At 44.0% G+C, this 72089-nt stretch overlaps 2 protein-coding genes and 1 pseudogene across 2 annotated transcripts; 1 reads left to right on the forward strand and 2 right to left on the reverse strand.

Moving 5' to 3' along the window:
- The first annotated feature begins 20934 nt into the window (after positions 1-20934).
- Positions 20935-23545, forward strand: LOC109763761 (putative receptor protein kinase ZmPK1). The gene has a single exon (XM_020322621.4). The coding sequence runs from the start codon at positions 20937-20939 to the stop codon at positions 23361-23363; it is 2427 nt and encodes an 808-aa protein (XP_020178210.1). The 5' UTR covers positions 20935-20936; the 3' UTR covers positions 23364-23545.
- A 16701-nt stretch (positions 23546-40246) lies between these two features.
- Positions 40247-42682, reverse strand: LOC109763757 (GDSL esterase/lipase At4g28780). The gene is made up of 3 exons (XM_020322618.4): positions 42289-42682; positions 42085-42215; positions 40247-41283 (listed from the first exon to the last, which is right to left on the reverse strand). The coding sequence occupies exons 1-3, from the start codon at positions 42542-42544 to the stop codon at positions 40573-40575; spliced, it is 1098 nt and encodes a 365-aa protein (XP_020178207.1). The 5' UTR covers positions 42545-42682; the 3' UTR covers positions 40247-40572.
- A 15671-nt stretch (positions 42683-58353) lies between these two features.
- The window catches only part of LOC109763758 (GDSL esterase/lipase At1g74460-like), a 15454-nt pseudogene continuing 1718 nt past the window's right edge, over positions 58354-72089 (reverse strand).

The raw sequence follows: 72089 nt of genomic DNA on the forward strand, positions 1-72089 counted from the left end.
ATGGCCCCGGTGAACTGCCTGCTCTCCGCCGCCGCCGCCGCTTGCTTGCTCGCCCCTTCCTCTTCCCCTTCGTCTGTCCTCCGGGAAGCAGAGCAGTGGCGCGACGCAGAGCAGCAGCGGGACTTGCGACGGAGCTCGGTGCCTCGCCTCGCTGGAATACGGTGGCCGGCGCTGGTTCATGAGCAGCAGAGAACGAAGGTTAGAGAAGAACCAGAGAAAAGGGGAGAAGGGGCGCGAGGAGACGGCGACCTGCTGGATTCGATCGGCGCGGACAAGCAGAAGGCAGGGCCTCGGGCGCGGGGCGGTGAGGGCGCCCTGCTGGAGCTTGCTTGGGGAGGAGCAGGGGCACGCGAGAAGCTGCTGTTGGTCATGGTCGTCGGCGGGGACGAGGCCTCGGGCACGAGACTGCTTCCGCGAACTCGACGTCGTCGACGTGCGGGGGCAGGCGGAGGCCGGCGCCGGCGAGCAGGTAGTGGAGCGCGTCGAGGCCGTGGGGAGGAGGTTGCCGGCGACCGGGCTATGGGGGAGGAGGTTGCCAGCGACGGCCATTGGAGCCGAGCGCTTCGAGCTGCCCCACCCACCTCGAGCGGACGCGAGGAAGAGGGAAGAGAAAGAGACCACGCGACGGGGAGCTCCACGGCGGCAGGCGCCATGGCTACTGAACGACGAGCTCCTCTCGATCTTGAGCACGGCCGCGCGAGGGAGTCGATTGCTTTTCAAAAATATTTACAGGGACCTGATTGCTGTTTTTAATAAGATTGTTAGGAAGAGACACTGACACGTGGGCCTCACATGTCAGTTAACGGTCAAACTGACGGTCAACCAGACGGTTCGTTTAGGAGCGGGCCCAACCTGTCATAATCGCGATCAGTTGTAAAACACAAGGCGATTTGGGTTTTTTGAGACAACCGACGAAAAAGTGGTAGGTATCAGTCACAAACAAAAAAGTGGTGGTTTTTTGGAACCATAGGACGAAAAGTGATAGTTTTATGCTATTTACTCGCTCCAGGGATATGATTCGAGCCACTCATGCTTCGGCCAGTATCTCATTATGCAGCTGATAAGTGAAATAAAATCATTATCATTTCAAGAGTTTGGTGGCAGTGATATAGTACATGAGTAATTGGTACGCTGCTTCCTACACAGGTTGTCCGCACCCAATTAATACTATCGAAAAGAAATGCTAAACTTGGCAGTATATGGATTTTTTTGCTGCAGATAGACAGACATTCCTCGCCATTTTTCAAAAGAAACTCACATCTGACAATAACTGTACATGAAAATAACAGATTATGGCTTCATGCGTTGCAGCACATGATTTTCGAAGTGAAGACATATCCATTTGGCTTCCAGAGCAATATTATCATCAGACTGGAGAGTGGAGACTTCTCAAATATATCTCCAGTCTATGGTAGCTAGCATGAACAATAATGGACTGAATTCAGAAACAACGTACAGCCACAAACTTTCCAATCAGATGTACTCCTCTGGTACATGACAAAGGAGGAATTTCACAGTGTAAATCCTCTCAAGCAAGCGATTTAGCGAGTGTTTATTTCCTGTCATCATTGGGTAACTTTTTTTATTTCACCACTTTGACTACTAATTGGCTTACTTATCCATCCGGTGGTCTGCGACATGCAAGTTCACGCATTAACATGGATAATTCGGCAAGATACAAAATGGACAATGAGACAGCGGGATGAACCTTTATGGTGGCCACGCCGGTCGACCTATAGACTCTAGTGGGTAACGGATATGTTTGCAGTCCCCGCCCGGTGTCGTCAATTCCTCAAAGTTTCTGGCGTGAGGAGATTTAATTAACATTCTGAACCTCTACTACTCTCTCCGTTCCAAAATTATTGTCTTAGATTTGTCTAAATACGGATGTGTCTAGTTATGTTTTAGGACATCCGTATCTAGACAAATGTAAGACAAGAATTTTAGGACGAAGGGAGTACTAAATAAGGATTCATTGTGAGAGTTAATTTTTCATGTACTCAGTTCCTACGAATATTTCTACTTTTATTTACTGATTATCAGTTTTAACATGCTCCCTCTTACCCCCTATTTTTACATAAGAGGTAAAAGTATCTAATAGATCTTAGTCGTTGATCTCATTAATTAGTGCTTTGATTAACTCTTACCTTCTTACCTCAGATGTAAAGGAGGAGGTAAGATGGAGCATGTTAAAATTTAGTAATTTATCTCAAGGCAAAAAAAAATCGCTTTTCTTTCAGGAATGGGGTAGGGGAAACCCTACAGCGATAGTAGTTTCTAAAGAATATAAGAACACAAACTTGCACTAGCGGGAACTTGACTTGAACCCATGTGGTTGAGTTGTAAATCCACTCCCCTAGCCTAGCTCACTTAGAAAAAGTAGTTCAAGGTAGCAAAATTGACGCAAATTAGAAGACAATACAAGTTTATTTTTATTCCCTAAATTCTTTACTATCTTAGTGAGGAAGTACTTCTTATTGAAATATTTTCAAACCTCGTCGTCACCAACTGCTGGTGCTGGCCATCGTTGGTCTCCTCGAGCCACCCCATGATGGCGGTGTTGTGCGAGGGTGGATGGAGAAGAGAAGAAGAAACCAAGCTCCACTCAACTCCAGGCTCAAGAATCGCCGGGGGATGGATCGTCGGCCAATGTGAAGAGAGGGAAGAGATACCCCCCCCCCCCCCCCCCCCCCCATTATAATTTTGAAAAGAATGCATGACAGGTTGGCAGTCCTTATAAATTTTTGTTCCATATTTGATAGATATTCATCACGTTTTGAAAAATTATGCATCGCTTATTGAAAAAAAAACAATGGCGTGCTTGTAAAATATTCATCTTGTATTTGTAAAATGTCCATCACATATTTGGAAAAATGATTATGTTTATGAAAAAAATAGAAAGAAACAAAACTGAGAAAAATTAAAATAACAAACCCAAACAAGGGAAAAGATGATGAAGAAGAATAACAGAAAGAAGAAGAAAAATGGAACGAAAAGAAAGAGAGGATAAAAAAACAGAGAAACTGAGAAAGGATAAAAAGTTCGTGACATTTAAAAAAAGCTATATAAAATGTAAAAAATATTCCATTAAAACTTATTTGTTAAATCTTAATGAAATATTCGCGTGTTTCAAAAAAATGTCTATGAAATTTTATTAAATATTTATACAATGTAAAACAAAGCACGCGAGGCCGGCGGACCAAAGCTTCGGCCGGCCAGCCGGCAGGAATCCTTTTCCTTTTTATATTCTGGCTGGTTTTTCATTTGGTCATTTAACTTTATTTTGATATTTTTCATGGATCCAAAAATATTCGCAAATTTAAAAAATATTGTGAATAGGAAAAAGTTCACTAATAAAAAAAGATTCTGCGAAATCACATAAATGTTTTCATATAAAACTTCACTAATACAAAAGTTCATCAATTCCAATAAAATTTCACTAATACTCCCTCCGCTCGGAACTACTTGTCGCAGAAATGGATAAAAATAGATGTACCCAGAACTAAAATACGTCTAGATACATCTATTTCTTCGACAAATATTTTTGGATAAAGGGAGTACAAAAAAGTTAGTCAATTAAAGAAAGAAGTTCATGAATTCAAGAAATGCTCGTGCATTTAAAAAATGTTTTTGAATTTGGGAAATGATCATGAAACCCACTAATTTTCGAGAATTTTAGAAATCTTTGCAGATTTAAATACTTCTATGAATTTGTAAAAAAAAAACACGAACCTTTGCTGTCATGTGCTAGGCGAACGGCTTCCTCTTCCCGTCTTTGCATCTCCTCTTCCTGCAACGTGCTGCTGCTGCCTGCTCGTGCGCTTTTGGAAGGAAACTCACTAGTACATCTGTACATGCACTACCAGCGTATAGTAGAGTCGTCGCCCGTCAGAGCATCTCCAGCCGTTGGCCCTTCAAGAGGGGCTAAAAATCGCCCCCGAGGGCGCACCGGCGCTAAACCGCGCGCTGGGGGCGTGATGCCCCCAGTCGCGGCGCCCACGTTTTTTAAAAAACTTAAATACGGCGCAAACACGGCTCAAATTTAACGTAAACATCGGCGAGTTCGTTCAAATTTAAACATATTTTACAAAAGCTACTAGGGGCTGCTCCTCGCCGTCTCCATCGCCGCTCCTCGCCGTCTCCCTCGCCGCTCCTCGCCGCCCGCCGCCCGCCCTTGCAGTTCTACATGCCGAGGAGGCTGTAGAACCGTGTGTAGCGCCGCCGTCGTCGCCGCCGCCTCCGCCGCCGCCGCCCCTGCTGTATCCCTCCCCTGGTGGCGCGGCGGGTTGGACGGTCCGGGGGCGTCCTCGTCGCGTCGCTGTCGAGGATCACGACGCCATGCTCGTCCTCGCGCCCACGTTTGCGGGCTTCTATCTCCTCCAGGGCCCGGCGCTGCCGGACCATCTCGTCGCGGTAGTAGTCGTCCCGCGCCCACTGTAGGGCCTCCTCGTCGGAGAAGCCGCGCCGGGCTATCTCCTCGTACTCTGGGGGGAGGCCGGGCTCCGGCTTGGGCTCGACGAGGACGAACCGGCCGGAGGGGGGGTGGAGTCGCCGATGTGGACGCCGGAGCTGCGGGTGCGCGCGCTGACAGGCGTGTCCTGGGGCTCCAGCTTGATGGGGCGGAGGCAGGGAGAGCCGGACGAGTGGCCGGACAAGGAGGACGACGCCCCGGGCCGCTCCATGCGCCTCGGCGTCCTGGAGCTCCCACGGCGGCGTGAGAAGGACGGGGGAGAGGGGTACTCGAGGCGCGGCGTGTTGCCGCCCTCGATGTACTTGAGGACGGCCTCCAACGTGCGGCCGGGCACGCCCCACCACCGGCGCCGGCCCTCGGAGTTGAGCCTGCCGAAGGGCACGACGCCGTTCGTCGCCTCGAGCTGTTCGGCGTGGCGGCGGCGGAAGTAGGGCTCCCAGAGCGGGCTGTCGGGGGTGTACCGCGGGCCTTCCCTCGCCGCCCGCGGTAGGGACGCGCGGATACGTGCGATCTCCGCACGCCGCGCCGCCCCGGTGGGTGGTGGTGGCACCGGCACGCCGCCGGCGCTGATCCTCCACGCCCTGGGCACCCGCATGTCCGGCGGGACCGGGTACTCGGCCTCGAAAAGGAGGCGAGCCTTGTCCTCGTGAAGATGGCGGCGCCCGAAGCCATTCGCCGCCGCGCCGTCGCCTGGGAAGCGCTCGACCATTCTTCTGAACTGGAGACGGCGAGAGGAGGCGAGGGAGGAAGGGGAGAAATGGGCGCGTCGGCGGTGGAGGATCTGTGCGTGTCTCCGGCGCGCTGGTGGTCGGCTTATATAGGCGGAGGCGCCGCGTAGTATGCGTGGCCGGCGCGTTACACGTGGCGGGCGAGGGGACGCGCGTCGCCCGGGCCTTCACTGCGCCGCCCGTGAGGCATCAATGGAGGCTGACCGGCGCGGCAGCGCGCGCAGCTTTGGCATTGATTCGCCGCGGGGAACGAGGCGATGAGGACGACGAAGCGGCGAGAAGAGAGTCGAGTCGCTGGCAAGGGGGGCCGCGGCTCTTCGCGCCAAAAACGATTCGCCCGACGCCCCCGAGCGCCACCCAGCGCGCCGGGTTCGGGTTGGGTCCGCCGGCGCCAATTTCGGCCCGAGCCGGCGAAAACTGGGCCCTTGGGGGCGCGACTGAGCCGTTTTTTGGCGCGGGCGGCCGAAAAATCGCCTGGGAGGTCTTGTTGGTGGCGCGGCTGGAGATGCTGTCAACGGGCCAATGATTTCAGTCAGCATCCAACTTCTACGCCAGGGAATCAATGGCTTTGGGTGTGGGGCGACTCAGGCTTGACCCGTCATAGTACTCACCCCAGCTAGGTACGTCCCCTCTAGGACGATCAAGATGGCAAGTCCTCTAGTTCTAGTACGACAAAGCAAGGTGCATCTTTGTATAGTGCCCAAAGCCACGAAATGTCGAGGAAAGTAGCAGCTCAAGGGTCGGCACGTCCTCAATTCATGGGCATATGCATCCACTTTTTGGAAAATGCATTTTAAACACATTTTAAAATATCAGTAAAATATCGTCACCGGTAGACGGTAGTAGCAAATGATGTCGCCGGTAGTAACAAAACAAAATGTATGTTCCAACAATCAAATTTCAGCAACAAATTTCAGTAGCTCGTTTCAGCAAACAGTTTGTCGGTTGTAGCATCCCTCGCCACTGGATGTAGCACCTCTAGCGACCGGTTGCAGTGCTCCCATAAGCGAAGGTGTGTCTCGGCACATCAAAGGCAACTGCTGCATCATTGTGTTTGTCGACCTCGTAGCGGTGTGTGTGCAGTAGTAGTTGGAAAAAGTGGAGGCTCGACCTTGAGGTGACTGACATGCAACACCGGCTTCCCTTGTAGCATAACTTGGCACCCCATGCAGCACCAGCAGCTCGCAGTGGTTTCACTGCGGGAGAAAAGGACGGGAAGAAGCAGTGGAGGAGAGTGGATGCGAAGAGGAAGAAGAAAACAAAAAGATAAGGTATGCGTGGTGGGGAAAAGCCACGCGACCCAATCCAACAGTAGCCGGAAAAAGAGAAACGGTCCATTGGATCTGCCTCAATCCAACGAAGAGGGCGAGGCCGATTTATATATCCTGGCTTGATTTTTATTTGGTCCTATTACTTTCTTTAAAAAAAAATCTTGGATCCAAAGATATTCGCAAATTTGAAAAATGTTAGTGATTACAAAAAAGTTAAATAATACAAAAAAGGTTTGCGAAATGAAATAAATGTTTCCGTATAAAACTTCACTAAGACAAAAGTTCGTCAATTCGAAAAAATTTCACTAATATAAAAAATCATCAATTCAAGAGAAAAGTTCACGAATTGAAAAATTCTTCGTGAATAAAAAAAATGTTTGTGAATTTGAAAAATGTTCATGAAACCCACAAATGTTTGTGAATTTTTAAAATCTTTGCAGATTTAAATAATTTTGCGAACAGCTTCCTCTTCCTGTCTTTTGCAACGACTTGATTGTGGTGCCAGGGATTATTTAGCATGCTGCTGCTGCCTGCTCGTGCGTTTTCGGAAGGAAACTGCCTAGTACATGCACTTCCAGTATAGTGTAGAGTCGTCGCCCGTCAACCGGCCAATGCATTCAGCATCCCCAGCTAGGTACGTCCCCTCTTGGACGATCAAGAAAGCTCCGGTCGCGCACGCTCTCAGGCAACACAGCCTTAAGAGGACGCTGCGTGAAGCTTCACTTTCTTATCGGTGTCATGGGACATGTCTAAGTCAAGATTTCTAAGGCACTGATAAAGATGGGGAAAGTCATGACGGCTGCGATTGGAGGTTTTGAAACTTTGGTAGAAGGGTATATTGGATGCGATGAAGATTGTGTGCCAGGTGTATGGTGACTTGTTTCAGTGGCCTCGGCAAGCGGGGGCGGCAACACTGGACGATTGCATTTTTGGTGGTGCTCCTCGAGTACTGAGTCTTGATCCTTAGGATGAAAATCCAAGGTCTGGCCTTTATTGGTTGTACCTGGCAATGGCCTTGTTGAAGGCATTGTGTTTCTTTTGGTGAACTCAGACTTTCTCCGGGTGAAAACCCAAGGTCTTCAATCGGGCAACGACAACGCTTGTGCATTGTTTCCTTTTTGGAGGCGTTGCTTTTGGAGAATCTTTTTTGTATTCCGGGTGTTATCTTCGGTGGTGGTTAGAGTGCTGCTGCTACTAGTGATTGTTCACCATGGCAGGATCTTTTTTCTTTTTTCAGTTTTTTTTATTCTCTTTTTGGCTGTGTGTATTCCTAATGTCTTTGGACATTTTGTTGATACAGAGGCCGGGTGTAATTAGTATCTTTGCGATATTAATATATTCCCTTTATAAAAAAAACACCGCCGAAAAGACGGTGGTCTGGAGCGTGAATCATCTCCGCCTCGTCTACTTCAAGGGATCCCGAGTCACACTAGATGCGGATGGCCGGATGGCCGTAGAAGACTACGATGGCCGACCCGTCTGGGAGAACAATGTCTTGTCTTCTTCGAATTCCCAACAAGCTCAGCTGCTGGACAACCTCGTCGTGAAGGGCCCAGGTGATATCATTCTGTGGCAAAGTTTCCATTCCCCTACCGACACATTGCTGCCCTATTAGAACATTACTAGTGCTACAAAATTGGTATCATATGTGCAACACCTCCGTTCGTTGGTCGGCGCTGAAATCAGAGTCGGCGATGCGGGCAAGCTGCGGTGGCTGCTCTCTTGGGGGGGGGGGGGGGGGGGGGGGGGGGGGGAGTGATCGGGGTTGTGTGCAGTCGGCCATTGATAAATTATATAGAGAACATACCCCATCTGTCATATGCTGCCCCGGCCCACCTGTCATAAGTTGCCTCCGCCCGATCTGTCATAAGTTGCCTCAGCCCCACCTGTCAGAAGTTGCCCCGGCACCACATGACATGATTTTACCGCATTAGCACTATGGGGGAGAGAGAGTGGCACGACCCCACATGTCAGGATATCACGCGCCCCCACATATCATAAGTTGTGTCGACTCCACATGTCATGATTTTAAAGCGTCAGCACTACGGGGAGAGAGTGGCCCAACCCCACATGTCAGGATATCATGCGTCCCCACTAGTCAGGAGGTGACGGTCAAAGTCTTTGACTGGATGGCAGTGCTCTGTTTAGGCTTTTGTGAGAAGGTGGTGGAGGAGGGAGGGGAAAATTGATCAACCTTAATTACCTGGGGAAAACCGAGGACAACAAAGCAAACAGGCACGAAAATACAAAGCCCTAGATTTTTACTTGGATCATACTTACTAACAGAAGTGTCAGCATGTAAACCTAGAATACAAGAATTACCTAAGATAATATCATTGTTGACAGAGCAACTAATAATTATAGAAGACTCTTACCATCTTTCACCCTTATCATACTTCCCCGTTCGATCGTTTGTTCAATATTTTGCACGCAGTTTGTCCGTAAATTTCCTCTTAGAACTAGTTACCTTGTTACAAGTAGAACTTTGTATACCGAGCAAATAATTAACAAAAATTGTAGGCAGAGACTAAAGTCAACAAGTGATTAAACCAATATTACCTTCTGATCTTGCAATATTATCACTGACAACAGAAACTTGTTTCAAAATACTTGGCTGACTTTCATTATATGAGACAATGAAGTAAGATACATATCAATGAACAATAATGATAAAAGGGAAGTATAATACATAATTCATTTATTTTGGTAATACATGTCTCTTTTGTTTGGTCTTTCAAGCAAACATGGACTCAGACCTCTTCGAGTGCAACACATGCAAGTTTTGTTTAACAACAAGAACACTTTGTCTATAAACTCAATATCTTCTCTATTTCATTTCGCTTCTTCATTTTCCATTCACGAATTCTTTTAGCATGCCTCAGTTTGAATTCTTGAGTTACAGAATGTCGGACCTTCAAATATAATATAAATCAGTCCAAATTGTTTTAACAACAAAGCATTCCTAAACTCTATATATGAAAATTTACCATCTCTGGATATGTATCTCTAATATGATCATTGAACTTTCCATTAGATATACATTGAGCATTTCATGAAGGTAAACAAAACATCACGCTCATTGGAGCAACTTCAGGTCTTTTGATATCCTCATTGTTCTCCAGTGATTTTTTAGATGAAATATGACCAACATATCCAACTGAGTGTGATTTATATGGAACCATTGTCCTTTCAGACATACAATAAAAAACTGTCTGGCTTCGTCTCAATGATGCTCCTCATATAACATACAAGTTCAGATCTTTCAATCTACAAAGTGAAGTAAAATACAGATTCTTGATTAGTTAGAACAACATTTAATGTGAACTGGTATTTGAGAAACAAACTACATACCGTGCATGCATCATACATATCCAGCGTGATATTTTACAAGCAATGGAACTGAAATAATGTTTTACATACATATCTAAATACATGTATCTTTATTTTCTATATAACAACCCATATTCGAGACTTCCATTATAAAGTATTTAGTAACTTCTGTGATCCAAATTATTCTAAGCATATAAGACAGTACACGTGCTGTAAGTTTCAGTTTCCTTAACTAACAATATAATCGCCTAAGTTCCACTGTCCGTAACTAACATACTTGCTAAGTTTCTAACTTTTATTATCGACTACTTACAATAAAGTCCTAGATTCGTCAACCACAGACGACTGTGATTATGTGGGCTTTTGTAAGACCGGGCGCGAAATTTTTAGTGTCAATCGATCAGTCGACGCCGTATCAGAGCGATTCGTAAAGGAACATCATAGACCGGTTCTTGTCCACAATAGTGTTGATAGAACGCAAGAGTTTTAAGAAGAGAAGCAGAGGGTGCTTCAACAACACACTGGCAGAGAGAAGAACACACTGAGTGCATCCATGACCGGGATAACCTTTTAGTAGACTTGTAACAAGAACTGTTCACCGAAATATCTGTACCCCCAGTAACGATCCCATAGAAACAAGTATAATACTTTACCTCTACCATGTTAATACAAATATATAGGAACTGTTATACAAAGCCGAATACAAGAAATACTGAGATACAAATCTCGGCGCAGATCAAGGGCCCACAAACTGCATGCCACGTACCCGCGCGTCACAAATCCCATCCCAGATATGCCTATATAGTCTAACAGTGTAGGCAAATGACTTCTTGCCTTTGCGTTGACTTGATGTATGTGTGTATGACAAATGGCTTCTTATATGGGTGTTGGCTCCTTGACGTGGTTCACGAACATAGTGGTAATCTTGAAGGAACCCTTACCATCATGTAGATGCAATCGCCTCTTGTCTTTTTTTTAGGGTGAAAAGTCGCCTCTTGTCTTTGTGAGGTTCCCGGTCATGACGGTGATCTCGACGGAACCTTCACCGTTTGGTCTTTGCATCGACTTGGTGGTATGTACTAAGTATCCATGCCCCCTCAAAGTGGACCTCTCTCCTCGCTCCATGAATTTACCAATTGTTTGTCTTTTATTTATTTATTTTCTTTTTTCAAATTTTCTTTCCTGAACATTTAAGGAAATCTTGATTTTTTAAAGTTAATGAATATTTCTAAAATTTACTAATGTATTTGAAGTTCATGAAAATTTCTAAATTCTATGAATATTTTCTATTTTGTAAAACTTTTTCAAATTCAAGAACTGTGTTTGAGATCCACTCATTTTTTTGGGGTTAATTATCCTTTTGCCCTCTGTGGTGTTTCTGTGCTCAGTTTTGCCCTCAGTTATGAATCGTGCTTAGTTTTGCCCCTAGTCTGTCTGCACCGGCTAGTTCCGTGAACACCGCCGTCTCCGTCAGGTCAACCTTTTTACTCGGCCCTTACAGGTGGGACCAGGCAGCAAAGACGCGCTACATGATCAGACCGTTGCTCTCGTGGCTTGTGGGACCCAACAAAGAGCCGTTGAGCAGAGAGTCGTTGCGTGTGTGCGATATAAGCGGCGGCGCGCGTCCCCGGAGCTCGCAGCGGTGATTAACAATCAGCTAGGCTGGGGAGCTGGGCGCCGGCAACAGAGAGAGCGGCAGTGACCACTGTTGGTAGCTAGGATCTAGGCGCGGGCGACAGAGAGAGCGGCGGGGACCACTGGCGACAGAGAGAGTGGGTGTCAGAGAGCGCGGCGGTGGGAAGATTGCTGTGGAGGGCGCGGCGGCGTTGAGATCCCCTTGGGCTCCGAGCTCGATGTCTTCTTCAAGCTCCCGCGCCACCTCGTGGATCCAGAGCCCGGCGCACGTGGAGATGCCGATCTTCGTCTGTCCGCGGTGCCGGGCGAGCGTTGATCAGAGGGTTTCTCGCACACCGAAGAACCATAATCGTCCGTTCTATATGTGTAGCGAGAATGGGGTAAGTATCGGGACAATTGCACCATTTTCGTGGTCGGGATCCTTGAGCAATACGGTTGATCTGTTTGGCATTCGTGCAGGTGAAATGTTTCTTCCTTTGGGTCGATGCTCTGGCCAAGACTCTGATGAATAAACTGCAAGAAGAGCACGAAGAATGGTTGCCCATCCTGCCACGAACGGCAGTAGCCGCAGCACGAGCTCCGGAAGAAGAGACGGAGGGCGGAGCACGCAATAACAGAGCTAGCTGTTGAGCTTAGGAGGTTGAACAAGAAGGTTAGGAAGCTCGAAGATCAAGCACAAATACCCATTTGCAAACTTGTGGGCATTTGTACGTATGGTAATCGCACCGGGTGTAATGTTGAAATTGTATGGAAAGGCATGAATTATGGAGGAATTTGTAAGCTTGAAATTGTATGAGAAATTCACCTTGTTTAAATGTTGGTCAAAGTTGTTTAAATGTTGAAAAAAGGGAGAAGAAATGACCAATATTTAAATATGTTGAAAAAAGGGAGAAGAAATGCGAAATTCAGAAACATTGATCAATGAAATGCAGCTCTCTGCTCTGCCTTTCTGTAAAAAAGAAGGTTTCTCTATGGGCCAAATTCAGAGCCGAGAGGCAAGTGTCGGCTAGACTAATGGGCCAACCGCATCCAATTAGGCCCCATCGGGGGTGGGCAAATGGGATCTCTTGCGCGTTTTTCTGTTTTCTGTTCTGATTTAGTTTAGGCAGTAAATCATTTTATTTAATTCTAAAACTTTTTGTGGAAGCTAATTGAATTATTCGAGGGGCAAACAATTAAGTTCATAATTTTTTGGAGCTGTTAAATATTTAATACCAATTTAACTACTCCAATTCAAATACATCGTGATTTAAATCAAAGACTAAAATTTCATGAAAAATGTGCCTCAGCTCTGGTTGAGGTTTACATCTGGTGCCAAAATTAATGAACATTTTTTAAGGGCATTACATCGAGAAAAAAATAATTTGTCTAAAAAAATGAAGGGTGGAAAATGCAAAAAAAAAAATTGGAGCGGCTGGGACTCAAACCCAGGACCGCGTGGGTTTGTGGCATTTTGGGCTGTGCTGGTAACCGCTAGGGCAGATGGAAAGACTTTTACATGCATAGGGAAGGAAAGTATACATAGTGAGACCATGACTTGGTTTAGGGTCTAAAAATGCATGTTTGTACTGAATGTTTGCACACCCGTGAGAGTGGTTTTTCCTTTGTTTTGTAGTGAACTTTTGGAGGGTTGTAAACGCATGTTTGCACTGCCACATGATTCTGGTTAGAGTGGCACTTGCTTAGGGTTTAAAGGGAATAAATGTGCATGTTAGTTCATGACTTGGTTTAGGGAAGAAATGATATCTTTGGGCACGGACATTTTTGAACACACATAATAACTTAGATAGATAAGATGCAACCCACCGTACCCTTACATAGATGGGTACCCTACATAGATAAGTCTAGGGACACGACACGACACGGCACACACGACATAGAAAAGCAACAAAATAAAAACGATAAAACTAAAACATGACGAGCTTGACGAGCAACTTCACTCCGGGCTCGCACCCCTTCTTGAACATCTTCATCTTGACCATTCTTCCACCTTGGTCGCGCCCCTTCACCACCGTCTTCAACTTCACTCCTCCTCCTCGTCGTAGGGAAGGGAGTGCATCTGGTTTTTGGTGGGGAAGATGCACTCCTAGTTGGTGAAGATGTTGTACACCGTGAAGAAGATGGACTCGCAGCCGCACCAATCACTTGGCCGAGGAGCTCGCACGCATCAAACGGATTGGCGAAGGTGACCGTGAGTAGTAGGAGGGTGCCAGAGCGGTCACGAACCTCGTTGAGGGTGAACATCCTAGGCGAGCCCCGTGGGAGGTGGGCATAGCCAGCTCTGAGGAAGGCGCGGGCGAGCTCGACGGACCCCCTCCACCTGAAAGTCGCCCACACACGGAGCTCGCTCTCCATGAGCACGCCCGGTGGGTAGCGCAGCTCTGGCACGACAGGCGGACGAAGGAAGGTCGGCCCATTGAACTTCATCTTCACTTGGTGCTTGGGGTTCTCGGAGAGGATGGAGGGCTCGATCGCTTGGGTGTTTGAAGTTAGAGAGAATGGATCTGGCTTGGGTGGTGAGTGGGAGAGGAAGAGAGACATATAATAGGCATGTGAGTGGGAGAGGAAGAGAGAAGAGATGTGAACGGTGTGTGCGTGTGTATGCGTTAAGTTTTGGCACCGAAACGACGGGGCGCGTGCGTGTGTATCCGGGCACCGAAATGAGCTGCTGTTTAACCACGCGCGTGCATCTGAATCACTGTGTACCTGAATCACTGCACAATCTGAATCAATGTCGTAATCTGAATCAATGCGTGCATGGCCATGACGCTCGCCTCCCACGCATGCATGCCCACGTCCGCCTCCCGCGCATGTATGCACACGTCGCCGCACTTCCGATGCATCCAGTCCTGGAAAGGCTGAGACGGGCATTAACAACGCTCACAGGCCTGGACAGCGAGATGGCCCAACGATCCATCCAGCACACCTGAGAAAAAATCGCGCAGCCAATCAGATTGCATCTCGCGGATCGCCCTCCTCCTCCCTTCAGATTCCTTCTAGAATGGTTAGATCGACGATCCTTGTTCGGCGCTAGGGTTAGATGGATGGTCCTTGTTCGGCGCTAGGGTTAGCGGGGTTTGGGAGGGGTTTGGAGCGGTCAAAGATAAGTTTGATCAGATTTCAAATTAGCATAATAAATTAAATAAAAATCACAAAAATGAAAAGCCTGCGCACACAGTCTTCTTACGTCATATACAAACGATTTAAGTTGATTAACAAGGTCTACATACATTTAAACGTAAAGTTCATGCGTCTCATGTGATATCTCAAGTATCTCAAACTCTCTTGTATGAAGTGAAGAGAAGTGTTTTGGGGAAATGAACAGGAAAATTTGAAAAAACTCACCACAACTTCATTTTGGAGTGACTAAGAAGGATCCATGCTTAGTTTTTCATTTTCATGTTTTAAACTTGTTTAAATGTTGGTCAAAGTTAGGTTTGACCAGAATTCAAATGGGCATAACAAATTCAAAAAAATCAGAAAAATGAAAAACCAGCGCACATAGTCTTCTTATGTTATATACTAGCGATTTAATTTGATAAACAAGGTCTACATACATTCAAATGAAAAATTCTAACGTATGAAGTGAAGAGAAGTGGTTTGGGGTTTGGAACATGAAATTTCCAAAAACCTCACCACAGCTTCATTTTGGAGTGACTAAGAAGGATCCAGGGTTAGTTTTTCATTTTGATGTTTTAGACTTGTTTAAATCTTGGTCGAAGTTAGGTTTGACCAGAATTCAAATGAGCAAAACAAATTCAAAAAAACAAAAAAAAACAACGCACATAGTCTGTATATATTGAATATATTTGTAGGAAAGTTATTGGCTGATTTAGACAAGGTCTAAAAAATCTTGCTTTGAAATGAGGCCGTTTACCCTACCTTTGAAGCTCTTTTTAGCACATTTTTCATGCATGTGAGTTTACCCTACCAAAGTTTCGAAAGAATTGCAACATCCAAATAGCATGTCAAATTTGAAGTTCTAACATAGGTCCAACATCATTCAAACATAGTTCTAACATAGGTCCAACATCATTCAACAGAAAAAATGTACAATAGTATTGGGGCTTCTGTTTGATCCTTGAGCTTCTTGCCATCACTTTGCTCCTCGTGCACCTTGTGCTCATTGTGCTCATTGCTTCTTCTCTTGGTTGTCGGTAGCTTGCGCGTCTTCTTCAAACCTACGACGGAGCTGTACAAAACAGAAAGGATAATGAGAGCATGTCAAGTGATAAATACAGTAGTATTTGCAAGATTTACATACCTAGCAGAACTCACAACGACAGAAGATTGGTCACCATTTGGAGCCTCACTTGGATCATCATTTGGAGCCTCACTTTGATCACCATTTGGAGCCTCACTTGGATCACCATTTGGGTCCTCACTTGGATCATCATTTGGAGCCTCACTTGAATCATCATTTGGAGGATATTTTGGATCATCGTCAAAATCATGCGGCTGTTGACCATCATCATTTGGAACCTCGTCAAAATCCTCATCTGATGCAACCGGCTGTTGACCATCATTTACATCATCTGTTGCGGCAACCGGCTGCAGACCAACATTTTCATCGAAGCCTTCATCGAAACACTCTCCAAACGTTGGATCTACTGTGTTATCACAACACTTACCGAAATGAACAGACCCACCACACCTTGTGCACTTACGCTTCCTCCCTCCAAGTCCAGCTCCTTCGCTGCGAGATCTGATTCGACTCTTCCTTGGTCTACCTGGTGCTCTCTTCAGAACTGGAGCGCAAAGCTTGAATCCAGGGTCCACTATGTCCCATTGTTGTTTTCCCTCCATAGCAGGCGAGGCATACGCATATGTGGCTTTGAACCTTGCAACAAAGTAGTAATCATGCACATACTGTTGTATGTTCCCTGCTGGACCTGAGAGAGAAGTGATGAAAAACAAGGCATGAATGCATGGCAACCTAGTTATCTGCCATTGCCTACAACTGCAAGTTCTAGCTTCTAAATCCACTAGATATCTCCATTCCCTCTTCTCTTTATCCAAATATGACATCTCTGCTGTGTTACCCGAGCAAAGAGTCATGTTCATTTCCAAGGCTGTTGTTTTCTGCTTCAGTTCGTGCATCACGGCAGGGATGATAATGTGGCCCATGAATTTTTCTTCGGCTATTCCTGCACGATAATGAAATTTCTACATGTATTCTATCCTTATCATGTCAAGCAAATCCACCACATAATGACCCTTTAGTTTCTGGATCGTTGAGTTGAAAGACCCTGCTAGATTATTGTGCACATAGTCAACTTGGCTCAGTTCACTGAATTGGCTTCTGGCCCATAACTTGAACGGATTTCGCTTCTGCACTTGACTTGAGAAGGGCAAAGCCTTCATGACCGGTACCGGTATCGGTATCTATTCAAGAAGTCAGTACTTATGCGGCACTGAACAAAGGGTGAGATCGATGAAATGCAATACATGTTTGAATATTTCCTATCTTCTTCCAGCCATCAAACTTGTTCAACTCGTTTTCTTGAGATCTGTGGAATAGTGATATCATACTTGAATCCACATTCCCAGTATTTGAGGAAGAAGTAGAATCATAGTCCTTTCGAATTTCTAAGTTGGGAATGTGATATCGACTAAATCAAGAAACTCGATTTCACTATGATATGACCACTGAACCCTTTGATGCAACATTTCTTGTTTCCAGAAGATCTCGGATGGTTTCTGAAGCTTCCATGATCTTGTAAAAGAAAGAAACCCTGTGATGTGTTTTCAAGTATTCTTTCACTTTGGGATTCGTGTATAACTGCCTCAAGTGTTAGTTGTGCTTCTTCACGCTGCAAGTCAAAGATGTTGGCCATAAATTGTCGGTATACACCTTTCCTTTGTATTTCTTCACAAAATTTGCAGCGAGGTGACGCATATGCATTCCCTATGCTCTACTCCAGGGAACACATTGTCCACGACCACATCTAAACCTTTGCAGGCATCTGTATGAATTACCAACCCATTGGGATGTGCAATAGCCCGGTGCAGATTATGCAAAAAGCAAGTCCAGCTCTCCTCAGACTGTCTCCAGCACACCGTACGCAACTGAAAATACGAAACTATGTGCATCAACTGCACAAGCTGCTACTAACTGTCCTTTAAACCTCCCTGTGAGAAAAGTAGCATCAATATCCAAATAAGGCCTGCAGCCTGCCAAAAAACCCCGACGACAAGCCTCAAAGCAGACAAACCCCCTCCTAAAGCATTCCTTGGTCTTTGTCACTCCCCTGAATGTGTACTCCACGGTATGGTGGTCAATATCTACAATACTACCTGGGCTGGTCCTCTCCGCTTCACCTTTGAATGAATACAACAATTGAAAACTTTCCTTCCAGTTACCATAAATAGAATCCATAGCATGTTGTTTACTATTGAACAACCTCATGTATGGTAACTCTATCTTGAACTTGTCTTTGATGTTTTTCCGCAATTCCTTTGGAGCCACTTGCTGGTTTTCTTTCGCCCACTTCTTTACTTCTTCCGCCTCCCATCTTCACTTGGCTCTACTGATTGTATCCTTCCTAAGTGTTGATTTCTGGCATGTGTGCTTAAAAGGGTTCACTTTGACCTAAACATTCGTGCTATTTCGCATTTTAGATGCGAGCATTCTCCATGGACAACCCTCAGTCGGACAGTGCACTCTGTAACGTACTTGGTCGCTCTTGTCAACTATGAAAATACGTTCTACCTTGATGCAGTATGTCACAAGTGCATTTCTACACTCACTCATGGATGCAAAAATGATACCTTCTTCCATATGAGGGTTCAAAGGGTCCCATTCAGCAGCTGCAAGGTCTTCGTCCTTACCCACCGCGTCATCATCCACACGGACTGCATTGTCACCCTCAGCTTAGTTTTCAGCCCGAGGTGCTCGTCGTAAATTCTGAATAACATCAGAATATAGCTTCTCTTCATCAACCCTAGAATTGTAGGCATCAGGTTCCACTTCAAGGGGGACCCTACTACCGGTGCCCACGCATGTCGAGCCACCACGTCGCCGTGCACTAACTGAACTGTTCTGGCTAGAGTTGCCATTACGACCACTTGGTTCTGCCCGAGAAGGTGCACCCGCCATCCTAGGTCCAAATGCCTGCTCAATCACATCAATTTGCAGCCTCACATGAAAATTATCTTTCTCCTTATGCCTAGCAAACATGGTAGCCGGCTCTTCATCATTACTAACTGTCACCCATTTCTTTTCCCCATCGTAGTATTTGTATTCCACTTCATCAAGCAAACCCCAAGGATATTGCCTGCAAATTACCTCCCCGAATTGTCTGAAACTCCAATTACAAGTCAATTGCAACAGATAATCGAAACCTCCTTGGAATTTCTTCTTATTCTTTGCATTCAACATGTACAGGTCCCTTCTAATGTGCACCAAGAAAGCAAAACCGCAACTCCATCCTAACCGACGAAAAACAGAGACACAATCAACACACCAATAGCTAAACTAACCAGGCAAACCAACTTGAATCGACTGTTGAAATGCACAACTAAGCTCAATCTAAACATGAGGCGTGACTTACCCCTCGGGAACCCAGTCGTGGACGCGGCGGATCTCCGGCCCGATGCCTGCCTCACCAAATACTCCGGGGTCGCTACCGCTCGCCATTTCACCCTGGGGTTCACCCTCGCACTTCCTCTGTGTGCACCAGCCCCCATCGTATCAGCGCTCCGGTCGGGCGCACGGAAGGAGGCCACGCCGCGGGTCGAGCATGTGGCGGGCGCCCCACCCGTGGCGTCGCAGGAAGATGGTGGGCGGAGCAGGTAGCGGTGGAGCAGGATGATCGCGGCCGCCGCAGCGCAGCCGGTGGCGGCGGCGCTGGTGGCGGCGGCGGCGCAGGACGGCCGGGCGGCGGACGGGACAGAGTGGCGTCGAGTGGCCCGGTTAGAACCCTAGGATTGATTTGGGGACGTTGTTGCGTGGTTCCACATGTAAGCACCGGACCCAGTTCACGCGGTCTCACGTGTAAGCTCCGGACCCACTACCACTAACGCCAATAGATGAAATGGACTCAAAACTTCCCGTTTGGCCTCGTCATAGTAGTTGCGCACAGTCTAGGGGCAAAACTGAGCACGATTCGCAACTGAGAGCAAAACTGAACACATGAACACCACTGAGGGCAAAAGGATAATTGACCCTTTTTTAATTCACAAATATTTTTTAATAATTATGATTTTGTTAATTTTCAGAAAAACCTAAAAATTGTGAACATCTTTTTCTTTAACAAACATTTTCAAATAAATAAATGTTTTTTTTCTGAGTTAACACTAGAATGAGCGGTAAAAAATAAGCGGGCGAGCGAAGCAGGGAGCCGAGTTGAGCGAGCAAGGGCTTCATGGGACTAGAGTATAGTAACAACTTTCTCATTTCAACATGGAATAGGAGCTTCCAAGGTCTCACACAACCAACACCGACCGACACTGACTCCGAAACATGTAAGAACACCACAGCTACGCACCAGACAACTCCACTCTTCGCTCAGAACAAATACCGTTTTCAATAGCAGCCCAGCCCGATATACTAATACCATTGAGCAATTTGAAAAAGCTCGAATTCGATTACAGAAAGTCAAACTTGCATGAAAAGACACCGCTAGAACATTATTAAGACTCAAGTCAATGTAGAAAAGCATAATGAAACAAGAGATACTAATAACATGCTAAATATAAATTATTCCCACAAGTGAAAAACAGTGCAGCGAAGCGCGCGTTTGCCTCTAGTGGTTTCTAAGCATGCGAAGAGGGCTCGGCGCTGCATGACCGGTGTCAGGGATTCTTCGGCATTCATGGCCCAGCGCCACACGGCACGCGCTATCAACGGGCAAATGATTCCAGTCAGCATTCAGCCGCTACGTCAAGGAATCGTTGGCTTTTGGTGCGGGGTGACTCACTCACCGACAGGATGGCACGCTGGTCGATTCACGTGTGAGACCTGGCATACTACCTTAGCTAAGGACGGTCAAGGTGGTGCTCTAGTTCTAGTACGACAGCAAGCAATGTGCATCTTTGAACAGTGCCAAGGAGGCAAGGACCTTTAGTATCCAAAGCCAGGAAATGAAGAGGAAACTAGGCGGAGAGTGGTGCAACAGGACGCACCTATGCCCGCCCTCACCGACACAATCAAGAACGTGCGTGCTCTCCTGGACAGCCATGTCCAAACACTAGGTTCACATATGGCTGCTTCCATGAGGCATGAGCACGGGGAAGCTTGCCTTGGGACTACCAGCACAAGGGACGGCAAGTCTCCCCGTTCAGACTGGAATGGACGCGTTCGTCCACACGCCAATCTAGTAATCCGTCTCATGAATCATGATACACAGTAGCGTTCCGGTCGTGGTCCATGTGCAGTCAGGCATGCTCGCCAAGACAGAAGCAGCTGGCGCAGCACAGATGCAAAGGCAACACTCCTATAAAAGCCTCCGTTTGTGATCATTCTAGAGATGAGAGATCAACTCCAGTGCCTCACCAAACATGGATACACGCTCTACAGCTCTCCTCCTACTAAATTTGCTCCATCTGTTTCCGCACATCTCAGCTCGCGAATTCCTCTCGCCGGGCTCCTCTCTCTCCGTAGAGGATAGCTCCGACGTGCTCCGCTCGCCGGATGGTGCTTTCACCTGCGGCTTCAACCACATTTCCCAAACTGCCTCCGTCTTCTCCATATGGTACTCCAACACGGCCGAAAAGACGGTCGTCTGGAGCGCGAATCATCAACACCCAGTGTACTTCCGGGGATCCCGGGTCACGCTAGATGCGGATGGCCGACTGGCCGTAGAAGACTACGATGGCCGGCCCGTCTGGGCGAACAATGTGACGTCTTCTTCAAAGGCCAAGCAAGCTCAGTTGTTGGACACTGGGAACCTCGCCGTCAAGGGCCAAGGTGATATCATTTTGTGGCAGAGCTTCCATTCTCCTACCGACACATTGCTGCCCTGTCAGAACATTACTAGTGCTACAAAGTTGGTATCTTCTAGTAGGCTACTTGTCCCTGGGCGCTACAGCTTCCGCTTTGATGATGAACATATACTCACATTGTTTGATGATGAGAAAGATATCTCTTTTAAATATTGGCCAAATCCTAGTAATGATATATGGACAAAGAACAGAAATGCGTTTAATACCACCACAATTGGGGTCCTTGATAGCTCGGGGTATTTTCTTGGTAGTGATGACTTATCTTTTAAGGCTGTTGATTGGGGTCACGGGGTTACAAGGAGATTAAAATTGGATTATGATGGCAACCTCAGATTATACAGTCTAAATAAGACAGATGGAAGATGGTTGGTCACATGGATGGCATATCCTCAGACCTGCTCGGTACGTGGTCTTTGTGGCATTAATGGAATATGTGTGTACACACCCAAGCCTGCTTGTGCATGTGCCCCTGGACATGAGGTCATCAACCCAAGTGACCGGAGCCAAGGTTGCATACCAACATTCAATCTTAGTTGTGATGGGCAGGAGATATTTTTGAAGCTACCCACCACTGACTTCCACGGTAATGATCTAAGTGAGCATGTTAGAGTTTCACGTTATGAGTGCAAGAAGATATGCTTGAAGGACTGCAATTGCAAAGGTTTTGCATACTGGCAAGGAACCGGGCGTTGCTATCCAAAGTGGTCCCTTGTTGGGGGTGTAACCGGGTCGGCTGTTAGTGGTGGTTCAATATATCTCAAGATTCCTAAGACACTACGGGTCAGAGAGTCATCAATTCCTCACTCGCAACCTTTTGGTCCTAGATATGTTCCTAATTGTAGTGCAAAGAGCGAAAACTTCACTCCAGATTTTGGGGATCAACCTAAGAGCAGTCAAAGTGGATCACAATCACAATACTTGTACTTATCATATGGATTCTTGTTGGCTATATTTTGTGTGGAGGTAATATTTGTGGCACTAGGGTGCTGGTTTTTGTTCGGAATGGAGGGCAAGCAGTTAATAGGAGTATGGCCAGCTGAGGTTGGCTATGAAATGGTAACCAACCATTTCCGCAGATACACTTACAAGGAGTTGCAGACAGCAACTCAAAAGTTCAAGGATCGGATTGGATGTGGAGCATCTGGTCTTGTATACAAGGGGGTCTTAAAAGACAAGAGGGCTGTAGCGGTGAAAAGGTTGGCAGACATAAACCAAGGGGAAGAAGAATTCCAACATGAACTGAGTGTGATTGGAAGGATTTACCATATGAATCTGGTAAGGGTTTGGGGATTTTGTTCTGATGGTCCACACAGAATATTGGTTTTAGAGTACGTTGAGAATGGTTCTTTGGATAAAATCTTGTTTGGTAGTGAAAGGTTACTTCGGTGGAGTGAAAGGTTTAAGATTTCTCTAGGGGTGGCAAGAGGATTGGCCTATCTTCATCACGAGTGCTTGGAGTGGGTTATCCACTGTGACATCAAGCCTGAAAATATATTGTTGGATAATAACTTGGAGCCAAAGATCAGTGACTTTGGCCTTGCAAAACTTGTGAACAGAAGTGGATCCAATAAAAATGTATCGAGGATTCATGGAACTAGAGGTTATATTGCTCCTGAGTGGGTTTCTAGCCAGCCAATAACATCAAAGGTTGATGTCTACAGCTTCGGAGTTGTTCTCCTAGAACTACTCATGGGGGCCCGTGTTTCAGACTGGGCATCAAATGCCGGCGAGGAAGTGGAAATGGTCTTTGGAAGGGTCGTTAGGATGCTTACAGCAAATGTGATGCTGCAGGGCAGCCAACACTTATGGCTTTTCGACTTCATTGACTTGAGGTTGAACGGCCAGTTCGATAGACTGCAAGCAAGAACGATGGTCAACCTGGCTATCTCATGCCTAGAAGAAGACAGTAGAAAAAGGCCCACGATGGAAAACCTTGTGCAGATGCTTGTTTCGGTTGATGAAGCTAGTGGCGTAATGCAGTAGTATGCTACAAACAAAAAGGGGTTTGACGCTTTACACAACATGTCATGTATGGTTATTTTTGGATCGAAAACAAGATATTGGGATGTGTATCATGCATTATTATCGTTGTCATTGTCATCGTAGTTGTATACATATTAAGTTTCACTTTTTTTTGGTTCGTGTCTAAACTTGTTTAGTACACCGGGTGGAGTCGTGCTGGGTGTGCCTTGGAATTCTTGAACGAATTGAACACTGAGTCGGTTTGTAAGGAAGTTATATAATGTAATGAAAAGTCACTAGAAAATGCTGTGGGGTTGGAGCAGCAGCAAATCCATCAATTGATTCTTCCATTTGTTGCAGAGAGAGATGTATCGATCGGTTGCAGAAAAAGAGACTAACTTCATGTACGCGAGTCCTAGCGTGTGCTCCTCTGCAATGAGCTATATGCCAGTACTGAATTTCGATTTCACATTTTGACCACACCGCCAGATATGTAGTGTTCAAGTACTAATATTTGTGCCAAAGTTATGCAAGGAACTAATCGATAGTAGCTTTCTCTATCACTATAGTGAGTTAAAGTCTTCAATTAGCACTACTGATACCAATCGACCCACTACCAAACTCAGCTATATATACAAAAATCCTGTGTATTCATTGTTTCAAACTTTACTGAGTCCTTTGGATCCATACAAAAATTCCAAATCATACAGGGTCTCCATTGAGAGGGAACGACCCCTTTGAAGTACTATCGCTGCTTCTCCATCCCACTAGATATTTGGTGGGCATTTCGCGGCATGATTCTGTGTTATCCACTATAAAACCATATATATTGGTGCTATGATAAAGGCGTTTTCATCCGCGTTCCATTCACAGCGCGAATCGCGTCCGTCCGCTCTCGCAGGGATCCATGCCGGCTGGCCCACCCTGGGCCCACTGCCAGCAGTCCTTTTTTTCCGTTTCACTCGGCTATACGGTTGCAATACAGTCAAATTGTATCTACTTTATTCCTACCTGAGCGTACTTCACGCGTGACTACTACCCCTCTCTCTGTCATCTCGGAGACCAGATCCAATCGGCCCGCCCCTCCCATCCCCTCCACAGCCGGCCACCGTCGCGATTTGGAGGCCTCCGACTAGATCTTCCTCCCAACCACGACTTGGGTTGCGCGGCCCCCGGCTTTACAACAACCGCGGCTGCTGGCGTGCTGGCCGTCGAGCGAGCCCCACCACAGCGACGAGCCGACGACCGCCACCTTCTCCTTCCCGTCCTCCGGCCAGATCCACCCGGTGCCCCTCCGACGCTTGACGGTCATATTCATACCGACGTTGTGGGCTTGCAAATTTCTGTCTGTTTTATAAACTCCAGTGCTACTACGATGGATCTTGGATCTTGTAGAATGATATCACTTGCGACTTTTGTTGTCGGTCGTTCGGTGATATGCATTTGTGCTACAAGCCGTAGACCTCAGATTTTATTTTCTGGTCTCACTTCGTATTCTCGTGTGTGCATCCCTCCGGCCGCTGCTGTCGAAGGAAATTGATGCATGTATGTGGATAACCAGATTCTTGTATGCCTAGTATACCTTTCTATTAGTTGAAGTGAACAACGTTTTATTCACCTAATTCAAATGTTATTGTACTGTGAGGAACTATTTATTTTTTGTCTTCAACTATTGAAGAAAATGTAGCAGAACTAAAGAACTGGACCAAACTTTTTTGTAAAAATATGTGCACTATTTTTAGTGCGTTGATCTGCACTTTTAGGATAATAGTATGTGACTGGGATTTGCTTCGAAGCACTTTTTCTGATAATAGAGAACTAACCAACCCAGTGCTTGCACATCGCGTTAATATTCAGGAAGAAATTGAGCCCCTTGAAGATTCGAAAAAAAATTGAGCCCCTTGATATTATTTATGGTCTTGCTATTTCAGAAAATAATGGCGAGTCTTTTAATTTTCCAATAAATCACATTCATTTAGAAATTTCTGAGGAATTGTCCACTAAGTTAATTAAACAAAATATGTAATGTATCAATGTCCAATTTCATAGACCAAAATAAATTTGAAACTTGACAACAAAAGTCATGGAAATGGCCTCCACAGTACAAAACTCACCAAGTTTGCAAGCGAAAGTATAGCTATCCAAATTACAATCCACACGTCGTAAAAAATACTGCATAAGAAGAATGAATTTGTAATTCACATAAAATAGGTGATCTCTCAAATTTGACTTTCCTAAAACCTCCTCATATTTGAAATTCAAGTATTCTAATTTTAAAGTTAACATTCAACTACAATGGGAATAATGGGATACATAAAAGAACTTCAACTACACACACCGAGGTCTCGTACTCTCACAAATAAGTAATATCGATTTTGATATCGGGTCCTTCATGTCATGCATACGAGAACTTGAGAGACAAACACTGCAAATATGGAGTTTCACATATTATGGCCGGTATTTTATGGCCTAGGTAGAATAACTTTAGTTACACATGCTCGAGTTTGGATATCGAAATGGATTTTGATGAACAACCTAGGGAGGATAGGAAGTGGAACAATCGGTTCCTATTTCTTCTCGTCTACAGACTACTACAACAGGATTTAAACGGGTTGGGCATTACACGTGCCTGGTAGTTAAGTCATCTAATCTGAAGGACTTAATCAGACATGTGACGCACTTAAGGTATAGGGAACGAAGAACTTATCATATTTTTATCTCTTAGGATAAAAACTTTGTTCCTGCACTCTATGCACTTGAGAGATCGAACCGAAGGAACTTTACACTAATTGATAACAATTTAAGAACTTTGCTCAAGCGTGTGGCGCACTTAAGCTATAGGGCACGAAGGATTATCAAAATGTTATCTCTTATGATGAAATCTATGTTCATGCACACGCTGCGCACTTGAGAGAACAAGCTAGAAGAACTTTACCATCATCCATAACAATTTAAGAACTTTGCTCAAGCATGTGCCGCACTAAAGGTATAAGGCACGATCAACTTATCAGACTTTTATCTCTTAGGATGAAAACTTTGTTCATGCCCACTGCGAACTTGAGAGATTGATCCGGAAGAACTTTACCGTCATCCATAACAATTTAAGAACTTTGCTCAAGCGTGTGGCACATTTAAGGTGTAAGGCATGATGGACTTATCGGATTTGTATCTCTTACGATGAAAAATTTGTTCATGCCCGCTGGGAACTTGAGAGATTGATCTGAAAGAACTTTAGCGTCATCCATAACAATTTAAGAATTTTTCTCAAGCGTGTGGCGCACTTAAGGTATGGGGCACGAAGGACTTATCAAAATTTTATCTCTTACAGCGAAAACTTTGTTCATGCACGTTGCGCACTTGAGAGATCGATTTGGAAGAACTTTGCCGTCATCCATCATAATGTAAGAACTTTGCTCAAGCGTGTGGCGTAGTTAAGGTATAGGGCACGAAGGATTTATCAAAATAGTGTCTCTTAGGATGAAAACTTTGTTCATGCTACACACTTGAGAGATCAATCCGCAAAAAGTTTACCGTCATCAATAACAATTTAAGAAGTTTGCTTAAGCGCGTGGCGCACTTAAGGTATAAGGCATTAAGGGCATATAAACTTTTTATTTCTTATGATGAAAAATTTATTCATGCACGTTGCACACTTAAGAAATCGACCCGGTTGAACTTTACCGTCGTCCAAAACAATTTAAGAACTTTGCTGAAGCGTGTGGCACACTTAAGGTATAGGGGGTGAAGGACCTATCAAAATTCTATCACTTATGATCAAAACTTTGTTCATGCATGCTGCACACTTGAGAGATCGATCCAGAAGAACTTTACCGGCATCCATAACAATTTAAGAACTTTGCTGAAGCATGTAGCGCACAAAAGGTATAGGGCATGAAGGACTTATCAAAATTATATCTCTTATGATGAAAACTTTGTCCATGCACACTGCACACTTCAGTGATCGATCCGGAAGAACTTTGCTCAAGCGTGTGGCGCATTTAATGTATAGGGAACGGAGGACTTATCAAATTGTATCTCTTAGGATAAAAACATTGTTCATGCACGCTGCACACTTGAGAGATCGATCCGAAAGAACTTTACACTCATTGATAACAATTAAAGAACTTTGCTCAAGCGTGTGGCGCACTTAAGCTATAGGGCACGATGGGCTTATTAAAATTTTATCTCTTATGATGAAATCATTCTTCATGCACATGTTGTACACTTGAGAGAACGATCCGGAAGAACTTTACCATCATCCATAACAATTTAAGAACTTTGCTCAATCGTGTGGAGCACTTAAGGTATAAGGCATGATGGACTTATCAGATTTTTATCTCTTAGCGTGAAAACTTTGTTCATGTCTGATGCGAACTTGAGAAATTGATCCGAAAGAACTTTACTGTCATCCATAATAATTTAGTAGCTTTGGTCAAGCGTGTGGCGCACTTAAGTTATAGGGCACGAAGGACTTACCAAAACTTTATCTCTTATGATGAAAACTTTTTATCATACACGTTGCGCACTTGAGAGATCGATCGGGAAGAACTTTACCGCCACCCATCACAATGTAAAAACTTTGCTCAAGCGTGTGTCGCACTTAAGGTATAGGGCAGGAATGACTTATCAAAATTTTGTCTCTTATGATGAAAACTGCCACCGCCAACTGCCATCTGCCGCCAGCGCATGCCACTTTGCCGAGAGCTGCACTCGGTAAAGATCCATTCCAAGACCTCTTTCTCCTGCTTTTCCCTTGGATCCCTACAGCAAAAATAGATATACAATACACAAACATGCATTTCAAGTCTGAGTGTCTAACAACAAACTCACATAAGCACATCCACTGAACCCACTAATTCATATTTTCTCTTCTGGTTAAGTACATACTGATTGTAATGATACTCTGCCTTCTCTCTGCTATTGAACACGCTATAGGGAGCATGGTAGGGTGGTTCCCCTTGGTAAATATAACTCTGTTTTTCGTGACTTGCAATGATGATACACGGTAATCCTAGCTCTATAGATGCTACTATCTGTGGGTTTTCTGATCTCAACTAAGTTTTATAGTTCTGTCTGAGCATACTATCTGCTGTTTCCGTCATACTTGAAAGAACATTGGATTCGGTTTTGTTGTTGTATCCATGTAAATGTTTAGTGGTAGGCTGAAAGCATTTTGAATGTAGAAGTCACAATGAGGGGCTGACGCTAGATGTGTAAACCTATTCAATCTTCTTCCTACATACTTCATTTATCATCTACATACTAATTACTTATAATCTATTCAATCTGGTTGGATGGCTGAACTCTCCCCACTTCAAGATTCACTATATCAAGTGCTGCGGTAAGGATAATTTGGAGTGACAAAAAAGGTGAAAAAGTCCTTCGGGTTCAATGACTTAAGTACGCATCACACGGAATCCAAGTGCTTAACTCGGGGGTCTATTCTCATTCTTAAGTGCTTCAAAGGTTTCAATGAAACACTAATAACATGTATATCAACTGTTACGTTATGAATCATGTGTTGTTGAGGAAACTTGCTAAAGTTCTTCTTGTTCGAAGATATAAGTATCGAGCACGTCTCGTAATCAAACTTTGCCACAATACTTGAAGAACTATTATGTTGCACTTTCGGTAAACTTTGAAGATGTTGCCATGCTTCACACATTCCTTACTTTTATGTGTCATAGGGTGGGTGTTTGGTTTAAACGGAAAGTTTTGTTTCTTTTATTTGTTTTTATACAAATTTGGTTAAACACAACATCAATCAAAATTTACAAAGAAAAATAAGGAAACTTGAGGTGACAGTGTTAGGTACATCATGAAACATTGTTCGCAACTATTGTCACACGATTAAAGGAGAGTTTGTTCACATAAAGGACTAATTCCTAATGCTATTGACCCATGGATTCCACCTTGAAAGATGTGTCGGGATCGGTTTACTTCGGTTAAATTTTTAAGTGTGTTTTAGATAAATTTATTATTACGGGTGAGGCCGAGATCTTTATCCTTGGGTTGTGGTTTGTAAGCCTATATATAAAGGCACCAACTGAGGAATGCAAAGTTAGGTTGTTTTATGATGAATTAGATTGTATGCCTATTTCTGGGACGCGACGATTACGATATTACAAGCTGATTCTATATGATTTGTCCTTGTTATTCCTTCGGATCGAGGGGTTGGCGTGTTGTTTTCTATGGAATTTATGAACATATTCGTAAACGTATAACAAGTTTTGTTTAAATGCGCCCAAAACTTAAATCCTCAAAACAAAATGACTTCAGCAAGTTTAGTCATGGATACACTGTTTTAAATGGAATCCAGCGTTCGGTGTTTTCATACAGAGAACATTATTGATGTATTTTTTTCTGACTTGAGTATGGGTTCAAGAATTTCGTTGTGTCGCACATAGAATGTTTTCAGAAAAATGTTTTAATTTTATGATCAGCCTGATATCAATTGAGTGTGTTCATTTCAAAAAATAATTTTAATTTTGATTTTGCGAAAAATAAGATGATAACTTGAACGACCAAGCGTCCTTAGAGGCATCCAGCAACATCTTAATTTTGAAGCACTGTAGTATCTATGACATGCACAGTGATGGCGCATGTAGGCGCTGACCAGTACACCAGGGGATGGGCGAGATGCACATCAGTCACAAGGACGCTTTACAATTTAATATGAGACGATACAAGGGTGTTAGGGTGGCCGTGGGAGGCATCTGCATGGATACTAGAATCACTAGTGTAGAACCGGGCTTTAGCACCGGTTCATTAGGTCGTTCATTAGGCCCTTTAGTGTTGGTTCTGTAACCGGCATTAAAGGGTGGGGACTAAAGCCCCTCCCCCTTCCCTTAGTACTGGTTCAACACGAACCGCCACTAAAGGGCCATCACGTGGCACGAGCCCGCGCCGGGGCGGGGAGACCTTTAGTACCGGTTGGTAACACCAACCGGTACTAAAAGGTTTGGTTTTTTTTTGTTTTATTATTTATTTTTCCTTTAGTTTTGTGTTTTCATTTAATTTTTTGATTTGCTGGTATTTTACGATACTACATATTGTACGTGTTATGCATATATATAAATAGAATTTCTCGTAGAACCGATCATATATATAAATATAATTTACTGGAATTGTAGGATGATATACATGGAGTCATGAACTCGGTATCGGGTAATGGAATTCTCCTTTGGGATCTACGACCTGGTCGAGCAGTAATCCCGTTATTTCCTCTTGAAGTGCTCGTACGTGAGCCTTCGGTAGTAGCTGATCCCGCATCTCCTTCATCTTTAAAGAAGAGATCAAAATATACATGTATTATTAGTTGTGTGTATATATATTAGATAATGATGTAAAAATTATGAATAGTGTTCTAGCAAACGTGCCCAGAGGTCTCTATCGGTTCTGGTCTTTTCGGTAGTCATCATGCGAATGTTCTCGCAAACGTACAACGAAAATAAATTAGTCCCCGGCGCCTGCTTTAGGGCCTTTACGAGAATAGAATTCAATCATAATAATTAGTCAAGCATGATAATTAATGGCATTGAAACTAGAATTAAAGAGATAAAGTAGCTAGCTGGTACTAGCTACTTAATTAATTACCTTGGGCCGGATCCATTTCACCTCTTTTCTCCATTGGCCATCAACCTGTTTGATAAACTTTTGCCAAGCCCTGCCCGCCGACAAAGAAAATGAATAAAGGAGTTATTAATTAGTTGATATCAGGAAATGACGAACTATAAAGAGGCCGACATATATAGTCCAATAATGATTGAAATTACCTGTTGACCATCCCCTTCACGATTTGGAAGTCAGTATCTTTTTTAAGTAGCGAGCCCAGTACTTGAACTTTCCCCTCGTCAACTTCAATGATTAACAAGATCCAGTGGTGTCTCCATGCGCACACGTTTGCATGTATAATTAAGCGGGCATGTGCATAACTCATCAACTACCCTAAACCCTATACACTTATTAACATCTAGCTAGTAAGCAAAAACGAAATTTGTAATACAAGACAGTGTAACTCACTGGAAGTTGTAAGGAAGTAGTATTTTTGGACAGGCATTTAGGCGCTTCAAGAACTCTAGCAAGCTTTTCTCTACGTGTGGTCGATCATATTCTTGTTACCATGTCTTTTCATTAATGCTATTTGGGTCAATGACCCAATGCCATAGCATCCAACTTTTTTCATTTCAAACATCTTCATTCTACATAATACCACAGAAGAGAATATAGTGACGATAATTACCGGTAATGAATAGAACAAGCACTACAGCTAGCTAGAGAATTAAATTAATTACAGAAAGAAACCACTTACAAACAATAGCAACCGACGATAGATTTGTCGAGTGCGTCTTGATTGAATAACTGAAACATTTCTTGAAACTCAACCCACATATCTTTTTCATGGTAGTAGTAGCCTTTAGGTACTTTCACCATGAGGGACTCTCGATCGGTAGTCTTGACTTCTTTCATGTACCATTGATGCAATTCATACATTCTCGTTGATAGAAGCTTGACCTCCTCAGGCTTCACCATAGGCTGGCCGCAGGCATATTTCCGTTTTACGTCCTCCTCTCTAATCGTATCCATGGGCTCGATCTCTAGGAGTTGATAAACAGTGACACCGGACTCTTCAACCATCCTTCTATGAGCGTTGGTTATTACCAGCTGATCAGTGCCGGTACTCGGATGTGTTGGTACAATGAGCGGGGGGGTCGATTGCACCGCCGGTTCTCCCAGCTGGGGAACCGTTTTCATAATATCAAATAAGTATGATTAGATTCATCATGAAATGCTTTTTCATAATTTTTTGTTTAATATTGTGGATGTTGATATTTTTTGCTTTGAACTCGGTCAAGTTAAAGAAAAATAACTTTTAAACTAATACCCCTTATATTCTGGAACTGGTGGATATTTAGTTTGGCGGGTGGGGAAGATGATGGAGTGTGTTTTACTTTTTTTTTTATAATGCGGTGATTTGATGGGCCTTTCGTGGTGTGCTTCTGTGTTATCCACTAATGAACGTATATTTATGTGGGGAAATTTCGGTGGCGGTGGCTGCACGTAGTATATTGGTGCTACAGTATCACATGGTGGCGGTTTTTTTAGGTGATGGGTGGGTGCGCAGGATTGATATATTTTTATAGGCCGGTTCCTGCTGATTGATTTAAAAAATTGTTGTCCCGGTCAAAATCGTAAACCATATTCAAAATTAAATACTTCAATTGAATAAAAAAGTTTCAAAACTAGGGGGCATTGAGAATTAAAAGAATTGAATGGAAGAGGTCCTTAAGAAATTGCTGACCCAGTAAAAATCGGGTGAGCCAATTCTAAATTGAAGACCTCAATTAATTGTGAGGTCTTAAAAATTAGGAAGCATGGTGTATGGTATGAAAGAATTGAATGAAAGAGGTGACCCGGTCAAAAATCTTGTGACCCAATTCCAATTGCAGACGTTAATTGAATGTGGGCTATTTAAAACTAGGGATCATAGTGTTATAGTGGATACTAGAAGGGTTGGGCGCTCTTTGCTATGCCATTGGTGTTGTTGCGTTTCTTAATAAAAAAATACTAACACTGTTTCAAAATATAAGGTGTATTACTTTTTATCAAATTCAAACATTTCAATTTTGATCAAATTCAAACATTTCAAGTACGATTAGATTCATCATAAAATGGATTTCCATAATTTTTTGTCTAATATTGTGGATGTCGATATTTTTTTGCTCTAAACATGGTCAAAGTTACTTTCTAGAAAACTAATACCCCTTATATTTTGGAACTAATGGAATATTTAGTTTGGCGGGTGGGGAAGATGATGTAGTGTGTTTTATTTTTATTTATAATACGGTGATTTGATGGGCCTTTTGTGGTGTAGTTATGTGTTATCCGTTAACCAACATATAATTATGTGCAGAAATTACTACCTCGGTGGCTACATGTACTATATTGGTGCTACAGTATCACACGGTGATGTTCCCTTTCTCTAGGTGGTGGGAGGGTGCACGGGATTCTGCTAATTGATTTGAAAAATCATTGACCCGATCAAATCAAAAACAAGATCCAAAATTGAATACCTTAATTGAATGAAAGCTTCAGAATGAGAACATACAGAATTAAAAGAATTGAATGGGAGAGCCCTTGAGAAACTGTTGACCCGATCAAAATCAGGATGACCCAATTCTAAATTTAAGACCTCAATTAATTGTGAAGTCTTTAAAATTAGGAAGCATAGTGTATAGTTTAAAAGAATTGAATGGGATAGCTTTCAGAAATTGTTGACCCGGTCGAAATCGGGTTACACAATCCCAATTGGAGACCTCGATTGAATTTTAGCTCTTTAAAACTTGGGAGCATAGTGTTAGAGAGCATAGTGTTAGAGAGCATAGTGTTATAGAAGATTCCTACAACTATTCGTCATGTAATTAATTGTTATCTTTAGTATTTTAATTCCTATACAACTATTTCCCTTGTTACTAATTATTATCTCACTTTAGCTTCAGGGGAGATCTTTCCATACTCCTTCATAATAAAGGGTAGGATGGTTCTTTTAAAGTATGTTGCCCCTGCAGAGCGCGATATGCCGAGTGTGTACGCATCGCACTGGGTCGTCCCATTTTACACATTTTTGCCCTCTTCTGTAAAAAGATCAAAGCATGAGTGGCCGTCGAGATTCGAACCGAGCACTTGTACGATTAATAAAACCACAATAACCAACTCAAGTACTTGCATGTTATGTCTGGTTACCTTCTTTTTTCCTCTTCAAATATAACACAAACCAATGCGAGACTATTATTTTTTTTTGTTCGCTTTTTCTCCTATTTTTATTTTTTCTCTCTCTTTTTAATTTTTCATTTTATTTTCTTTTAAAATTCCGTGAACTATTTTTCAATCATGAACCTTTTCCTAAATCTGTGAACTTTTCAGATTCCTGAACGCTGTTTTTAAATCTGTGAACTTTTTCCTAAATTCGTAAAAAATTCAAATCCAAGAAGACTTTTGAACTGTTATGAATTATTTCTAAATCTGTGATTTTTTTTTCAAATTCATGAAGACTGTTTCCAAAATTTTGATTTTTTTTCAAATCCATGAACGCTTGGCTGGCCCAACAGGCTCACAACGGGAGACATGAGGTCACCTAGTTGGGCCAGGGCCTAAACGTTTTTTATTCTATATTTTATTTTTTATTTTTGTTTAATTATTTTTCTCATTTTTGAACTTTATTATTATTTATAAATCTATTCACAAACTGAAATGGTTTTGGAATACCAAAAAATATTCATGTTTTCAAATATTATTTACAACTTTAATAAATCTTATAGAATTTCAATACATGTGCTTGCTTTCAAACTTTTTGTTCACAATATTATGTTTTTTTTATTTTCAAACAAGTTAATAAATTTTGGAAAAAGTACATGGATTGCAATTTGTGTTCAACATAAATTGTTGGAAAATTTGTAACAATTTTTGAAAAAAGTGTTCGAGTTTGTAAATTTTCATACATAATGTGAAATTTGCCCCCATTTGAAGGATGTCGGGAAATAATGTGCTCTCAGACTGGGCCTTCTGATCAATTGGAACACCCTCCATTGAACATAGTGTTTCTAGGACATTCATGAAATGACCTCACCTTTTGCCAGCAGGTGGGCATCTATGCCAAATTTGAAGAAAAAAGTATTAAAAATAATAATTTAAGTAGGTACTTAAAGATGTTATTTTGATTTTTCTTGGTTTCCGCGTGTGACAATGGACTGGCCCATTCATGCGGCCTCCTATGAAAAGAGTATTTATTCGTGAACTTTGCTTTCAAATTCGTGATTGTTTTTCAAATCGATGAACATTTTTCAATTTCATGAACTTTTTTGCAAATTCGTGAACTTTTTTGCAAATTCGCGAACTTATTTTCAAATCGATGAACTTTTCTTAATTTGGCGATCTTTTTTCATCCTTGGAGCTAGGGGTGGGCATAAAAATCGACAAATGGAAAACCGGACTGATACCGAAACAAAAAAAAATCATTTTTTTGTGTTGGTGTTGAAAAATTTCTGCCACATGTATCGACCAGAGCGCGTGTGGCATGTATGTCAATTTCATGGGCCAAGTTGATCACTTGCATGCAAGGCATAAACTTGTTTTGGACTTTTTGTTGCAGCCTGCATGTACGTACCTGTACGCAACACGTTCTTCCATACATGGTTTTAGTCCCACCTCGCGTGGTCACGCAGAAGGAGGCATGAAGGTTGTCTGGATAATAAGGCATCCTGGTTACACGGTTGCCGATTTTAAAAACTAAAAATATGATAAGAGATTAAAGAAAAATTCACAGATTTAAAAAATCTCATCGATTTCGAAAAAGTACAGGAATGTGAGAAAATAGTTCATGAAATTGAAAAAAGTTAATCAATTGGAAAAAAGTTAATGAATTTGATAAAAGTTTACAAAATTTAAAAACATTCATTGATTTGGAAAAAGGTTCATAGATTCACAAAATAAGTCCACCGATGTGAAAGAAGTTCACGAATTTAAGCAAATGTAAAAGAAAATAAAAAGAAGAAATAAAGAAAAATGTAAAACAAATAAAAGCAAAAAGAAGTCCAAACAAACCAAATAAAAGGAAGAAACTGGACTGAGAAGATGAACAATGAAAAGAATAAAATAATTAACTAGGCAGAGCAAGTAGCTGTCCCAGTTGATCACAACGGTTGGAAGTAAACCAAGAGGTCGGGAGTTCGAATCCTACCCCATACACCTATATTTTGAAGGTTAGAAAAAGAATAAGAAAATTCAATGGGCCAGGCCCAGGAGGGAGAAGGGCGCGTGCCAGTTTTTGTGAATCTACTCCCTGTATAGCATGTAGATATACGATGGCTACCCATCGTACATACAAAAGTGAGTGTGAATTGACAAATGTCTATATTGCCCTTTATACGTTTAGTCACGGTTGGGGAGGGGGGGGGGGGTGTACCAAAGGTGGGCTCAATTTTCTTTACTATATTTTTTTAAGGGGAAAACTGGTTCAAGGTAGCAAAATTGAGGCAAATTAAAGGAGGCTACAAATTTAATTTCACATTTTTCTTTAATTTACTTTTACCCAAGATTCTTTACTGCCTTAGTAAGGAAGTACTTTGCATTAAAATATTTTCAAACCTCCTCCTCCTCCTCCTCCATAGGTTTCGATGCGTTGCAGAGGGAGAACCCTAAAATTGGAATTTATTTTCTTTATAGAAAATAGAAATAATGATAACACTCCATGCTTACAAATGTTTTTCACATATTTAATCAGTGTTCAATGTGTACTAGTTCATCACTTACTGAAAAATGTCAATTAGATATTTATAAAATATTCATCACATGTTTAAAAAATATTTGTTGGTATTTTTTGGAAAAACCTCCACGGGTGCACAAAAAAAATAGAAAGAAAGAAACTGATAGAAAATGGAAATAAAAGAAAAAGAAAGAGCTGGAAAAACCTAGCAGAAAATCAGAATGGAAAAAAAGGAAAGGTTCATTATGGTGGAACCAGCCCACCAATGTTCAGTCCTAAACTTGGCATTAGTGTTTGCATTTTTTTAGATTTATTTCTAGCTTTCTGGCATTGTTCGTTCAGTGGGAGGAGACGTTTCCATTGACTAGAAGACGCCTGGGTATGTTACTAGATAAGTTACTCCCACTATGACCAGCCTAAGTGTTGTGGTCGGGGTCTGGTGGGCTAGGCCGTATTGTTGTATTTTTTTCTGCCCCCATGTTCCAATACCGTGGAGGATGAACTCCGTTCGTGTCTTGCCGGTATTTACATCGATGTGACCTTGAATCAGCCTATTCCAGAGGCAGGTTGCGTCTTGGTTCATACGTTCTTGTTAATAACTCCATGGATAGGTCTTCTCTTGTTGATTCGAAGAAAGTGGTGATACGGTTTCCCGGTTATTGCAGAGTTATGAGCCGGTGAAAAATACGAGGAAGACAAACACAGTGGCTCATGAGATAGCAAGCTTTTGCTTTAGTGTTAAGTGTGACGTCGTGTTAGTGGGAGGTGTGCCATCCTGCGTGAGACTTAGTGTTGACTTCGGTTGTATGAACATAAGAGCATCTCTAGCCGATCCCCTAAAAGGCAATAGGCAATAAAGGAGTAAAATTTTAGTTTTACTCATCTAACCGGCACCTAGCCAATCTCCCAAATCGGTTAGAGGAGTAAAACTTTTGCTACTCCATCTAGAGGGCGCCTATTTTTACTCCACCGCTACTCGTCCGAGTATAAGTTTTCTTCACGTGAAGACCCACTTGTAGCCGGCTGACGACTCACGTGAAGCCCCCTTTGTTGGAATAAGCCACGGCCTCTGGTGCAGTCGGGCTCGTCGGGCACGCCGGATGCGTGCGGGACGTGCGGGACGCATTGATGCGGTCGGGCTCGTCGGGCGCGTCGGATGCGTGCGGGACATGCGGGACGCAGCACCGTGGCGAGCATTTGTGTTGGTGACGCGTGAGTCTGTTCTCGCGTTGGCGTTCACCATGTAGGTCTAGGTCCATGAGTTCACGCTCGTGTCCGTCGTGTAGGTGAAGGTTGAGCCAGAGGCCGTTGGTGATCTGTTGGACGCCGGCCGCGTTGTGCGCGTACAAGCGCGGCGTGCGCTGCTGAGAAGGAGCTACTCGAGCGGTGTACGCGGGCATGCATGTAGTGCATGGAGTTAGTTGGTTAGTGGGCTAGTTAATTGAGCCGTGCATGCTGGATGAGCAGCCGAGTCAAGTTAGAGGCCGGTGTGTTAGCTAGTGGTTAGTGCATGGAGAGTTTAGTGGAGTAGTGGGTCTAGGTAGAACCGTGGGCTGCATGACATGAGTGCCTAACCTTTGTGTGTATATATGTTGCATTGATGAATGAAAAAGAGGGCTGAGGAAAATATGTAGCATGTGTGTTCGCCAGGGAGAAGAGCCTATGGCAAAGCATTTGTGCTCCTTCTTGGTCCATGGGTGTGTTTGTGTTTGAGTTTCTTCCATGTGTGTGTGTTCTTGTGTTCTTGAGAGAAGAAGATAGAGAGAAACCACAAGAGAGTTGCGTGAGGCAACGAGAGGAAGAAGAAGAGCGGCGCTGCAAGGAGAGGCGGCACCAACAATTGGCATCAGAGCGACCAGGTTCGGGGGCTGCCGCGGCGCGCGGCGGCGACCGCGGGGCGCGCACCGAGCGTGTCGGACATGGAGGCTGCAGCGCGCGGCGAGCGCATGGCGACTGCGACGCATGACGAGTCCGCGGTGGTGCGGAGTGATGCCGTGCGCCCGAAGAGCACGGCGGTCGCGGAGACGAGGAGGTCGCGGAGGACCTGCGTGGTGGCGCAGAGGTCGCGGCGGCTCGGCTCGACGATTGTGGGTCACGGAAACGCGGCGCGTCGGTGGAGGCCGCAGCGGCGCGGTGCTACGCCATGAAGCGGCGTCCAGGAAGGCTCGCGTTTGAGCGCGACCCCATCAACAGCGTTTGTCACCGAGGAATGCCAGACGTGTGTCGCCGGCAGAGAAGGAGCTCGGCGTATGTCGCCGGAGACGACGAAGCAAGCACGGTAGCGACCGGCGTCAGCGCGCCGGGTCGAGTCCGCGGTCGTGGCGACATCGATGACGGGAGTTACCCCAACTCCGACGACGGCGATGTCGTGGCTTAGGGTGTGTGTTGGAATAAGCCACGACGTCTGGTGCAGTCGGGCTCGTTGGACACGTCGGATGCGTGCGGGACGTGCGGGACGCACTGGTGCGGTCAGACTCGTCGGGCGCGTCGGATGCGTGCGGGACATGCGGGACGCAGCGCCGTGGCGAGCATTCGTGTTGGTGACGCGTGAGTCTGTTCTCGCGTTGGCGTTCACCGTGTAGGTCTAGGTCCATGAGTTGGTGTTCGTGTCCGTCGTGTAGGTGAAAGTTGAATCAGAGGCCGTTGGTGATCTGTTGGACGCCGGCCGCGTTGTGCGCGTATAAGCGCGGCGTGCACTGCTGAGAAGGAGCTACTCGAGCGGTGTACGCGGGCATGCATGTAGTGCATGGAGTTAGTTGGTTAGTGGGCTAGTTAATTGAGCCGTGCATGCTGGATGAGCAGCCGAGTCAAGTTAGAGGCCGGTGTGTTAGCTAGTGGTTAGTGCATGAAGTGTTTGGAGTAGTGGGTCTAGGTAGAGCCGTGGACTGCATGACATGAGTGCCTAACCTTTATGTATATATATATATGTTGCATTGATGAATGAAAAAGAGGGCTGAGGAAAATATGTAGCCTGTGTGTTCACCAAGAAGAAGAGCCTATGGCAAAGCATTTGTGCTCGTTCTTGGTCCATGCGTGTGTGTGTTTGAGTTTCTTCCATGTGTGTGTTCTTGTGTTCTTGAGAGAAGAAGATGGAGAGAAACCACAAGAGAGTTGTGTGAGGCAACGAGAGGAAGAAGAAGAGCGGCGCTGCGAGGAGAGGCGGCGCCAACACCCTTGTCGACGATCGCGACCTCACCACCTTCAGTGTGTGGCCGGCAGAAGGTGAGATTCCTCACGCTGGGTTGCGGCAAGGCAGTGGCGGCTAGGGCATGTTAGAGCGACCAACTTTGCTGGCTGCACTGGCGGGCGCGAAGGAGATGAGCAGGGCGACGGCTAGCCGAAGACCCAAGCCAATGCCCTCGCACGGAGGTCGGGCGCAAGGAGGCCGACCCATGGGTACTCCGCCCGGGCAAACGCATGACGTGGACTTGGTGTCGTACGCCAGGTTCGTGATGGGGGACGCGACGGCCAGGCGTGCGCTATTCTACTACCTCCCCGAGGTCGTCGGCAGCGACGACAACAAGCCCAAGCCGCTCCTCCTGTGGCTAAATGGAGGCCCCGGGTGCTCGTCGCTGGGTACGGCGCCATGGAGGAGGTCTGTCCATTCCTCATCATGAGCGACGACAAGATGCTCTACCGCCACTTCGTCGGCCACTTTGCGCCTCAGCTCGCCCACGCCATCCTTCGTCTTGTCCATCCTGTCGCCGCCGGAGCTCGCGTGCCAATTGTTCGAGTAAATTTTACTCCGCTAACTTTAGAAGATCGGCTAGAAATGACCAAAACTTAGTGAAGTAAAAGTACCCCACTAAGATTTACTCAGCCGTTTACTCCTCTATTTTTTAGGGGATTGGCTAGAGATGCTCTTTGTTGGCAATATATGGAGTTTTCAAAAAGAAATACAACATACAAAATCACTCAAACTGAAGAGAATCAATCATGTCTTGTACTAGCGTTCAAGGAATCAATCAATCATCTCTGGTGGGCTAGCTCCTTGAAGCTGATGGGTGTGGTGATCTGAGTCGGGCCGTCCACGAAGAGAGCCTGCGCACCTAGTTCGGCGGCCCGCTGGCTTGGGTGCACGTTGTCAAAGAAAGCATATGCATCGCGGTCACTGCACACTGTCGCGTTCCTCATGCACTCACCCTCCGCGCCCAGCTTACCGCTCCCGCAGCACGCGCTATCAGCGTTCATGAACCCGGCCGCTTGGGGGTTGTCGAAGTTGGCCCGCGTGCCGGCGAAGGAGTCGGCAAGGGAGTACGTGAGGCCTGGGAGCCTCGTTGGGCTGAGGGTTGTGGCCAGGCCAGACTTGAACGCCGCGGCGAGCCCGACAGTGAGGCGGTTCATGCCATCGTTGCAGGCGCCCGTCGCGTTCAACAGGCGCACCCGCGGCACACACCCCACTGGGCCAGGGCTGATGATCCCAAATTTTCTGGCGCCCATCCCATACAGGTCAGTGATGGCGGCGGAGTAGTTCGAGACGAGGGTTGCATAGAGTGCGGCAACATCGGCTTGGGACTTTGGTCTGCTCTGGAAGAGGTCGTTGCTGCCGAAGCCCAGGAGGAAGAAGGAGCTGGCCAGAAGCTTGGTGACTTTATGGCTGCCCCACACGGCCTCCATCTCGGCCTTTGTTGACGCGAAGTAGCTCACCTGCTTTGACAGCGGGATGTTCTTTCCCGCGTTCTGCATGCAGAACACATAAACGATTAGTAGGTGGAGCTAGTTATTAGAGTTGCAACAACCGTGTGGTTAATTAGTAACGATATATTTTCTCCATTTTAAAACGCAAGAAGGACATATTATTTGATTTCCTTAAAACAAAGATTTGATCAGTACGTTTACTTCTCTATATAACGTGCAACTCTTGTGACATGAAGTTACTGCCGTTTAATTTATATATTAAATTTGAATTAGAACCACAGGGACCCTTCACGACAACACTTGCAGTTAATTGACAAACGGGCTCGTACTTGAAGTGGAGAAGATTAATTACTATTGGTGTGTTTTGATTATTACTGTTTTTTTTGTTGCGAAATGATGATTACTGTTGTGAGCATGTGATGATTACGTAACTACTAGTACAAGACAACTTAATTATTAGATTATTATTAGTTATTTAGCTAGGTAACGTGCCTACATGATCGATCGCATCGGTTCCTGGTTCCACGTTCCAGCTCCCTCCCTTGAACATTGGTGTCACTGCCAAGTTAACTGGACAGATCCACCGACGGACAGCACGCACTTTGGGGAATTTAGATTTTTTTTTGTGAATATGAATTTATAAATTAGTTACCCTGCTAATATCACTTTAAAATGTGTATATTGGCAACTTTGGAGAAGCTTTCCCCTGCTACCAAAACATGGTATTACAAATATACTATACATAACAAATCCTCTGGAACAAATAGATGCCAACCCTACACGAAATGGTACAAGGCTGATCTAGTTAATATATAACTCAGTAAATAAATTGAAGTCACTTACAGTGGAGTCGAGGATACCGGATCCCGCGGAAGCGTAGCTCACCCCTCTCTTCAGAGCGCTGGGGATGAGATAGTTGCGAGATTTCAGCACTAGGTAAGCCAAAGGGCTCCTCTCGAACCCCAGCTGCCTCGCTGCATCCACCCATCCGTCAGGTTAACGCATGAACACGTGATAAATATAGCTGTGAAGTTGTGTGATACATACCGACGAAATCGGCGATGTTGTAGCCGTTGCTGAACCTCCCAGTGGCCTGGGCGCCACCGGGGAAGTCGATGCCATAGAAAGGCTCGTTGGCCCTGGGAACGTCCTTTCCGGGCAGGTGGTTGTTGTTGCCCACATCCAGCGTCGAGTCCCCCAGCACGAATATCGCCGGCATCACCGGCCGCCGCGCATCAGCGCTGCTAGCACCAATGGCACCGACGATGACAAGGCCCAGAAGCACGACCACCGGACCCTTCATGGCTGGCTGGCCAGGGATCGGGCTAGCCCGAAGCGAACCTCGTGTACAGTATAGTAGACAGTACTACAGGTGTGATTGTATGCGAGCTAAACGGCCATCAACTAATGGTGATTAAGGGGGACGGCAAGGGGTATGTACTTATAGGCCCAATTAGCACGGTTTGATCGATTTATATGATCAGATCAACTTGCTAGCTAGTCAACGAAAGTACCAAGCCGGGACACAATATATAATTATAGAGTACTTTACAGTTGTGCTTGTGCATATGCTTCTAAAATATACACATATGTGAAAGTGACCGGATGCCTCCCAGGGAAAGTTGTGGATGCTCGATGGGTCCATCAAAATGAGATGACGACTAACTGATTAGTTAGTTAATTAGGATGTTATCCTTACCGTATCTTCCGTCGAGATCTTCTTGTCAAATCTCTGGTCGATCTCTACTTTCGAGAGATGACCGAAGGTTCTTGTATTTTTTGAGATGACAGGTCGATTCTAATCATTCTATACATTCTTGGGAGGTCACAGCGCAACTAACTGAAGGAACACCATGAGGTGTATATTGTACATGCTGGTAGAGCTGGCAGCCGAGAGACCGAACTATAAAAAAATGATCGTACGGCGGCAGCCTCCACCTTCTGAGGCGTAGATATGTACAAAAAAGAGAATAATGTAGAGCTGGATCGATTGGCGTGGAGTATATTTGTAACAAGTTTAAAACAATTTGTTAGTCTATATGTCCACATCTCCATCTTATCTTGCTCTCCTTGCTTTATGCAAGGGCTAAAAGAACAATGCAGTAGGTGGCTCATTGACACTGTGCATTATAGAGTATCAAGGCCGGGTGTGTGTCCATGGTTTTGTATCATCTTGATGCTGATTTTGAGCCAACAAATCTACCTTGTGTAGGAAAAGTAGGTGGCTCGTGAGTACTAATTAGTGGGTTAGTGCATCGCTGAGCACTACTACTCATAAGCACTACTTTCGTATGGATAAATTTTGACATGATTATTTCCGATGGCAATTTAATTCCATGATTCATGTGTCGGTACTCCATTAGCGATTGAGCAGCTAGTAAGTACCCCGTTTCATACTCCACATGTGCGCGTCGTTGCATGTTGCCACACGGTTTGATTTTGTCGACTGGCCTCATCCGTCTGCACTTATCACGTGTGGAGAGCAAGTGAAAGCCATGCACACCGACAGCTCGAAAGCTTAACGTCTAATTGCAAGTTTTGACTGCTAATAATTTCATAATGATATTCATCGATCTGCTTGCCAGCGTACTGTTGGACTGATTTATTTATCCTGTAGTGCACCGACCATTGATGTGCACACTTAATTTTGCACTCGTCAGGCGTGCAAAGAAAGGGAAAATGACGATGCGCGTTGGTCCTTTTTATGGAGTACTTTTGTTTTCAAGACAAATCCCATCTGTTCTTGATGTTTCAACTTGGATTTCATTCTTGCTTTGAGTTCTACAAGCATGCAACGGCCGATACCAAAACTAAATGCTATGCCCAGACTAGATTTTTGCATGGTCAGTTGTCAAAGAAATATGTACCTCATAGCGACGACACATATGGATGTGACCGCTATTCCGAAGAAAAGGTTCTTTCTTGTGGGTTATACAAAAAAAAGAGGAAAGATGGCAACAAAGTTTGGATTTCTCGTGTACTGCAATTGCTGGTTAAATGTCTACAGTATAGTAGAGTACAGACGTGTATGACAACTAATTGGTCATCTACTAACACAATTAAGGTGATGCCATGGTGCAGGTATACTTATTTGTATAGAACATATGCTTAATTAGGTATCTCTGCTCGAACAATCAATGGTGCTCAAGCAAAAATGTATTTATTTTTACAAGTATCTCTCTAAACAACTTGCATTGTAGGAGTACATGGTATTATAAGCCCACCAAGTGTGCGTGTCTGATTGATCGATATAGATCAGATCAATGGGGTAGCCAATCACGAAGGTAGCAAGTCTAGGGTCTCCTGTCGTATAGACAAAAGATATATGCATGTATCTAGAGTACTTTACACCTAAAGTGAGAGCCATTGGTCCCTCCCAAGGAAACGTCATTCACGCTCGAACAATCCATGAAACGAGACGACGACTTACCTCGATCACTTCACTTTAGTTAGTTAGAATGTTAACTACTATTACATACGTCTTCATTCGATCGAGTGCTTCGTTTATCTACCATTAACCTCCTTGTCAACTCTGTGATCTGTGGAGATATATTGATGACCACATGCTTCTATTTATCTTATTTCACTTTTGAGGTGGCAGAGGATGTTACAGCTCAACTAACCAAATGCAGTCATGTGTATATATTACATGCTGATCGAGCTCAAAATATAGAAAATTGATTCAGCCGGTTCCAGTGGTAGCCTCCAACTTTGAGGCGTATGTTCAAAAGAATAATGTATGTGTGAGCGGGATCGACAAGCTTGGAGTATGTATTACACGTTTTGAAATGTTCGTAATCTCCTGTCAATACATATGTATGTCCACCTCTTATTTTATCTTTATCTCCGTGCTTTATTTGTGCTTTTTAACAATAGGAGGTACCAAATAGGTGAGGCCAGTATAAAAAAAAGGTTTCAGTGGCAGTCTCGTCCTTCTGAGGCATATGCACGCAAGCATATAGACGTAGGTTGTGCTGGAACGAAGAGCATGGAGGAGATATAATCATATACAAATACAATTTTTTTTCTTTTTGTTTCCTGTCGAGATATGTATCTGTGTTGATCTGTATATTTTGTCTAGTTTTAGACTGCATGCATGATCTCATCAGAAACTGCAATTATCGTCGCGATCGATTGTCATCATCTCCTACTAGATGCATGCTTTATGTGCATGCAAATTCACAATGTGGTAGGTGGCTAATGCTTACATCTACATAATTTTGATAATGGTTAGTGCGTTAGTAGTGCGTAACCATACCTGCAAAATGATACTAGTATAGTGAAACTGTAGAAAAACAAATAGGGGCAAAATCAATCTGATGCTTCCTGTGGTTCGATTAGCGACTGAGCAAGTGAGCATGCAGCTACCTCGATCGATTAATTGCCATTATTTCGTTTGGAGTACAATCAGTGTTGTTACTACAATGGATCGAGTCTCTCAAAAGTTTTCCGAGTTGTTGCTACTATATGACCGACCCATTACAACTTGACTATTGACCATTCGTTTCATACTAGCAAAGCCTGCGCGGCGGCACGCCGCGCTCGTGGATAGTCTGCCTATATGAAGTGTGTTTAGTTTTGAGATGACAAAGTTCTGTATGCCAAAAATGTTGGCATGCGAAGATAAGATAGAAAGAAGTAGAAATCAAAAGGAAGAGCTCGCCTAGAGCTTGTGATCTTTAACATGGCCATAGTGATTGAAGGATTTGGTTGCTTAGACACCATGAAGGAGGTCCGTATACGGTGGTAAAACAGTAGAACTGTTATGACCCACATCTACGCCTACAGGAAGACTTAGTGGTGCTAATGTCAAGAGAAATTCTTTAAGCCTCTAAACATTTTGTATGTCTCTGAAAAACCAACTAATCATATGCTAGGAGAACATTCTTAAATTCTAGAATGGAGCACTGTAGAATCTCCTGTTGATACGATCTTCATCTCACTGTCATTTCACTTTAGAGCAGGGAGGCACATTTTTCACTAAATGTACTACCTTCTCTATATCCCGGTAGGTTTCTATTTTCTGTTTTTTTAGAAATTTTTTGCAGTGGCGAACTGGGTTTAGGGTTGTTGCCGGAAGGAGTTAGGACACCCCTAGATGGTGGAAGACACCCTTTTTTAGGGAGAACCGTTGAATTTTACTTTATATGTTCACAATCTCTGTTTGTATAGGACAACTCTGCAAATGGTTAAAGAAGGAGGAAGCGAGCTACGCTATGAGTTAGCAGAATGTACATCCCTCTTGTTATCTTTTTACATAAAACCCTGAATATTTTTTCCTTAGGGTCCTACGGGTGATCAAGCATATTCCTTAATTTTTCTTCGGCCACGTACGGAAGAAAAGGCCTATTCAGCTAATTGTCCATTGCATGGAATTAGTGGCTACTATGATGTCATCTCATTTACATCTGCACTCTGCTTTTCACATTTTTTAACGGAAGCTCTTTTCCAGCATAGGGTTTGTCAAAATATTCCTACCAATAAATGCACGACAATCCATCACCAATTAGTGCTTGAAATGTAAGAACTTGTTTGCCTTCACAGTAGCAGGACTACGGCTCTAAATGCTCGAAGTAGCTAAGCACTCTTATTGAAAAAGCAAATATGTGTCAGATTATAGTCACATACATGGTTCGGATATAATGGAGAATGTGCAATCACTTGTATACTGAACAAACTACTCAGTAAAATTAATGCATCTAAACTCGAGTTTTTCTATGGCAGCACCCAGCATCCATCAGCTCAGAAGACCCTGTCGAGCGATGGATACGAATGATGATCTGATTCTCTAACAGTTGCCCTTGAAATTCAACCAACCAGTTAAGAGGAAGTGTTCAGAAGTTACAGAATGACATGATTTCTCTCTGTATGTAGGATCCATCCATATGTATACTGTTGGAACCGCAGCCCTCTAGCTACCTCTCCTCTCACTCGAACGGAGGTGAAAGAAGAAGAACAATGGACACAAGATTTTCCGGCCGGCGCATGAACGCCCCAATCGTTTTCTTCGTTACACTGGCTACATCGCTACAACACCGGCTGATGCAATCAGTACAGAGGCAGGGGATTTATACTCTGGCTCACACAGGGCCGGCCGCCACACTCGGCCACGCACGCACTAACCAACCGCACACATGCAGCCCGTTTACTTGGCTGGCACACACACATAGCTAGCTTATCCATCTAATGCATGCAATGACCCGGCCACCCCAACCGGCCACTAACTCACGGCCGACTAATCAGCTAACTACTGACGCGATGCACGCACACGCACGCCGGTGACAACGCAACTAGTTGATCTACTAACCAATTATCTACATGCATCAAGATTAATGCTGACATATACTATATGTCTATCAGATTTACAAGAAGTCCTTTTTTAGATCTTGCAGCTCCATATCTAGTTTTTCCTATATGGATGAGTGTTCCCTATCGTTTTCTTCTTCATCAACTTCGCCTGAAAAAGAAGAGTGCTTATTAGAGAAACTATCACGAACAAATGGTATCGTTTCAGGAACGTACTTGACACTTCGAGTGAGGGTGTTAACACAACCTGAACCTAGATCGTCTATAAGCATGCCCTTATCTAGTGCAAGTTGATCATACAAACAATTCCTGCAGGCAGTGAAGAACTTCTGCCGTGTTAGTTAAGTTTCCAACTACAGAATCTTCTATATATATAACAGTTCAAGTCTGACAATGTGCACACAAAACTGTTGTATCTAGTAATTGCTGAGTTGTTACTTTCCATGGCGAACCTTGTACAGAGAGAACTCGATCTGCTGCTCAAGATTGCTCACATCTCGCGGAGTCAGAGAACTCAGGTCCTCACACACGTACTGCATCATGATGATCTTAATCCTATTGCTATCATTCTTCATCTTTGTCATCTCATTGATGATTTTCTTCATGGAAAAAAAAATAAAAATTAGATAACACAAGTAAAAGCCAACGATGTTATTTGGTTTACTCTAAATTAGTGTACCTGCTGGGCATCCATCTCATCAAGTGATGGGGGCTTTCAGGTATCTGTGAAAGATGTTTGCAATCCTGGTGAGGCAGATAGAGTTAAAACAGGGGAGGATGAAGAGCATGAAAATTTACTCTGATCCTCTCAACCCGAATCATGAAATCAACCATCCTGTCCCCAATGAACGAAATAATAAGCGATCAGTAGTAACAGCTGTCGCCGCAGCGGCGTTGACACAGAGGCCGCAGCAGCCGAGGCAATAACCAAGAATGAGGAGCGCGAGGGTAGCGGCGTCGGCACTAGCCACGGCCCTCCAGTTGCTCTTGGCGGTTGCCAGCACGTCGACCTTGCACGAATTGCACCGGAAGCACGTAAGATCTCATCGTTGCCCAAGGCCTGGCAGTCCGCGCCCGTCGTGTCCACGCGGCATGCTCGCGTGCGTCGCGCCGAACTCATGTGTCGTCGTGACCTTAGCGGCCGAGGTCGCCAGCCTCGCGTGCTAGGTTGCATACGCCTGTCTCCCGTCCCTGGCTCAAGGTGGAGGCCTAACTTCCACGCAGCTGGCCGCCACGGCGACCCGCGCTCTGAATTCACCCCCCGCCGAAGCCGAAAGACATGGGTGCCGTCGCGGGGAGGAGGAAGGGGGCATAGGATCTCCGGAGCCGAGAGCCACGACACGGAGGCCATGTTGCTACCGAGGGCCGCGCTGTGGACATTCGAGGCGCCACCGCCGCGGGTACAGGCGCGGTGGAGACCGTCGTCGTCGTCGCCCCCGTCGGCCCGTGGACTACGACCCCTCTCTCTCCAGTCTCCACACCCTATACCGTGCCACCGCTCCTCGTCCGCGCCACCACATCCCTGCATACCTCCTGTTCCCGCCGGTAGAAGCCGGAGCTCTCGTGCACGGCGTGCTGGAACCAGGAGTACATGTACGTAGGCAAGTCATTTCTCACCACTGCCGTGCATGCATGCACTTGCTGCCCAATTCACCGCCTGACACCACGGGGGGACAGATTGCATGTTTGAGAATCTCATTTGGAAACCATACGCAGTCAGGTAAACAGGACGGCATGGTCCACACGCAAACGCACACGCAAAACACAAACCATGTTAACAAAATTTACACCGAAAGAGTAAAGTCACCACAAAATTGTACCCTGTAGGAGCCCAAATTAATACACGTTGCTGCACTTGATAGCTTCCCAAGTTACTTTCACCCAAGCGGGTAAGAGAGTTTTTACTGTACCCTGGTACTCCCTAACAAGACGCGGGAGTAACAGATAAATCTAACCACCCATCTGCATGGGTATTCTAAACCTTTTCTCTGGACTAATTAGTTTTTGTTTTTATCCCATCCTAATTAAACGCATTCTTCGCGAGGATATCGCACTGTTTGTTCCAGGCCCGTCGCCGTAGATCTTTCTAGACTTTGTCTTCCCCATTGCTACTCCCCTCATGAGACGCGCCCAGTTTGTTCACCGCATCAACAATTAAATCAAGGAATACTCTATCCATCTATACACATGGATTCCTGTTAATTGCAGATCAATTGAGTTGCGCCGTACGAGGACTGTGCTCCTCCACAGACATCCGCGAAGGGCATCCTGTGCAGCGGATGCGTCGCGGCCGGCCACTTCGCGTAGGCACAGCCATCGGCGGCAGCAATTGACTGACTGCACATCACGACCCTGGATTGCAACGCATGCATGCATGCATGATTGAGCAGCTTTGCCTGCCCCTAAGCCCCTCGGTGGTGGTGGCCCCGCCACGCACGATCATCAGATTCATTTTGGGATTTCTTTTTGTGAAAGGTATTGATTTGGGATTGCACTGGATTTCTAATTAATTAATACGAAATTTGCAATTATCGATACTAAATAAATCACCCTCGATTACCATTTTACCTTTCCCAAAAAAAGAGATTACCATTTTACCCCTAACATCAAGGTACTCCATCTATTTTGTGAGCTAGTACTCCCTATGACTTGCGGTGGAGTACCATGTAAGGTTAACCGTGGGATTAAGATGGATGGATGGCTCACATTTATTTAGGGGTACCGTAAACGAGCTCGTGGGTAAACGTGGGGGAGAAATCTTGGTTAGATATAGTGGCTTGGTTATTGGTATGCAAGAATGTGTGTGTGCGCGCGCGCTATTGACCTGCATCCTACAACTTTTGACAATTGTCGAGTAGGAAACAGGGAAAGTGGCATTGACGTGTTATCCTTTTTGGGACCCATGGGACGCCGGGGACTGGTTCCATGTTCCAAGCTAGCAACTTCCATGCTTTGTGTTTAATGTGTCAGAACTTGAGAAGGAAAAGGGTAAACAGATAATTTGAACTCCAGAAATATTTTTGGTGTGAATCTTTTGCTCTTGAATTTGTGGATAAATATATGAGTAACTCATAGAACAAACATGATCAGCTAGAACTACTTAATCTCACTTTTAGTCATCAGCGGAAGTGCCATATATATATATATATATATATATATATATATATATATATATATATATATATATATATATATATATATATATAGACGATGACTACCCTTCGATCACTTTAATTAGTTAGTCAATTAGCTGTCATGCTTACCAAATCTTCCATCAAGATCTTCTTCTCGACTCTCTGTCTGGTCGATCTCTACTATCTAGAGATGACCACACGTTCTCGAACGGTACAGACCAACTAACTAGATACCATCGTTTCTATGATGGTATAGCTATCAGCCGAGCTCGAACTATACAAAAATGATCATAAGGTTTCGGCATCCTCTACCTTTTAAGGCGTATGCATATGTACAAAAGAGGATAACGTAGAGCTGGATCCATCGGCATGTAGTATATATCTACAAGTTTAAACAATTTGTGAATCTATATGTCCACATCTCTATCTTATCTTGCTCTCCTTGCTTTATGTATGGGCTAAAAGAACAATGCAATAGGACGCTCATGAGTACTAATTATCCGGTTAGTGCATCGTCGAGCACTTCTACTACTACTACTAGTCGTAAGCACATATGCTCTGGTATGGATAATTAAGTTGGCAAATGGGATACTACCATGATTATCTTTGGTGGCCATTTAATCCTGTGATTATGTGTACTCCCATTGAGATTTAGTAGCTAGTAAGTACCATGTTTGATACTCCTCATGTGCGCGTTGCATGTGGCCACGCGGTCTAATTTTGTCGAATAGCCTCATGCGTGTGCACTTTCACGTGAAGAGCAAGTGAAACCACACACGCCGACAACTCGATGCTTAACTGAGGAATAAATGAAAGTTTTGACCACTAATAATTTCATAATGATATTCATTGATCTGCTTGCATGCATGCTTTTGGAGTGATTTATTTATCCTGTAGTGCAACGACCATTTACGAACGAACTTAATTTTGCACTCGTCGGGTGTCAAAAGAAAGGGAAAGCGGTGATGCTGCGATATTGGAAATTTTTCAGGAGTAATTTCATGTTTCACATAAATCCCGTCTGTTCTTGATGTTTCAACTCGTACTTCGTTCTTGCTCTGGGTTCTACAAACATGCAACGGCCGATAGCTAAACTAAATGCTATGGAATATGTGTCAAAGTTGATTTTTGCACGGTCAGTTGTCATAGGAAATATTTGTCCCAGAGCGACCACGCGTATGGATATGACCACTATTCTGAAGAAAAGGTTCTCTTTTGTGCGTTTTACAAAGCAAGGAAAGATTAATTAGGACTGGCGAGAAAGGCCAGATTTCTCATGTGCTGAAACTACTGCTTAAATTTCTACAATACAACAGAGTACGGGCATGCATGACAACTAATTGGTCGTCTACTAATGCGATAAAGGTGATTTCATGGTGCAGGTATACTTATTCGTATGACACATATGCTTAATTACATATCTATTCTGTAGAAACAAGCACCGGTTCTTAAACAAAAATCAATTTATTTTCACAAGTATCTCTCTACGCACATTGCAATGTAGAAGTGCATGGTATTATAAGCCCACCAAGTCTGCGTGTTTGATCGATCGATATATGATCAGATTCAGGGGGTAGCTAATTAACAAAGCTACCAAGTCTAGGGTCTCTCTCGTTGTATAGATACAATCTATATGCATGGATCCATTTCGTCAAATTTCTAGCACTCAATTTGGCCTACTTTTAGCAAAGGTCATGCCGAAATTTTCTGTCGCTATTTCTTTTTTGTGTTTGAATCATAACTCTTGGCTACAAACTATATTGGTATCGGTCGATGTAGAATGACAAAATTGTGTGTTGATTTGAAGGTATTAATATGAGTGCCAATGTTATGACGAGGCATTGATTCATTTCCGTTTCTTCAAATTTCTGGCACTCAATCTGTCCTACTTTTAGCAAAGGTCATGCCAAATTTTTCCGTCACTATTTCCTTTTTTTGTTTGAATCATAACTCTTGGTCACAATACTACAATTCGACAAATGGATCCCCACGCTGGAACATCGTCTCAAGAGGAACCCAACTACACCAACCTTGACGTCGAGAGGGGTGCCCTTGATGTAGATACGGCCAACCCTGTTGTAGAGACGGGCGACGACCAACCGAACGAACCGACCATCGGGTGAGGGGAAACGAGCCACATGACGGTATTTCATCCAGCATGGCCGTCACAAACAAGAACAAACGAAAGCCAAGGGATCCGAACAAGCTTCACGAAGGTATTATTAGAATCACCAAAGTTGGCCCAAAAGGCGAGCCCGTCACCCCAGTTGATCCAGCAAAAACATACACTAAAATGCTAGGTTGCACATTGCAAAATAATGTCCTGATCGGTTGCAAAGGTTTGGGCAAAGAAAAGGAGAAGCTACTAGAAGTGTTACACCGTAGTTATGAATTTCCGCCTAACTACAAAAAAAGACCGAAGAGTATGCCCTCTCTAAATGGACAAAGATGTTTATGGACTGGAAGAGCAGGGCCCGTTGCAATCTAATGGGTAAGAACCTCGAGACCGTTAAGCGGCTGAATCCCACCATGGATCATGAAGAATGGTCGAACTTTTGTGAATCCTCCGAAAGCGAGTCAAGCAAGGATATCAGCGATCATTTCTGTCATTTATGGAAACAGATGCCAGGTAACCATGGTCTGGGACCTGGTGGTTACAAAGCAGCCGAACCCAAGTGGGAGAAGGAGGCCGCATACTTTGTAGCAGCAGGTAAAGCGCCTCCATTCTGGAATATGGAGTTTGTGCTCATGACTTCGGTTTCCTCAGGGCCCATGCAGTCCAAGACCAAGATACTAAGGAGTTGGTCCTCCCGACGCCGGAACTTCGCTCAACGGAGGAGAACCTGGTAACGTCAATCATGACTAATGATTTAGTAACAACTAGATTTATTACCTTACTAACCCTTTACCACAACATATGCATTTTTTCTAGAGAAAAATAAAGCAGGAATTTGGACCCGCTCCTCAAGAATCTCCCTACGGCTATAGGTATGATGACCCTCTTACCCGGGCAGTGAACGAGGGCTTTGGGATTAACAGGAAGCCCAAGACTAGGCGTGTGTTTGGCGCGGGTAGGATGTTGTGGGACGAGTCCTATGCCCAAACGGAAGAACTTAAAAAATACAGAAGGAAAAACAGGGTTGACGACAAGATCAAAACCAAAGTGCAAGAACGACTAGGGACTGCATTTAATGCGTCAGTAGATGCAGCAGTTCAGAAGAAGTTGGCTGAAATATTTCCACAAGGCACGACAAGTCCTACCAAGCAGCATATTTCAAGTAGCACCCAAAAGCCACGTCCATCGCACTTTGTTTCATGCTGGCTGCAAGGCAAAGTGGGCACTATGATGACAAGGGTTGCCAAGGGGCAAATCATCGCATTTACCGATGGTATTAGAATGATGCAGGGGTCTTCCTGCCACTTGACATGACGAGGGTGCTGGTGGAGAAGGTATTGACAGGCTTTGAGTCATGATCGTTACCTCATCCCCCTGAAGAGGGTGTCACAATGTTAGGACAAGTGACCTAGGGCCACCTGCTTAAGTGGTCATTGAGTGATATAGAGGAGATTCCCCGCGAATTCTCGGCTAATAGCGGCGATCCCGCCTTCGTGAACCTTGACCCCCTTTTCACTTTTACCGGCACTTGAGACATAGTCCAAGATATTCCGCAATAAACGGAGAAGGATGTACGTGCCAATTGCAGACCACCCGCTAACAAACCATCTGTGCCCATTGTCGTCCCCGAAGGACGGAAACCATCTGTGCCCATTGCCGTCCCCGAAGGACGGAAGTGGAATACATATATATATATATAATTAAATTACATTTGGAGTTCAAATAGTTACATTCCTATTGATTCACTACGTAAAATTTGGTATAAGAAAATAAAAATATAGGTTATAAGACAAGAAAATTTGGAGTTTATGTATATTTTACACTATGTTTTTAGGTTTGTAATTTTCCATAACATAAAATATTTTTTACGGCGATTATATATTTTCTTACGGTCTCTTTTTACGTCAGAAATAAGACTATATATCTTACGATCACTTCATAATTAAATTACATTTGGAATTCAAATAGTTACATTCCTATTGATTCACTACGTAAAATTTGGTATAAGAAAATAAAAATATAGGTTATAAGACAAGAAAATTTGGAGTTTATGTATATTTTACAATATGTTTTTAGGTTTGTAATTTTCCATAACATAAAATATTTTTTACGGCGATTATATATTTTCTTACGGTCTCTTTTTACGTCAGAAATAAGACAAAACTTACGGAACGTAAAATTACAGTGCATTGGTGGTAAAATAGAGGGGGGTGAAGAATAACTATTCCTCACCCAGGGTGACGAATAGTCAATCCCTATAAAGCCTGACCAACTGTTGCTATCGAACTCTACATTGATGACCCTCTCGATTAATCATCATTTCTGCATGACGACATGGTACATAAATCAAAAAAAGGTCAACATGGTTACACGGCGAAGGTTACAATTTTGTACAGGAGTTTCCTGCCAATAAAATTGATTTCGCCTTTGATGAGGTGATCCATGCAAATATCTTCTATGTCAGCGCAGTCTCCCCGGAGTTAATGAGACTTTGGGCGCTTCACCGAGTTTCAGATCCCCTTCTCCTGCAGAGTAAAGAGGCCCTACCTAGTCCTTTTTACATGCACTGCCACAACTTGGAGTTCACAATTAGCCAAGAGCTCATCTCACACCACCTGTTCCTGTGCATTATTGTGAATCATCCGCATAAGGACACCTTTCTCATGCCATACTGTGACAAGTAAGTTGTTAACATTCACTCTTTTATTATGAAACATATAAATGGCCTTGTGGTTTGATCTCATCAGTGCTAATTTCTTTATCTTTTGTCCACGGTGACCTACATTGGATCATAGTAGCATTATTAGTAACGCACGGCTTGGCTTATTTTTTCGATTCGAAGAGAGACCCTCAAAAGCAATGGACCCGTTTGAAGCATGTTCTAAATGATGCTCTATGCAAGTGTAAGAAATACAACAAGACAGTAACACAGTATTCAGAATTCAAGTTTATCACTAGAGCTTATTGCTACCAAGAACCGAATGTCAAAACATCCCAAAGGTCTCTACTGTGCCATGACCATCTGCTACTTGTGAGCCGCGTTGGGACTTTTCCCGAAGAGGAAAGGTGAAGCAATATAGTAGCGATAAGTACTTCCCTCAGTGAGAACCAAGGTTTATCGAACCACGCAAATCCTAGTGAACAGTACCTGCACACACAAATGCAAATACTTGCACCCAACACGGGCAAGAGGGTTGTCAATCCCCTTGAACTCGTTACTTGCAAGGATCAAATCATGTATAGGTAGATAGATAAATTGTAAAACAAAAGAAAAGTAAATAAATTGCAGCAAGGTATTTTTGGTTTTAATAATATGGTTAAGGTAGACCCGGGGGCCAGAGTTTTCACTAGGGGCTTCTCTCTCGAATAGATAGCATATGATAGGTAAACAACTTACTGTTGGGCAATTTATAGAAAAGCGCATAGTTAAGAAATATTCATGGCAATGATCATGTATATAGGTATCTCGCTCATGACAAGTGGACCAACTCCTGCCTGCATCTACTACTAATACTCCACTTCGAGAGCACTTCTATGCTTTCTTATATACATATTAAGTTCTTAACAAACAGAGTAATGCATGAACTATGATGACATTGATGTAGACAAAGTAAAATCAAGCAATATGAATAAGCCCCATAGTTAATGGGACAATAAAAATACGTGCCTCGCTACCCCTTCTGTCACGAGGTGATGACACCACAAGATCAAACCCATTACAAAGCACCACTCCAACTGAAGATTAATCAGTCTAGTTGGCCAAACCAAAAGGATACATCGGAGAGAAATACAAAGCTATAACAATCATGCATAATAAAGTCAAAAAAGACTCAATTACTTTCAATAAATAATCTAATTATAAACCCACAATTCATCGGATCCCAACGAACACACCGCAAAAGAAGATTTCATCGGATAGAACTCCAAGAAGATCAAGGAGAACATGGTATTGAAGATCAAAGAGAGAGAAGAAGTCATCTAGCTACTAGCTATGGACTCGTAGATCTGTGGTGGACTACTGACGCATCATCGGAAGGCAGCAAGCATGATGTAGAAGACCTATGTGATCGATTCCCCCTCCGACAGAGTACCAGAAAAGGCCCTCAGATGGGATCGTGGAAGAACAGAAGCTTGCAGCAGCGAAAAAAGTGTTTCGGGTGGCTCTCTGCTGGTTTGGGAGTATTTGAGAATTTATAAAGGTGTAATTTGGTCCAACGGAGTTGTGTGGGAGTCACAAGCTCTCGGGGCGCGCCCAACCCTCACGGCCTGGAGGTCGTGGCTCTCCCGTAAGTCGTCTGGCCTTCTCCCGAACCTTCTAGGTTCCCTTTTGCTCCAGAAAAAATTACCATAAAGTTTCATCGTGTTTGGACTTCATTTGGTACTGATTTTCTGAAAAGCCAAAAACGAGTAAAACACTGGAAGTGGCACCAGGTACTGGGTTAGGTTAGTCCAAAAAATAATATAAAATAGCATAAAAAGATATATAAAGCATCCAACATTGATAATATAATAACATGAAACAATAAAAAATTATAGATACTTAGAAGATGTATCACCATCATGGATGACTTTTTGAAAAAAAAAGACAATATTTACGAAATCATAACGAGATCATCAAGTGGTCCGAGATTTCTGATTTTCGTCCTAAATTCATCAATTTCGTCAAGGCCCGGTATAAATATAAGCTGGCCAAACATTTCGGCCCTTTTGGAATTTCTGGCGCCGTCCATGGATCCACCGTAGGTGGCTGATGTGCTCTATGGTATAAAAGTCCATACTGAAGACTCCCAACCCTAATTTTATCCTTTCGGTGCTCGACTTCTGTTTACAGCGCGGCGGTGCCGGCGGCTATTGGCGACGGAAGCCGAGCAAGGCAGTCCGCATCCTCCTCGTTCTTCTACTTCGCATCTACTCATACTCAAATGTTTGGCTCAGACAGCACTTGAGAACGAGATAAAGTCCGGCGTTGGAGCTGCAGCACCCCGTGCTTGGGAAAAGCCAGCCCTTTATCATTTGTATGGCTTCTTTGAGCTTGATGACAATGAAAGGCCGAGCTTGTTCACTGCTTTTCAGATTGTTAATTATGGAATTCGTTGATTTCGCTTTAGTTTGCTCCCCGTATACATTTTGGTTTTTCTTGGATCGAACCTTTTAGAGAAATTCCAGTCATTTTTGTTCAAATTTTGGACAATTTTCGTTCTAAATTTCAAATTTTAGTTTGCGCATTTCATCCGAGTTTTTCCCAAAAAATCCTGAAATACCGGATTTTGCACATTTCATTCGGCCCAGTACAAGACCAAAAACGACAGCCAAAACCTTGCATGAGATAGCAAGCTTTTTGCTTTAGTGTTAAGTTTGTGTTAGTGGGCGGTATGCCATCCTGCATGACGCGTGTTGACTCTGGTTGCATGAACATTTGTTGGCAATATATGGAGCTTTCAAAAGCAATATACAACAACATACAAGATCACACAAATTTAAGAAAATCAAGCATGTCTTATACTCCGTCTGTAAACTAATACTCCGTATAAGATCTTTTAGAAATGAATAAATCAATCATCTCTCGTGTGCTAGCTCCTTGAAGCTGATGGGTGCGGTGACCTGTGTCGGGCCGTCCACGAAGAGCGCATGTGCACTCATCTCAGCAGCCCGCTGGCTGGGGTGAACGTTGTCAAAGAAAGCATATGCATCACGATCACTGCACAGTGTCGCGTTCCTTATGCACTTACCCTCCGCGCCCAGCCTACCGCTCCCGCAGCACGCGCTATCGGCGTTCACAAACCCGGCTGCTTGGGGGTTGTCGAAGTTGGCCCGTGAGGCAGCGAAAGAGTCGGCGAGGGAGTACTTGAGGCCTGGGAGCCTGGTCGTGGTGAGCATGGTGGCGAGGCCGGACTTGATCGCCGCGGCGAGCCCGGCAGCGAGACGGTTCATTCCATCGTTGCAGGCCCCCGTCGCGTTCAACACACGCACCCGTGGCACACACCCTACTGGACCTGTGTTAATGATCCCAAACATCCTTGCTCCCATCCCATACAGGTCAATGATGGCGGCAGAGTAGTTTGAGGCGAGGGTGGCATATAGCGCTGCAACATCAGCTTGGGACTTTGGTCTGGTCTGAGATCGTTGCTGCCGGTGCCCAAGAGGAAGAAGGAGCTGGCGATGAGCTTGGAGACTTTACGACCGCCCCACACAACCTCCATCTCGGCCTTGGTGGACGCGAAGTATTGCACCTGCTTCGATAACGGTATGTTCTTTCCGGCGTTCTGCGTACAAAATATATATGGCTACATATTAGAGTAATAACATATGCATGGTTATTTAGCTAAAAAATAACAAAAGTGGTTGATTAGTAACAGTACATTAGCTGCATTTTAAAATTAAAACCTTTTAGTTTTGTAGAAACGAAGGTTTGACTAAACGATATATAACATTCAATTCATGTGACAAGAAGTTAGTGTCGTCAAATTTGTATTTGAAAATACTAAATTAAACTTGTATTAGAAACCAAAGGGGACACTCCACAACAACACTTGCAGTTAATTGAGAATTGTGGCTTGTATACGGGCCATCATTCAAGCATATGGCTGTCAAACTAGGACTCGGTTTAATTTGTGTTTGAGATTGAACGAGAGATGAATGAGTAGTAAAGCAAAACTGTTGATCTCTTTCATTAATGATTAGGCTTATATACAATCTGAGAAGACGCAACAGAGGGACGCGTCCATTCCCGAACAGCGCATCGAGGGATGCGGTTGTTGCGGAGGGGCGGTTAGGACAAGGGGAGATTTCCCTTCAATTAAGTGTCTTAATTAAATCCTAACACTCCCCTTAATCTACGCTTGTCCATGCCATATCATCATGTTGAAAAGAGCCTCCTCCAAAAACCCTGTGGGAAAAATGTGAGGAGTATAATATGTTGCCAAAACTCCTTCAAACCCAGTGGGAAAATAAGGAGAAAATTATGCAACATATAATGGTTATTGTCTCCTTTAACTCAATACGAGAAAACTCATAGAATCAAGAGAACAATAAATATGTCATATATACTTTTCTAAAAACCCTGGTGGGGAAAACCGAAAGTATGACATATGATCTCATGTTGATATTACCTCATTAAAAACCTTTATGAGAACCTGTATAGTAAACTCATGAAGGGAAAAAGAGTATAATATGATGCATTGAATAAGAACACTTCAAGAAGATACCCCCCCCCCCCCTGATTCTTGCAAATTTCGAAGCCGTCACACACCAATTCCAAGAACATATGTCTGGAATGTAGATGTTGGTAGAGACTTCGTGAACAAATCAGTCATATGGTTTGACTTGCAAGATATGCAATATAGTGATATTGCTTATTATGTAACCTGTTTGTATCCGGGCAACACAAGAAACATTATCGTTGAGATAATGGTTGGTGGATCTAGCCATGAGGTCTGTTTCGAAGTCTCTCCATGAGAGGGCTACCACACCTAGTAGGAACACTAGACTTGTCTACGATCTGACATAGTGGGGATCTAATCGATGTATCCAATGATATCGGTGTTCACATTTCTGTGAAACTGAAAAACCAGGATAAGATGTTTGATGCCTTGGAGATATCGAAAGATATTCTTGAGTACCAACCAATTGTGTTTGGTGGATCCAATGGCATTATGGAACGTTGAGTCCCAGTCTCTCATTTCCATCATCTCTTGGTCTAAATAGATTTTCTCTATGTCTAGAGAATGAACTACCATGAGAGTTATGGATGGATAAGATTAGTCCACAATGAATTTCTCCAATATATTATGGATATAGACAACGTAGTATACCATAATGTATGAATGAAGGTGCTCAAGTCATAGTAACGAGCGGTATTTTGGTTTACCCAAATCCTTCATTTTAAACTTCGTCATTTAGATGATTACATGTGTCATCATTGCAGACACACAAACATGGATAATCATCATTGTAGGAGTAATCCTTGTGTATAAGGATCTCACTACGTCAGTTGTACCATATGTACCGACAACAGTAAGTCATATGGTGACTTACTGATCTTACACAATGTATGCTGCATTTTGTATTTCAATTCAGAATTGAGATTCCATCGGGAATCAATCATATATGTCTGAATCTAGTGATCGACATGGATATGTAATCACTACATCTGTCAACCGCAGAGACAGATGATTTTGAACTGCCAAGATATAAGTTATCGGAATGAGGTTCCACCTCTGGAGAATAGTTGGGTATCTGCGTGAACCCTTGTGCTACAATACTTGCTCTTTGTTTGACCACCTCATTGTTCTCAATTCTGTTTCCTGAAGAAAAATGGTGTAGGTATTGCTTATGAATACCTTCCCATTATTGAGCAAGATCATTTCTTCCTAGATTATACCCTTTGCTTGAGTTCAGTCCGAGTGTTGTTCACACTTTGCCATGGCCACGGTCTTTGGATCTGAATCATTTGAAAGGTTTTGCAATCTAGTTGAGATATGTATGTCGACAGTTGTAGACTTCCGGTTATATGATTCTCCAGAATCAATATATCAATATATAGTTGATGGAAATATCGTTACCCATGGTGACTGCTTGCGATTTCCCAATGCGATTGAGTCGGGTATTCCGATGTCCCGGTCATTGTGTGCACTATGACCTGGGTTGGCGGGGGTTTCCCATCCACTGGGTGTATACTACCCATTAGGTGTCTGTCAACGTGAAGTTGACTTGCATTTACTGAGTCACAGGCCTTGATATCCTTGCTTGCGAGAAGCTGAATCCTGATGTACTTCTGCCATACATCTCCCCCTATTGCTTTGAACGGGGAGTGGAGTGATTTTTGTTGCTACCTCCACTCTTTCAGGCGTACTTTTGCAGGATTGTAGGATTGTGTGACACCTTTATAGTCAGTAAATGAATCTGGCAGGTTATTTGCAATGTGTTGCAAATCTTCTGAACGCATGGTTCAGATCTTTGAGTACGTGGATTTGAGGCATAAATGTGTTGAACATTCCACTTATTTCCTGGCATTCTTTATGGTACTTGAATGCTCCCCCTAATGCCTGGAAATATTCCTCATTGAATCAACATACTGGCCTTGAATAACTCCCCATTTGAGGGGCTTGAGGTATTGACGGAAATACAGTTATTCCTCACATAGATCCCAACTATATGTTGAGGGGCCAATGATGTATGTCGGGTGGTGATATCGGTATGCAACCGAATTACCGCAGATAGGAAATACTTGATAGATATCCACATATCAAAGATAGAGGGGAATAATATTATGCAGTTTTGTCATGAGCGTGTAAAACTGCATGACTCCAACGTAAAGTTGGTAAGTTGCAATTCCAAAGTAAAGATAATGCAATAATCTTAACTCTTTGGATAGGATTCTACCAAACCATTTTGAGTCTAGGCATTAGGACAAATTGCTAAACTTCAATCCAAGAGCCATAGAGAAGGCACTCAAGGAGAATTCTGCAATGTTATCCATTCGATTTGCTTGAAATCGATGTCAGGATAATGAGCCAATGGTTTCGTGTGAATAAAGCACATACTTAAGACCATCATGTAGATATGTCTTTTAGAACCATGGAATACCTGAATAGTCTAGTCAATGGATGGGAAGAGCCACTTACCTCAACTTGATGCATACAAGGAGTCTGAGTGGTTCAGCGTAGTCTTTAAGGTGTGTGAGCCTTAAAATTACCTTCCCTGTGTCACTTGTAGTGCACATAAAATCCAAATGTTGTTAGAATTTAGCATCATAATAACCATAAACTATTAGAATTGCTGATAGTTTTGGTTTCAACCCAATGTCTCGATGACCAAGGCAAGTATGTCAAGTTTGTCATGTACAAGACACTCTGGAAAACTATCTCGTACGCAACATGTGTTACGGGTTGTGTCGTATATGTAGTACAATCCAGATGATGCACAGAGAATGTGCTTGCTATATCCGTTGCATATGGTAAAGACAAGTTATTTCTCTTTGTTGTCATCATAAATTTCGCTATGGAAACTATTTTGACAGATACCTCCATAGTTTAGTAGGGTACGAGTTAAACCTGGGAAGCAATAAAGCATCCCGATGTTACTCGAGTACCTACAGGGATAGTAAATATGACTCGAGTTGAGCCAACAAATACCTCATCGCGTCTAACGATTTTAAAATATCTCCTTTCTCTCAATGAGAGTGGAAACATTGGACTTCCCTAAGTATAGAGTTTGTGGTGCATATGTCCACAAGGCACATATCATTTTTTATCGGATTGACTCCCGTAAAAAAATATATATAGACATGAAGATTCTCAATATGAAAATCACTGTCAGATATATAGAATACATACAAATGTATTTGTACCTAAGTGCTGATACCATATATTATGATATACAATATATGATGACAACAATACTTATGTTGTTGTCACAACATCGTAAATGGACATTAATTATATTGACCACTCAGGAGATTGAAAGACTATTCATAGTCTCCAAACATGTCGGTTGAGGCATATTCAACCATCACATTCTCCGTGCCCTATGGTCCCGTCACAACTGGTGATGTCGGATTGAAGGTTGAAGTAAGATTCAAACCTTTGCCCTTGAGGTTCATTGTATCCCAAGAATTGCTGATACAGAATAATCAGATGCTGAGATCTGAATCTAATGCCTTATGATATATAAGACACCATTTTTCTGTTAGCGGTGTGATCCTGACTAGAGGTGAATCCAGGGTTGCGCACATTCTCCCACGAGACACAAGAGCGATCACGATGTCCATGGCCCAGATAGGACAGTGGTGACCATTGAGGGCGAATGCCTCAAACTCTATAGCCATATGTTATCTCTATGGGTAAACCAGAGATAATTAATTTACAATCAGTAAATTAAAGACCATCATGGTTGATGTTGTAATGAACTTAGCAAAATCAATGGGTATTTCAAGAAGTTATCTTGAAACCATTAGTGTGAATTTTAAATTGCTAAATATGACACCTTGAAGATAATCTCCAAAATGGAGTAGATCTCGCAGCACTAGAGAGTATAATCTGATGAAAACAGTAGATACTCACTCGTAATGCCTTATGTCATGACTTAGTAAAATGTGTGGGACAACATTTTGTAAAGCAATTATAATGTCAAAATGACAAAATATAGGCTTTAACAGTAGTCATTTATAATCTGCGAAGACAGTAGATCTATATGACTACCTTGTGATCCCAATACATCAATTTGAAGAAATCACTTTGAATTTTGCATTCTTATTTGCAAGAAATTAAAAATCTCAATTGCAAATAGCCGTATTTTTCTCGACATGTAGCGAATATGGAGATACATACATTCCGAAATACATCATACTCAACAAAAATACACCACTATTATAATGAATAGTAATGATGTTGCAAACTTGATGTTCAACCGAGGGGCCGGTACATACATTCCGGAATACATCGTACCCAATGGGGAATTTTTCTATGCCACAACCATTTGAGATATGCTCCGCCGGCCGGAGGTGCCGCTGCTTCCGCCGCGGGAGGGGCCGGTTCTGTGGGCGTGCCGGCGTCTCCGCTGCTGGGAGCCACCGCGTCGTCGGTCAAGAGCCGCGGGAGCAAACAGCGCCGAGGGCGATGTTGCAGGCTCCACCGCGAGCCGTGATGGGAGAGCGCCGCTGCGCAGCACACCGGACAAAGCGGGGGAGCGTCGCAGGTCTCCGTCGTTGTGGACAGAGAGTGTTTCGAGGCAGCCGCCTGCACGTGCAGGCCGGGCGTCGTGCCGTGTCGACGGCGTTGAGGCCCGCGCAGTGTTGTGCGCCAGGGCTACGCCGACTGCCGCAGGTGCTCAGACTTGAGCACGGGGCCTCCTCCGCCGCGTGATGCGGCTGCGCTGCGGAGAGCCAGGCCGAGGGCCGCTCGGAGGAGCGGCGTGTCATGGCTGTGGTCTCCACCGCGCCGGGGCGGGTTGGTGCTACTGCAGGCCTCTTCCACGAGGATCTTGCTGCTGCAGTGACGTCGAGGCGACGAGCAGCACCGGCCGGTAGTACCAGCACAAGGGAAATTAGAAAATGACATGGTACCTTCTTCTCCCCTTTGCATAACTGGTTGATACGTTCTTGATTGAAGCTTTCTCTTCTTTGATCCATGAATTTCTTTCCGTTGATGCTTCGGCAATCCTTTCAATTCATCATGCCCACATGCTCGAATGAAGCAATTCTCGTAAGTGCAATGACGTTCAGAAAAAAGCAATCAGTAATTGGATCTTTGATTAATCACAAGCAGAGAAGATCAAATAAGCAATCTATTGACAAATTTCCTTCTACACGCAGAACACGGCAGTGGCCGGTTGACTCGTCACAGGTCACAGCGATTTGTGCTAATTAGCCAGACTCTGAACAACGCCACCGGGGCAAGCCATGGACGCTCGCCGTTGTTGTTCGGAGGCCGTGGTCGGGGAGACACCGGGTTCCGCTGGCGGCGTTTCAGGCGTACATAACCACTGCCTGGGATGGCCTATTTCTCTCGTCAGAGAGCAAAGGGCTGATAACGTGTTTGAGATTGAACGAGAGATGAATGAATAGTAAAGCAAAACTGTTGATCTCTTTCATTAATGATTAGGCTTATATGCAATCTGAGAAGACGCAACAGAGGGACGCGTCCATTCCCGAACAGCGCATCGAGGGATGCGGTTGTTGCGGAGGGGCGGTTAGGACAAGGGGAGATTTCCCTTCAATTAAGTGTCTTAATTAAATCCTAACAATTTGGAGTGCTTGTTGTGGGCTTGTGATGATTCGTTGATTACTTAACTAACTTTTTTGAAAAGAGGGGAACGTCTTCGGCCTCTGCATGAAGTGATTGCACACAGACTTTGATTACGGAGTGCCTAACCATAAAACAACTTAATTATAAGTTTCTACGAGGTAACATGCGTACATGATCGACCTATACATGTGTCTCGGTTCCTGATCCCACGTTCCAGAGCTCCCTCCCTCGGACATCGGGTCCAAGTAAACCGGACAAATCCACCGACAGCATGCTGTTCGGGAAAGTACCATCCCAAGTAGACATTTTGAGCATATTTCCGGCTAGAATTTTAAAATTATTTACTGACTGTTTGAAATATTTACATTGGCAACTAGGGAAAAGCTTTCCCTGCTATATAGATACTACACGGCACGACCTGCCTCTAAAATGTTATTTGTCCACTATATTGTTCATGACTAACAAAACCACTATAATAATAGTACTATACGTAACATGAGGCTATATCTACATACCAACTCCCTTGGAACAAAGAAATGAAAACAAGCTGATATTATCTAGCTAACACATAACCAAGCATCTGTAGATAAATTGAAGTGACTTACAGTGGGCTCGAGGATCCCGGATCCCGCCGAGGCGTAGCTCATTCCTCTGGTGAGAGCGCTGGGGATGAGATAGTTGCGTGATTTCAGCACCAGGTAAGCCAGGGGGCTCCTCTTGAACCCCAGCTGCCTCGCTGCATCCATCCATCAAGTTAGCATATGATCTACACATACATACATGTGGTTGTGAACTTGCGTGATACGTACCCACGAAGTCGGCGATGTTGTAACCGTTGCTGAACCGCCCAGTGGCCTTTGCACCGCCGGGGAAGTCGATGCCGTAGAAGGGCTCATTGGCCCTGGGCGAGTAAATAGCATAAAACTACTAGTTTACAGGCTATAGTTCCTAAAAACTACCACTTTTTAATTTTTTTCAGAAACCTACCAGTCGCGCGGTCCGCTGTTTCAAAAAACCCAAAACGTCCGTGACTAGCGATTGAACCGTTTTTCTGACCGTCTGGACCCACATGTCAGGCCACCTGGCCACGCGCGCTCACGGCGCGGCCGTTGACGGCCGTTAGCCCTCGCGGTCCGGTCGGAACGAAAGGAGCTAAATTCCCCACCATGCTCCCACTCGCTACTCACTGACTCCCCTGCTCGCTCTCTCCCCTGCTCCCACTCCCCTGCTCCAGTACGAGCTCGCCGCCGCTCGCCGTCTTTGAGGTCGGTCGCCGTCGACCTCCTTGCCGCCATGCCTTCCTGGAACGACGAGGAAACGAGCTCGGAGGAGGAGTGCGAGGTCGTCAGCATGGACATGGGACTTATGGTAAGTTCTTTGCCACCTAGGGTTAGGGTTAGGTGCTAGTAGGCCTAGGCTACCGCCATGGATCTTTGCTGTTGTAGGATTCTTGTTCAATAGTGAGGCTGGGGTTTGATTGTAGGATTGATGTAAGCTAGGGTTCATCTCTGTACAGTGTTAGGGTTCATGCTGAGTTGGGGTTTTTTTTAGTGTTTAATGAACCGTGCAAGTTGATTCTGGTGTTGAGTGCATATTGAAACTAGTGTTTGCTGGTTATTTTGGTTGCAGGAGGAACCAGACACCACTGTGGAGCCCCTTTTCTGTGGCCAACTTGAGCTTGCTCATCCCAAGTGCATTCTGCATCAATTGAGGCCTATTAAGCGTGTTGCTTTTGAAGGGCCTGTAACAGGAAGGCGTTTCTATGGCTGCCCAGTCTAGGTTAGATGCCAATAAACTTTTCTGCTATGTATGTTAACTGATGTTTGATATGATGCAGCACTTTGTTTGATATGACAGTCACATATGTAATAACTTATCATATCTCATTTATGTTATTCATTGTTAGAAATTATGAAGTCTATACAAGTTAATCATGGAACTGAAATAAGCTCCTAGTCCATTTGTAATAACTTATCACATTTATAAATGCAGGAAAATGGTGTGAATTGTGGTGTTGTAGAGTGGGTTGATGGGCCTTGGCCAACTGTTCTTCAGAGATGTCTGTGCAAGCTATGGGAGATGTTCCATGAGCAGAACTTTGGAAGGGTACAGGACAAGGAGAAGTTTGAGAAGGAGTTGGCCAGGCTTAAGAGTGAACATGAAAGGGAGTTGGCCAAGCTTAGGACTGAAAATGACAAGCTTTGCATTGAGTACACCAAGCTTGTTGATGATGTATCCAAGATGTTTGATTGGCAGGATGGTAGGGTGGACAAGAAGGTGTACCAGAAACAAGTGGAGGAGGAAGAACTTGAGAAGAAGAAGAAGGAGCTAGAGGAGAAAGCTATGTTGGAGGTGCAGATGGAAAAGCTCAAACTTGCAAAAGAGCAGAGGTGCATTTTGCAGAGCCAAGCTGATATCATCAAGAACACCAGGAAGGCTATGAAGGCTGTTGAAGTTGACAGAGATGTTCTTAAGAAGGAGAAGGCAAAGCTTGAGCTTGTTGTTGCTGAGCTGCTGAAAGAAGGGTATGGCAGCAAGGAGAAGTTAGAGCAAATCAAGGCCATCCTTGAGTCTTAAACTTGTGGTGATATGTTGGTGAAGTAAGTACATCCAAAGGCCTTTATATAAGGATGTGGCCTGGCCTGACTGCAAGTGATTATGGGTGTACATTTTGGGGGAATGTGAAGTTTAACCTAGTGTAAGAACCTTATTTCCTATGTTGTTAAGTTGTAATGGATCACCTATGCTATTAAGTGTTGTAATGGATCTCCTATGCTATTAAGTAGTGGAAATGGATCTCTGATGCTACTAAGTTGTGGAAATGGATCTTGTATGCTATTAAGTGTTCAACTTGATCTTCTATCTTTTATATGTTATTTGTTAGCCTACATACCCAATTTCTGTGGGTAATTGGGCTTAGTGGCCCACTATTCTCTGACCAAATGCAACCCTAGGCCTACTAAACCCAACCCCATCCATCTGTCAATATAAACCCCTCCCCACCCCCACCCTTTCCCAGTGACTCCACCAGCCGCCACCCAAAAGAAACCCTACAGATGGATTCTGACATGGGAGATGTCACAGAGGAGGAGGGGGAGGTTGTGGAGGTTAGGACAGCAGCAGCAGCACAGAGGAGGAGGAGGCGCAGGCAGAGGGCACTAGAGGCGGCCCAGGATGAGCAGCAAGAGGAGTTCAACCGCCGACTCTCCGACAAGGTACTAGAGAAGTGCAATGATGAAGAACTGGAGCTGGTTTTCACTGGTGGCAGGGGAAGGTCATTCATGGAGATCATTAGGTGGGCAAGGGTGAGGGCAATCATGGCTCCTCATCCAGCAACTAGGGCCAAGTGGGTCCGTTTCTTCGAGCGCTATGACTGATATGTCAATCTCATCTCATCCATCTATATATCTTTCCATGTTGGTGTTCTATGTAAGATCTGGTGTACTATGTAAGATCTACTCTATTCTATGTAATAACTGGTGTTTGATGCTATTCTGAACCAATGAATCTATGTATTTTTGCTACTGTCAATGAAATTATGCAGTGGATATGAAATGTACTGACTGAATTAACTGACAGAAAATACACTGACTGAAATGTACTGACTGAATCAACACAGGGATGACTGTCTGAATGAACACACTGCATAGTAGTTATTACAAACCATGGTAGTTCAACTGACTGAATATCTCTGAAACAAAATAAAGTTTAGTCATTACAGACCATAGTACACCCAAATCCATCCATATTTGTTCACTGACACTAACATAACCATGCCAAATGAACTCAAGTTACCCAAATCCAAGAGCTAGTTACCACTTGCATAAAAATAGTCTTTCAGCCTCCCACTTGGCTTCCTGATCCTCTTTGACCCCTCCTGGACAACAGTTGAATTTGATTGCCTTGGTGCAATGAAAGTTCTTCTCTGGGCACTTGAAGATCTGGTGTTCTTTGCTGGAGAAGTTGTAGATGATCTGGTGTTCTTAGCAGGAGAAGAAGTGTTAGTCCTGCTCCTCTTAGCTGATGGTGCTTGTGTTGTAGCTGCTGGAATAGTTGAAGCAGCCCTTTTTCTTGCCCTAGAAGTAGCAACTGGAGCTGGTGATGGTGCAGAAGGTGTAGCTCTTGCTGTAGCTGGTCTTGCTTCAGGTGCAGTAGCTTGTCTTGGAGGCCTCTTAGCATTTGTAGCCATAGAAGAACCAGCTTGAGAGTAATTGCCTCTATTTTCCTACACAATTAAGAAACATTGTAAGAAAATGAACAATGAAATGAAACAATGAAATGAAATGAGACATGGCCTCAAATGACCTGGTGCTTGTTCATCCTCATCTGAAACTTAGGCTTCAAAGGGTCACCACAGTTGCTGAACCTATGCCCTTGCTTCTTGCAGTTGCTACATGTGACAGTACCAATTCTTGAGGTATCCTTTTTTGCTGGCACCTCAAATACACCTTTCCTCCTGGCAGTTTGCTTTTTGCCCTTCTTTTCTTTGAACACTGGTGGAGATATGTCATGTCCAGGTGTATGAGGCCAGTGGTCAGGACCTGGAACTAGGAAAATTATATGTTTGTATGTTTCATAGTACATGGGCTTTTTGAAGAAGTCATTGACAAAGTCTTCAGGATGTAGCTTCACTTTCTGCATTGCAGCAATGGAATGACTGCAAGGCACAGCAGTCATGTCCCACCTCCTACAGTCACATGTTTGGTTGTTGAAGTTAACACAATATGTGTTCTCAGAGCTACTAGTCACCTGCCAGATGCCTGGACCTGCCATGTATGCATCACAGTACTTAGCCCACTTCTTGCCTTCTTCTAAAATTTCTGAGTAGGTTGGTGTGATCTCCCATCTACATGACTCTGTTTTCTCTCTGTTTTTCTGAAACTTGATCATCAACTTTGTTCTTATGCCCTCCAGCATAGTCCTGATTGGCTTGTTCCTAACATCCAATATCATTCTGTTGAAAACTTTACCGAGGTTGTTAACAACCAGGTCAGTTTTGCAAACAGTATCCATTTTATATCTTGCCCATGTATGGTCTGGTATCTGTGACAACCACTGCCAAGCTTCAAAACTTTCTTTCTTCAAATTTTCCATCCCTTTTTCATGACCACTCTTAGTGAAGGAATAGGCAGCCTGCTCTAAGTGTTTCTTGAGTTCCTCCCCTCTAAAACCAGCAGATTGAAAGTTGGCATATATATCTCTAAGACAGAACCTCTGTGGGGAGTCAGGGAATACATCATTGATTGCATTCAACAATCCCTGTTAATTATGAATTAATGATGGCTTAGAATGATGGATAAGTATGATGGTAAGTTTAAAGTGTGGTTGTCATGAGTACTGGAGCACATACCTTTTGCCTATCAGACATAATTGTGTACTTGCCAAACTTGTTCTCACTTCCAATAACAGTTCTCAGCTGTGTGAGAAACCATGTCCAGCTATCTGTGTCTTCCTTGTCAACAACACCAAATGCAATGGGGCAGATGTTGTTGTTCCCATCACTGCCAGTAGCTGCCAATATTTGTTGTCCAGTGCCGAGCTTGATGAAGCAACCATCTAAACCTGAAAATATGATCACCTTAGTTGTAAATAACATGAATGCAATCATCTTAGATATATGTGTAAGGATCATGTACCTATAAATGGCCTGCATCCATTGAGAAAGCCCTCTTTGCATGCAAAAAGGCAGTAGAACATGTAGTGGAACCTGGGGGTAGGAGCTGGATTTTCTAGGTCCTCTTTGGTTGTCACTATGCATCTACTGCCTGGATTAGTATCTATCACACACTGTAGATAGTCCCTTAGTCTGTGATATTGGAGTCTGTGATCTCCTTGCACAACTTCAACTGCTTGCCTCCTTGCCCTATATGCCAAGCTTTTAGGCACATGAACACCAAATGTTTTCTTTGTGTATGACATAATTGTCTCAACACCGGCTCCAGGGTTTGATCTAATGGTATCCTCACAAACCTTGGCAACCCAGTTTACTGTAACCTTGGTGCTCTCTCCACTTGCTCCACAAGTGTGATCCAAATTCATCTTCTTGATGCTGAAAGTAGACTCATTAGCTATTCTAGAGGCCACTATATAAAACTGACAACCTTGCTTTCTATCAGAGCACCAAGCAATAACCCTAGTTGGTTCATTTCTGTGATACTCAAAATTCCTAAGTGTCCTGACATGGAAATTTCTTAGTGCTTCTCTGAACTCCACAACATTTAGGAAGCACAAATGCAATGCAAACTGCTCATGTGCATCAGGGACTGATGGATCATACCACCTCCTCTCCTTCCTCTTCTTCAACCTTCTCTTCCTACCAGAAGGCAACCTTGGAACTTCTTCTTCATCACTAAGACCAAAATCATCTGGAAAGCAGTATTCATCAGGTTCAGGCACCCAATCTTCAAACTTGGTGTGTTCAGGCTCACTGTGTGACTTGCTAGTTGGGCCTGGTTTTCTGACAGGATTAAGCTTCTTTGCTCCTTTCTCTGGTACAACTGAGGGTTCTTCATGTTCAGAAAGGATTTGGTCTTCCTCCCAAAACTCAGA

Source organism: Aegilops tauschii, chromosome 7 (assembly GCF_002575655.3).
Source record: "Aegilops tauschii subsp. strangulata cultivar AL8/78 chromosome 7, Aet v6.0, whole genome shotgun sequence".
In the NCBI taxonomy this organism is placed as follows: Eukaryota; Viridiplantae; Streptophyta; class Magnoliopsida; order Poales; family Poaceae; genus Aegilops; species Aegilops tauschii.

Bases quoted from the DNA above. Each gene is read 5' to 3' on its own strand.
- LOC109763761 (XM_020322621.4), top strand. From the start codon at position 20,937: ATGGATACACGCTCTACAGCTCTCCTCCTACTAAATTTGCTCCATCTG.
- LOC109763757 (XM_020322618.4), bottom strand. From the start codon at position 42,544: ATGAAGGGTCCGGTGGTCGTGCTTCTGGGCCTTGTCATCGTCGGTGCC. The intron at 42,216-42,288 runs GTATGTATCACA...GGGTGGATGCAG, and splicing joins CAACATCGCCGATTTCGTCG to CGAGGCAGCTGGGGTTCGAG. The intron at 41,284-42,084 runs GTAAGTGACTTC...TTCTGCATGCAG, and splicing joins CCGGTATCCTCGACTCCACT to AACGCGGGAAAGAACATCCC.